This window comes from Arachis hypogaea, chromosome 6 (assembly GCF_003086295.3).
Source record: "Arachis hypogaea cultivar Tifrunner chromosome 6, arahy.Tifrunner.gnm2.J5K5, whole genome shotgun sequence".
Classification (NCBI taxonomy): domain Eukaryota; kingdom Viridiplantae; phylum Streptophyta; class Magnoliopsida; order Fabales; family Fabaceae; genus Arachis; species Arachis hypogaea.
The window spans coordinates 118,372,843-118,437,875 of record NC_092041.1 but is presented as its reverse complement, the minus strand read 5'-3'; the positions used below and the strand labels follow the sequence as shown (position 1 = coordinate 118,437,875).

The window sequence follows — 65,033 nt, the reverse complement described above, 5'->3', positions numbered from 1 at the left end:
AATAAATTTAAAATATTTAATTTATTGTTTGTATTGATAACAACTACTTTTAAAATTACATTCACTTATAAAATACACAATTGTTTTTAATTAAGAAAAGTCAGTTGCATAATTCAAATTCAACTTTGGCTAACAAATGGATAACTCTAATTTTAAAAAATAGTTCTATATTATTTATTTGCAACATTTAAAATTAGCACGATAAGAGATACCGATAACAATTTACTTAATTTACTTTCTCTAGTTGTAAATGAAATACTTTACAAAATGTATTGCTTTTGGTATGTACATACATGGATTATTTGTAGAAGCTACATGACTTGTTGCTTAATTGAAATTGATTGAAAATTAAATTATGAAAGTAATCTATTACTTTTGGTATGTACATACATAAGTTATTTGTAGCCATCCATTCATGGAAATAAAAAATAAAAGAGATGATCTCAATTTTTTATTACTTTTATAGGTCCAATAACATATGCTATAGGATTTTTGACAAAATTACCTAGACAACTATAAAAAAATGTGTTGGAATTAATTGAAATGATTTAATTTCAAATCAGTTATACTACTACTTAGTAAAATGAAGCAATAAAACTCAAAACACTTAAAGTAATAACATCAAAGAGCACAAAACTTTTCCAAAGAACCAAAAGTAAATAAACACTTCCGTGATGAAGCAAGATAAGCAAAAAAATATGTATCTTCCCATCACTACCAGAATGAGGAACATAAAAAACTACTTTATGTGCTAAAAGACTGCCTGCTTTTTTTATCAATGACGAAGCTAATTCTTGAATTTGGTCATCTTTCTCATTTGCTAAAATTTTTACCTTTACTGCTGCTACAACACGTTTTACTTTCTCCATTTTGTTATCATCTATCTTCTTTATAGCATAATCTACTATTCTCCATTTTGTTATCATCTATCTTTTTTATAGCATAATCTACTATTGTGACATTCTATGGTTGATCTTTTTCCATCATCATATAAAGGTTATATTCTTTCACATTAATTAATATATATAACACACCCAAAATAAAAACTAATAATTACATTAAAAAAAGTATTCTGAGTTAGACGTTTGTTCATATACCCCTTATTAATCTACAAATAACTACTATATTTATTTCTACTAAATGTCTAGATATTAGAAAAAAAACATAGACTTATTTTCCTACCATTTTCCGCACCAGAAATTGATCCCACTGGATGTGAAGGAGACATCATATCCACATTATTTTCTTTTCCACTATATTTAGTTGAAACTAAAGCACATGGTAGCTGAGATTCACTTTTCTTTGATAACTCAAAATTCATTATAGAGTCTTTTATTTGCAGATGGTCACCAGCTAAACCTGTAGATAGTGTTTGTGACTTGAGAAAGAACTACAATCCATCTAAGGAATTACAAAGGAAATCACTCAACATTTTAGAAAATAATTTCTAGACAAAATAAGAAGAAAAGTAAACGTAATTGGCAAATTTTGCTCGATAAAAGCTACAAAAGCATGAAATTTAGTTGAAGAATTCTAAGTGAGCAACCTTTAAATATATTGTCCTCTTTGCTCTAAATTTGCTAACACATCTTAGTACAAACCCACTTAACCGCAAGTAAAACAACACTAATTCAGAAACAGAATATTACTGTAGTCAAAGGTTTTAAAACCATTACATTGCATCAAAAGGTATGGTTCCTGAAGAACTGTAGATAATAAATTGCATAGTTTCTCATGATTTGCTTCATGCACCGAGTCTTAAACTTAAAATAGGACAAAGGCAGGGGCAGCAAGTAACTTTTTCAACATGATGGTATGGTAGATCTTAATGGCCATAATTAAAGTTTTTTTTTATTAAATGATTAGACCTTATTTGAGTGTCACTAACTACTATGTACACGCAGCCTACTAACTCTCAATAATGTTTTTTATAGCTGCAGTTCAAATGGAGAAATGGTTGGTTTTATTCTCTTCCATTGAGAAAGCCAAGGCACAAAGCAAGCCAGATCCACACTCTTAACATACTCAACGGCTAGAAGACTTAAGAGTTGTATAAAAGAAACTTTAAGTCACATCACAAGCCTAGACTCTATGTATTATTAGAACTGATATATTATTCTATTAGCCATTGCCTTTAATTATTTATTAATGAATTTAAACAAAATAGAAGTCTGAATGCTTGAACTCGTGTATTCAATTCTTGTAGATGAAATGAATGATTGAGAAATTGAAATCAGTATTATTACTTTTAGATAAACTTCATTAACAAATAGAAAATTAGAAAAATACAAAAATCAGTATTATTACGTACTAAATACAAATGCACTGAGTGCCTATTACAGTAACTTATCACATCATGAAGTAATTCTCATTGCAAAAGTACCAAAAGGCTTTTATATTCATTTGTTGAATAGATCAACCGAAACATGCATAAATAAAGGGATCACAATTTAGAAACTTTAGCTAAGAACTTAATAGGAGTTTAAAAGACGGCATACCACATATGAAATAGCCAACTACAAAGCAAGGCTCCAAACTTTGTAACAAACAACATAGTACCAAATAAATTTTACGAAGAAATCCCTTGCAATTAATAATCCCAAGCCCACTTTATTGTTTTAAATAAATCTCTAGCAATCGATTTATTGAAGATCAAGTTTAGGGACAGAAAATTTTTCAACTTACCCGGTAGAAGGAAAAGATGTACGTATCGTTAAAACACCATGTTTTATTTTCAAGCTTACTGGGTCAAGCAAAAGTAATTAGAATTCTAAAAGCAGTATTTCACAAAATCTGTTTCTCCTCTATTTGTAGTAAAAAAGGCAAATAAAAATGTTTAGTTTAGAAGGGATGATTTTATTTTGAACCAATACAGTTATTATGAACTCATATAATAATTCTTCTTCAGACAAACAAAAGCATACTGCATAAGTGCATATGAAAGAACCTATCTCCTTAGCACCTTGAGTACTTATTGTTAAGAGGTCATATATATATATATATATACACACACACACTAAATCAATGAGATTTTTTCTTTTCTCAAATATCATTTGCTAAGAAAAGTAGTGATTCTACCAACCACAAATGCATTGAGTCTAATCCAATGGTTTTTCAAAAATGAAAAAAGGCCCATCTGAAAACTGGAAGATAACTTAAAAACACTAAAGTACAACATGTATAGCAAATTATACAAAGCTTTTCAAAAAGAACTACACTAAGTCAAAGGAATGAGAAAAAAACTAATTAAAATTAAAAAAAAAAACTATTTTTAGTCCAAATAAGAAGAAAAGTAATAGAATTTGGCAAATTACATGATCCTCTTTGTTCTTATTTTATATTTTTCGTGTTATCCTCCTTGCTCTAAAAATCTGGTGTTCTGGTGCCGAAACCATCACACCTTCCTCAATTAAATGGAACAACAACATTCACAACTGATATATCATTAATATATTATATTGAAATTATTAACTTTACAGTCCTATTATGCCCTTCTTTAGATAAAAGTAGTGCCTTCTAATCATCCGTTGCTAAGTATTTTCTAAACAATGATGCCTTAATCATAAGTTGGAACATAAAAAAACTAAAGATAAATTGTAAAAGTTTATGACATTATGTTGATTTCTCAAGTTACTTACAACTGAATTGCTGAAAGAAATTAAGTGAGTAAACATGCTAATTGCTTTTTAAATAAAGAACATAATCACAAAATCCTTAATGGTTTACAGTAAATTGCAAAGAGCTTCCTAAAGCATAAACATCATTACAAAATGTCCTCATTGTTATGCCATTCAAAAGCTAAATTATTACTTTTTGTGTCACTAAAAAGGAACAAATGTGGAACAACTAACCTCACCCCAGAATCACCATGATTGAGAGCAACAACTCATTGTTATGCCTTCTCTGTTTTTTTTATGTTTAATTTTTCGTTACTGAAGTAGAAGACAGGAATAAAGGTTGTAGTTACAAAATACAGTGCCCGAACACTTATCGGAACATTGCACCAGAGCTATTATTACCACACTTCTGATTTGGAATACTCATTCAAATTTTGTGTTTGAAATTTGAATTCTAACCCCAAAAAGAGAAAGAACCCGCTCATAGCCAAAATCTCCTTCTCAACTTTCTTTTATCGAACCCACCTTGTTCAGAGCTATTATTTCACGTTTTAATGTTTACATTTCACTTTTTTGGTTCACAATGTAATTTTACTTAGACGCGTGTTATTTAACTGGTCATGACACTTAGTCAATCAATTAACCAAGTACTGCTCTCCTATTATATATAGAGAGATGTGAGAACTATTCTATGTTAACAAATAAGTCCCGATAATAAATCTTTTTAATTTTTCTCTCAATCTTTTTATAAAGTGTGATTTTTTACCCTATCCTCTTTAAACAGAACCAAAAAAAAAATCATTGGAAAAGATGTTGAATAAAGAGAAATAATACTTTCCAAGAAATTTTTAAAAAAAATTGAAAAGACCATTTCCATTGTCAATTGCACTTGCTCCTTTCTATAAGTTGAGGGCTAATAGGTGAATTCAGTCATTAATTATTTCTTCTACAATTATATAATTGGCATAGTCCAAAAATTAAAAATGCTTTTGTGACTATGAATAAAGATGTTATTCTTCTGATGATATATCCACAACCATGGTAAACTGAAAAAACTTATGAACTACATAAACAAACTAAGGAGGCACATATTATTCTGCTCAGAAGTAGCAAATGATCAAATCATAACAAAGTTTCATATGTCCAGACATATTTATGCAACTTCATCACTGCAGAAACTAATAATCATTTTTGGAACAATCATGCTATGTGTCGATCATGTTTCAGCCGCAAATCAATTACTCGTATAGAATACATGTTGAAATACAATATACACATTAAAAATGTATAAAACAACACCTGCACTTATATTGAAAAACAAAGTAAATGAATCAATAGCTAATGTTTGATGTACCCATAATTTTAGTTTTCAAAAAAGATACTTCATTTAATAAGTAAAAGGATATATAGTGAACAATTATGCAGATCTTAAAAGATATTGTTAATTTTTATTATCAAAATCTCAGAAACATTCCAATGCTGGAAATGGCAGACAATCAACAAGGCATCAGTTCAGTCCGCCCGTCTGCTTTTCTTCATCATTGATTAATGCAAACAATTAATTTTGCTAATAACCATTGTATTAAGAACACTTATACATGAAAACCTCAAAAATCATATGCCAATATTAAACCATGATTAAATGATGAATCATATGGAACAAATGGTAAGATAGGAAAGGCATCAGATAATAAGCGGAGTATTTGATCTTCACAACATTTTTTCAGTGTGTAGGATAAGACAATTTTCACATCATTTGCCATTCCACAATCCATACTCTTTATGTTTCAGAATCAAATCACAAGTAGCTATTCATGCAAATTATAATACATAAGAAATAAATTTTTAAGTATTTTATTCTACATATCAAACCATATAACAGTTTTAAACTAAGTAGAAACTCCATGTAAGTTAACTGAAACATATTCTGGTGAATAGTTGACTAAGAAAATGCAAAAGACAAAGCAAATTAAAACATGAGATTAAAATTGAGCAAACTAAATATATATGGCATCAGAAAAGTGTGTTGTCAACACTGAAAAAATCAGTATATCAATAAGCGGTTTACCAAGTAATCATCACATGCCAATTTGAACAAACAATATACATATATGAAATGAATTGAATAAAATTGAATTTTGGTAGATCCATTTGACCCATGGCAATTGGAAAAACAAGGTGCAATGGGCTGGTAAGTCAACCATTTTGAATCTGTGCATCAGTTATATCCCCATTGCCATTCAAATTCACAAACATGGAGAGGGTAAAGACAGATGCACACAACAATATAATCATCACCATAACAGAATAAAAATTGAAACTTTCGCACCAAAATTTCACAATATGGAATTACCTAATAATCAATCAAAACCCTAAAAACCAAACCTGAGAAAGGAACAAAAGAAAGAAGAAAGAAGTGACGGCAATGGAAGAGTGGAAGGGGATTATATATGGTTGGGATTGGAATTAAGAGAAATCTTCAGAGGTTGGAAATGTTCAGAGAAAAATTAGGGTTTGCTGATGGGTATTGGGCTTGGGCTATTCACGTTAATTTTTTCTGTTTTCACAAATCACAATAAAACATAGTATTGGGCCAATTAGAAAATTTTTTCTTCTAAAAAAAATCTCTTCAAACGAGAAATTAGATTTATTTCTAGATCTTTACCCAAAAAAAAAAGATTTATTTCTAGATAAAAACTCGTATGCAACTATCTTGATGTAAAGTTGTTAGTTAAAAATTATTAGATGATTTGACATATTTGATTAAATAATTATTTAATAACTCACAATTATAAACTTTATATGAAAAAAATTACCTAAATTTTCACCTTATTTTAAGACAAAACAATAAAAACTAAAAACTTCAATCCAAAATCGTATAATATTATTCGAGAAATGCTATTTGTCCTTTAAATCTTTAGCCTTTATTCAGTCTTTTAATTTAAAAAATATTATTTAATTAATTTAAATACTTATTTTTATAAGAAGTTACTTGTTTTTTATAAAAAATTACTTATTTTTTAATTTCTTTTTAGAAGAAACCGAATGATGGATAATTTTTAAAGAATATCTAACTACATTGATATTATATTTCCACCAAAATGATGAGTATTTTTAAAGAATACCTAATCATTGATATTAAAGAATACCTCATTATCAAAGTAATAAACCAAACATTGCATCTTTAGAATCAGTTTCAACAAGTGAACTAAAAGTTGGTAAAAGTGAAAAACATAGATTATAATAAAACACATGAAATGAGCTTGATGGAACTGTTGTATTAGGAGAAAAATGATGATGATGATGAAAAATCAAAGATATATTACCAATAATGTGAGAGACAGCATTGAATTAAAAATTAATTTACGAAATTTTATATTATTTTATTAGTGATAAAACAGAGAGTTATTCTATTCTAAATTAAATTAAGACGATGTCTCTTTTTTGTTTAATTTATTATAAAAAGCAAAATAGAAATAGAATTTTCAAAACTTTTTTGTTTAGGAGATGAACTTTTACAAAATGATATATAAATAACTAATCTATTTGTTCCATGGCATCATGTCCCTTGTAGATATCAGAAGGAGGTAAGAAACAATCCATGGACAAACCACAAACATTAAAACCAACTTCTTCAATTTTCCATGTTTCCTCAATCTTCCTCTTGTGATTAATTTCCATGCCATACCTACATAACATAACCACTGATTTTCCACCATGTGCTATGTTGATCCCATTAACATACCTATAATCCTCAATCAAAGACTCAATGCTTGTTTCCCAAAATACAAAATCATGATCATCTTTCATATGGGATTTCATTCTCATCAATTTGTTGTCCTCAAATTTGATCAATAGCCCTGTCCTTTGACTGAAATAACCCCACATTGTGTGCCTTATTATTTCTGTCTGCTCTGTGTTTTGTGATTCAAGAATGTCTTGTGCTGCTTCTAACTTTAGTAGGAAGCATTCTTCATTGTTCATTCTTTTCTCTCCTACACATTTTGCTTCTACAAACAAGTTTGTTGTACACCTTGGATCTAATCCCTATTCACAAATATAAAATTAGATTCCACTCTCTAAAATAATAAATCACAATTTTTTTTAAATTATATATAAATATATTATTTTATTATATCCGGTTGAACTTCTGAGGCTCCAACTCTACTGATTCGGACGACAATTTTATTCTTAAAATTTGATAAATCTGACGTTGATCTAACAAGAGATGTACCTGAAAGAAGCGACGAAGTGGTCGAGGGGGACCTTTGTTTGCATGAGAAGGTTGAGAAGAAGATTGATTCCATGTTATATTGCCATCAGAACCTGCACTAACTTTGTAGCCAGAAACAACCAATTCAAAGTGCCATAAATTAGGGTTTTTTTGCCAAAGAACAAAGCCTCCAACTTCAGTTTTTCCTATTGGTTTAAGTTTAGCATCTTCTTTGCGCATCTCAGAACCAATCATCCTCACTTGTCCCACTACATACATACTTTCCATTGAATCCAATGCATCTACTCCTCCCATTGCTGCTATGTATTGTTGCACTATGTACTTTGCACTACAAGCTTCCTACATATATATTATGGCAACATAATTTATCTTCTTATTTAACAACTTTTGAGAAACTATTTATTGAATAGCGAAAATTCACGTGAAGTTATCTTAATATAAAGTTGATAGTCAAAAATTGTTAGATGATTTAACAGATTTAACTAAATTATAATCAAACAATTTTTAACTATTAATTTTATATAAATGTAACTGTACTTGAATTTTCACTTTATTGAATATATATACAAAAATATGATGTACACATTAAGATCAGAAATTAGCTAAGTTATTATATATTTGTGTAAAAATATATTTATTTTAATTCATTTTCAAAATATATAACTGTATTTTGTGTTTTAACATATACCAATGACTAATTTAATTACTGAGTTTTTGTATACGCGTAATATGGTTAATTAAATAATATATTTTTAAGAAGAATAAATTATTAAAATAAAGTTGTAATACTATAACATTTTTGTGTGATACATATGAAAAAAAATTGGGTGATGATGCTCAAAATTCTATAAAACTTAACATATTAATTAATAAATTGGTTAAGTAGTTTAAGAAAAGCCAAGAAACTTTGATACACTTTCATGATGTTACGTATAATGTTACATCAATTGCACCAAGTTGAATTCTAACAATAACATGACAAAGAATATTATATAAGAGATGAAAAATGATGCATACTTTGGGAGAAATTTTCAGGGATGTAACAAAGGTGTGATCGGATTGAACTTGTTGAGGGATGAGTGGAGAACCAACCAATTTGATCAAAGCAATGAATTCATGTTTTGAATGTGTTTTGAAATGTGAGGACTTATCAATTGAAAGTTGAGCCTTCATCAATGCTCTTAGGTTTTTCCATCGGCTCGACGAATTTCGACCTATTTTAGTCCACATTTTTTCCGGTATTGGAACTTCCAATACCGTAGCCAATCCTTTAGCATTCTCCACGTTCGGACACAACTTTCTCATTATTCAAAACAAATTAAAGAGGAATCAAAATCGCCAAGAGAGAAAAATGACACACTAAAAACATAAACAGTGATAATGAGGAGAAATCTTATGGTTTTACACAATGGGATTTTGGTAATGAATTTGGAAATGGGATTTTTGGTTTTTTGGGTGTGTGTTTTTTTGTGAGGGTGGTGTATGTTGTGATGGGTTATGCGTCGGTTTAGGAAGCATTATTAATTAATTACTATTCATTAACAACTCTTCTTAACCAAAATATAGCAAATAGCAATATTTACAATAGTTTGTTATCCAATATTTTTTTTTTTTTAAAAAAAGGCTTATACAAATATAATAAGTTTAACACATCGATACCCATATAAAGTTAGTAGGATCAACATATCTAAAATTTATGAAATTGACTTTTATAACAAGTGAATGCCTTTAAAGATGATAAATTAAATTTATGAAATTCACATCCATGCTAAAATTAACACCGTTATCTTCATTCATAGGATGGCATATATACAAGAGAATCATAATAGAGGCAATGGTTATTTTGTGCCTCTTTTGGAGGACCACCACAATAATAGGAGCAAGCATAGCATCCAACATTCCTAGCTAGGTCCATTGTGGCATATGCTTCCTTCAAACAGCAAACAATTCACAACAACGAAATTTTTTTGTAAGGTTGGTTTGAGTCATACTATAGGTTACTCTGTCTGATTTAACATTATTATATAACTTTTTTTTTTATTTGTTTTCTCTAACAATAGATTATCCCATGCACCTATATACCATCATTTCTAATTGATCTAGCTAGTGTGTGACTTATCTCAAAACTTATATCAAGTATGTATTTATATATAAATAATATTTAATTTATTTTTAATATATATTTTATGTTTTAATATATATTTTATATTAGTAACTAGTTTTATTAACTAATTTTAATGTACATCTAACATAATTAATGAGGTAATACAAAGTTACAAACACAGTGAGTCTTAAAAAAAATTAACACCAATGTTTCTATCATAGTATTGTCAACATCTCTATTTTAAATATATTTAGTTTGTATTTTTATCTTTTTGTTTCTTATTTTTAGAATTAAAAAAACGAAAACAATAAAAAAAATTCTTTCTACCTTTTGTTTTTATTTTTTTATAAAATTTTAAAAAATAAAAAATACTAAAAATTAAAACACAAATCAAACACAATTTTAAACATTTTGTCTCACTTCATTTATCGTTCAAGTTATAGATATACAAACCCTAAACAATATTGTCTTTCTTAGATAGTATTTAGAAGGGAGATTGAGACTACGAAACATAAATTGAAAAACAGAAATTATATTATGTGTTTGTATTGTATTTAGTATAAATATATAAAATTGAGTTATGTCTCAAACTCTCAATATCTTGTTTGGTTTAAAATAAAAATAGAACCTTAACTAAGTGAAAGTGTAAAACTACTAAAATACTCTTACTCATTAAAAAAGTTCAAAATAAAATCCTAATCCTTCCCCCTCCTCTTATCCACCACTATCATGTTCATTCCAATTTCGACGGTGTGCTCACTAATGATCTGTCTTCTATTCCAATTTTGCGTTGTGCTCACCGATGATCTGTCATTTGTTCTAATTCTATTATCTGTTGCTGATGATTCACTGTTTGTTCTATCTATTTTTTGTTGCACTCACTACAGAACCTTAATTCTACTTTTATGTCGACTCTGTTTGAGTTCTAAATCAAAATATTTGATGAGCTTTTTGTCATTCAGTACCTCCCACTATTTTTCTATTTCCTATTCTGATTTTAAAATCTTCTTGTGTTATATGGAATTATTAAATTTATTTTTTGACATATATTTATAAGATTGTTGTTATTTTTGATATTATTGTTGATGGTGGTAGTGAAATTTGATAATGGTGTCTGGTGGTAGAATGAGAAAAGGAGTGTAATTGGAGTTGAGAAGTCAGAGCTGTGAAAGTACTGGTAGCTGATAGCGGAAGAATTGTGAAGGATAAACTTAGAATATAAAATTTTGAATGAGAATAGTTGAGGAAAAAAGTTATTAAAATTTAAGTCCATATTCCAAAAAAAATTTTGTGTCTCCACTTTTGAAAGTATTAAAGGTAGTGTTTGGAGAAGAGACAGAGACTGACAGAGACTGAAATAAGTTTTAATATTGTGTTTAGTGTAAAATAAGAGACATAGAATAAAATAAGAATGAAACTCTAATTTAATTTGTATAAAGGATAAAATTGAAATTAATTAATTAAAATGGGGTTACTTTAGGTATAAAATATTATTAAAGTTTAAATTTCTATCCCCAAAAATTTCAGTTTATTGTATTTTCACTTTTTGGAGGTTCTGAAATTTTAATACCAGTCTTTAGGCCAACAAACATAATACTGAGTCCTAGTCTTATAGTCTCTGTCCCAGTATTTCAAAACAAATGTTACCAAAGGGATTAAAAGTTTTCGTGTTGAGACTGAAATTTTAGTTTTAATCTTTAATCTCCAAACACAAATACTACCATTTTAGTTTGAATCTTTAACCCCGAAACAAAAGCTACCTTAAGAAGAGCTTTCAGTTATTCCAAATTTCTAATTATGGATGAATGCGGATTGGATCATATATAATTAAAATCTCGATTCGATCCGCACTAAAATCATTGGATTGAATCCGATATCCACAGTTTTTAAGTTTAGATCCGATCCGCAAAATATAAAAATATTTTAAAAATTTTATTTTTATTAAAAAATATTAATAAAATTATTTTTTCTACTCTTTTAAATATGTTTACTCTTAAAATAATATTAAACGTATTTTTTTTAAATAATAAAATTAAAATAATACAATATATATTATAATTAATAGTTGAAATAAAACATAAGAAAAATATTTACTTATTTATTTGTTTATTTTTGCGGATATGCAGATACCTATATAAAATTCACAATCCAATCATATAAATGTGTAGATAAGATCGAAATTATATCGTAATTTTTAGGTCAAATTTTGATAAATATTACGAATATGCGAACTGAATCTGATCCATAAACACCCCAATTCCTAATTCGCCCCCAAAACTAAACCTATTTCCAATTATATTTGATGGGCCGACCCGGCCGAAAATAGCTCATTAAAATGTAGTCCATTTTTCTATCTTTGCATATAAGAGAGGACAAAAGGTAAGTGTGACTCACTGATTCTCAAATTTGAAAAGAAAATAAATAGGAAAATAAAACGAAAGAAATAACAACATCCTCTATTCTTACTCCCTCTATTCCTCGTTCGTTTCTTCACTTGCTTCCGTTGTTCACGATGATGAAGGCGGCTTTAAAGGGCAAGTACGACATCGACCGTAACGGCGGCGCCGCCGCAACAGTTGCCGTCAACGCCGGCGATGTCAAGCTCCGCGCCTCCGTCACCGACGCCACCTTCGTCAACGGTCCCAGCCTCACTGGTTTGGCCCTCGCTGTTGAGAAACCCGGTTCCTTCATCGTCGATTACAATGTCCCCAAAAAGGTTCCACTTTTCTTTTCAATAACACACTCTCTTCAACGCAACGCAAACGCGTTACCTCAATTAGATTTTTTTTTTCTTACTTTGAATTATAGCTCATAGTTATGCTTTTGGGGAAAAAAATGATATTTTTGGTTGTTGAAGAAGTTTTGGATTTTAAGCTATTTTTGAAGTCAAAATCAAGTAATTTTGGTGTGTGTGTGTGTGTTTTTTTTTTCCCTTTGCTAGAGGAATAATTTTTCATATATTTGTAGAAATTTTATAATTTTGACTTCGAATTATTATAGCTTATAGTTATGTTTAGAGAAAGATTGTGGTTGTGTTATTTGAGAAGGTTTGGATTATAATCTGTTTGAAGTCAAAATCAACTAATTTAAACAAAAAAAAATTATTTCTTAATTGAGTTTACACTTTAGAAACAGGTTATAATGTTGACACATCATGTTTTAGCACAAATTTTGACTCTGTAATAGTCTTGTTGAACTTTGAAGATGAGTCATGATCAAATTATCCTGAGATGAAGGAGAGAAAATAATGAACACCAAAATATGCTCTCTGTCTTATGTTGACTTTTTTTTGGGTGCTATGTTTGGCTGTGCAGGACTTCAGGTTTCATTTTATGAACACTGTAAGGGTTGCGGAGAAGCCATTGAATTTGACTTATATTCATAGCAGGGGTGATAACAGGACCATTTTGGATGGAACTTTGGTGTTTGATGCTGCTAACAAGGTTTCTGCTAACTATGCCCTTGATTCGGGAAACTGCAAGTTAAAGTACACCTATGTTCATAATGGGTTGACCACGTTCGAGCCTGTTTACGACGTAGCAAAGAATTCGTGGGACTTTGCTGTTTCTAGGAGGGTTTATGCGGATGACTCTTTTCGTGCAACATATCAGACTTCGAGCAGGATGTTGGGGTTGGAGTGGTCCCGGAATTCCAAGCAAACTGGCTGCTTCAAGGTGATTATGAATTTTAAATCTTTGCTTTAAGATGATATTTGAACGGTTACTAAACATAGGCATGTTAATCTTTCATTTCTTGTGATATTTTTTTTCTCCCTTATTGGTGAGAATTATGATCTTTGGCTTGTCTAGAAGGGGTTTATAGATATGAATAAGTTATCCAACTTTTTCATTGGTTGAATTTATATATGATGGTAGATTTTGCAACTTAGGATGTTTGTATCAATATGTTATTTCACTGCTTAAGCTTAAATTTGTTCAACAATGAAGTTTCTGGATTATTGTCATGTTCAATTTTCCCTAGTTACTTCCAAGTTTTCTTAGATTTTCATGACATCAAGGTGAAATGCTTAGAAGATTGATGGTTTTGTTAAAAGATTTAGACCATGCATGAATTTATCAGAACTGCGATGATATTTATTCTTCATAGCAGCAGATTTCCCAAATAGATGAATCTGAAGTTTACCGAGCATTTACCATAGTATTTACAATCTATCTGTGTGGAATATATACAACTTTGAATGAAGAAGTTGCTCTTCATCTTGTGAATGGAATTCTATTTGCAAAAGAAAATGCTTTCATGCATGGTGTGAAAATGAAACATGTTCATTCATGTTTTTCTTACTTACACAGTATGATTTTCTATTTTGTATTATAGACTTGTGTTTATGATTTTATGTTATGAGTGTGATCTGTTTCTGTATTCTACCACAAACTTATAGAGATGCTATGTGTGTTGTTCTATTAGACTCAACAATGAAGGTTTGAGGTTTCTGCTTGAAACATTTAGTCACTTGCTTTTTCTTCTTCTTCTGTCATTTCAGATTGTAGCATCCCTCAACTTGGCGGAGGAATTGAAAGTTCCGAAACTCAGCGCCGAGACGACATGGAATTTCGAAATGTAGTTTACTTTTTCTGGTATCTTGTCCCAATTGCTTGATGGGTTTTACTATCAAGTTTTGACTGATGTCTCACACATCACAGTCCACATTTTACATTTGAATCTTGTATACTTGAAATCAATTTGATCATCTTGTTACTCTCCATTAATTGTTCCACATACAGTTTGTTCTTTTTGAACTAATGTCTTTTTATTTTTTATATTCTATATTTCTTTTTCGCTAATTTAACTTGTGTTTATTTTGCATTCTTTCTTTTCTTTTTCTTAGCTTTTCTTAATTATCACTAGATAGATGATAAGCTAATTTTGCACCAAAGAAACGTTAGGCCTTGAATTAACATGAATACATGATAAAGACTTGTTTCAAGTGCCAAAGTTTCATAATGAATTATGAAGAGTCATTAGCCATTGTATTATTATATATTAAGCTTTTATCATTGTCATAGTATAACTCCCACTTTTTGGTAAATTTAACCTTCTTTCATAATAATAATATAATTTCTACCTACACATCACAAATTGTGTACAAATATTGACAAAAGAACATATACAAATTTCGTCCATTTTACAATTTTATATGTAATTGTTAGGTTACAATTTTTTTTTTCGGACCCTGCATGATGTTTTTTCACTAGATTCGGATTCTCTAAAGTTTGAATTTCACTTTAGAGGGTAAAGTGTGATTTTCTACCCTTGAATAGTTTCTCTTTCATATTTATTTTTTGTCCCACCTATGAAATTAATGGTGAGAGATCATACTTTACTCTCTAAAGTGAAATTTAAATTTTAGAGGATCCAAATCCTTTTTCACTGATATTTTTTACAATTTTGTGAGTGTTAGATGCATAATGGTTAATTGAATTATTGAACACCTAACAAGACTTGTAATCATAAAGAATACTAGTTTCTCTTAAAAGGTGTTCTTACAATTAAGTCAACGTAATCTAGAAAATGAGAGAGGTTTTATAACTTTCATTAAATATTTGGAGATGTTAACATAAGAGCTTTTTTTAATCTGGATATGCAAGTTGCAAAATATCAAAAGTAGGCATGGAGTTAGCTAAATATCCCAATATGGAGGAATACATTGAACTTGGTAGATGCAAGTTAATACCAAACCAGAAAGAGTTGCTTACCTTGACTTTCAGCTTTCCTATGGTGGGTTTAATTAACAATAAATAAATTCAATGAAAACTCTGCTTATGACTTTGAACTTTCCTATGGCGGGTTTAATTGAGAAAAATATTCAATCATAAATAATTAAATATGCTTATGACTTTGAATCTGCATCTATCGCCATCAACGGGGAGCGTTTGCAAATGTTAATGATTAAAAAATAGTTGGATTCAACAAGATAATTTGAGGAAGAAATCAAGTCAATATTCAATCCTATTTAAATATTTAATTCAAATTCCATTCTTTTAGGGGCATTATTATTCTGACTGAATAATAAGTCTCTTGTCGTTACTTAAAAATTATGTCAAAATATTTTCTTTTCCTTTGATTTTTGGACGTATCTTACAATATAACAAAAAAGGAAACATTATTTTTTTCTATGTTATTTTTTTTTGAAAACTTAAGTGCATGTAATTATCTTCATGTGAAGTTGATCAAATTTATTAAATTATCTAACAGTTTTTAAATATTAACTTTTTTTTTGTTTCTCATAGTATTCTTCAATCCGACAAGCCAATAATTAATTTGTTGTGGTACTGAACTTCATTTAAGATTTTGTTGCTGGCTAGTAGGTTGCTACATCCACAAGATAGAATTAGAATCTCCGATACTTATTTAAGCGAACTAATATGCCGGCAGGCCAAGGACTAATTCGCCGCAGTACTGAGCTCTATTTAAGGGTTTACCGCTGGCCAATGGGTTGCTGCATGCATAAGGCGGGATTCGAACTCCCGACACTTGCTTAAACGGACTAGTGAGCTAACCACCAACCCAACTTGGTTTATTTTTTTTATTTTTTTATTTTTCAAAGCCGGTAAACTAAAATTCTATTGTGCCATTGTATTTATCTAAATGCTAAGTTGGTCCAAATCGATAATTGGGTCTACCAATAGTTGAGGCCCAAATCCAAAGCTGAAAAAAATAGGTCAAATGGGTCTAGATAAGACAGAAAAAAATAGTAGATATTATTGTTAATCATTTAGTTATAGGTCTGTTAAATTAAGAAATATTGTAGAAAAAAAAGGTTAATTATTTTTCTAAAAATAATTAAATAAACTTTCACTTCTCTTATAATTGATTCCAAAATAAAAAATTATTTTGAGGAAAAAACTCCAAACGTTATAGAAAAACCAAAAGCAAGAGGGACGAGTCTAATGTCTATATGAGAAAAACCAAACGAACCATATCCACACAAAGCTTATGGTTAACCTCTTGGGATGTTTTTCGGGTTGGCTTCCAATAATTATAACATGTGCTAATCTTTCATTTAGTTTTGTTTTGATTTCTCTATGCCAGTTTTTTTTTTCTATTTATTTGTTAATCTGAGATTTTAAGCAACTATTAATAGAATATAAGTTGGATGAAAATAATTCTATAGCGCCAAACCATAATACTTTAGCACGGGATTTATTATTATTATTATTATTATTATTATTATTATTATTATTATTATTCACAGTGATATTTTATGTATGATTTTTTAATAAAATAAAATTATATTTTTGGATATATTTATTTTTAATATATTTTTATTTTTTATTACTCATCTTGTTAAGACTGTTTAACTAAACAAATGTATTTACATTTTAATTTATGTTGTATTTTTTAAAATGAATTATTTATGCATATTTATTTTTTAAATTACATTATGCTAAACTATATTGTATTATTTTATATTATTTAAAAAATTATTTTTTCAATTAATGCTCATAAATAATAAATATTTACGATAATTTATTTTTTCATAAAAACCGATAAATAAGAAGAGAATGGAATATATTTTTCTCAATGAATACCGGGTCCCACAAAGCCTTCGCCATTTCCTAAACTGAAATACTGAATTCAGTGTCAGTGATATACTTCGCTACTTCGCTTTTATTTTATTTTATTTTATTTATTTATTATTCATTTATTTTTCTCTATCCATTTCTTTGCCCTAATTCAATTCAACTTCAAGTCAAAACCTCAAAATAATATCCACTGTTCGAAAATCATCACCTTTTTCCTTAGATTTCCTCCTTAAATCTTAATCCTCTCTTCCCAGATCCAAAAACAACAACAAACTTCAGCTATGGCACAACACTGATATTGATATTAAACAAAAGGAGCTTTTTTTTTTTTCATTCCCCAAGTTTTTTTCTTCCCTCTTTGATGGCGTGTTCACAAAAAGGCAAGTTTTTTATGTTCTTTTTGCTCTTGTTTTTCTGTTATGTTCATGTTTTTAGTAACCCAATAGACCCTGAATCATTATCATCATGTTCATTACAACCTCATCACGATTCATCATCGTGCTCTGAAGCTGTTTCTGAACAACCCCAGCAACCAAATCATGTGAATCAAGAGGTTTTGTTTAGTAAGCTTGAGGAGCTTGTGAGAAATCTTAGTGAAATTGTTTCAAAGTTAGAATCTAAGTTACCTGAGGTTGTTGATAGTGATAGATCAGGGATTCAGGAAAAGGGTAAATCCAATTATAGGAATAGTGTTGATTTTGTTGATAGAAGAACATCAAGAGAAGGGGTTGAAGATGGAGAAGAATTTGAGGGTAAATTTAGGGATGGAAAGAAAACTAAGGGAATGTCTGTGACAAAGTACACTCCTTTTTGGTCAGAGAGGTTCCAATTTTCTTCTGCTGTGAAGTTAGATTCTGATGCAACTTGTATAAATGTTTTGCCCTTTAGAGATCATGAGGGTTTGAGTAAGTATGTGGCAGTTGGTGACAAAAATGGGAAACTGTATGTGTTCTTGAGGACTGGGGATGTTTTGGTTGAGCTTGGGAGCTGGTTGGATTCGCCTGTCACGGCGATGGTTTCATATACATCTGCTTACAAGAATGAGAGTTTCCTGGTGACTGGTCATGAAAACGGGGGAATCTCGATGCATCGGGTTTGGGAGGGATCGGGTGGCGAAGATTGGAGTTCTCTTTTCATGGAGAATGTTGGTACTAGGTTTGTGTCGCCCGGGAGTGAAGGGGAAGGGTCACCAGTGTCCATCTTGGAGGTTCATTATGTTGGGAGGATGAAGTACATTCTTTCAACTGATGCCAATGGGAAGATCAAGGTTTTTAAGGAAGACGGTACATTTCACGGTTCGGTTGTTCCAAGTAGTAGGCCACTAGTATTCTTGAAGCAACGGCTGATGTTTTTGACAGAGACTGGTGCAGGGTCATTGGATTTGAGGGGAATGAAAATCAAAGAATCTGAGTGTGAAGGGCTAAACCAGTCGGTTGCTCGAAATTATGTTTTTGATGCCACTGAGCGTTCCAAAGCGTACGGCTTTACCTCGGAGGGGGATCTGATCTATATCTTGTTGCTGGGAGATGTAATGAACTTTAAGTGCAGGGTTAGGTACAAGAAGAAGATGGACATGGAAGAGCCTGTGGCTTTGCAAGCAATTAAGGGCTATTTGCTAGTTGTTAACCCGGAAAAGGCTTTTGTGTTTAATGTTTCATCTCCACATTATGTGCGAATTGGCCTGCCTCGACTTGTTTTCTCCTCTAGCCTGGACGAGCTAAGGTCATCGTTCTTGAATTATCCATCGGCAAGTTTGGATTCAGAAACAAATGGGATACCCTTGATAGCTAGTGACCGCGAGAAGCTTGTTGTTGTTGGTCTGGGGGGTGGCTACATCGGAATATATCACTCTAATCTTCCCATCTTCAAAGGGGAATTCAACACCATGCTATGGACTAGCCCGGTATTGTTCTTCTTACTCTTCCTATTTGCGGCTTGGCATTTTTTCGCCAAGAAAAAGGAGGCGCTTACATCTTGGGGACCGGATGATCCTTTTAGCTCCACATCAGCCCCAACCGGTGCTCCTTTGGCATCCGGTTCTGGAGACAGGTCTTTCGTAGACTCGTCTTCGAGAAGTGCTGAAGTTATGGATCTTAGAGGTGGACCTCTCAGAGGTCCATCAAGAAGGTATGGATCTCCTTCGAGGTACCCTGGAGGAGCTACAAGCTCCTATAGACTTGGTTCTGCGGATCATAATCCTAGGCCGGCTTCCGTTGATCCGGATTTCCGGGGGGCGTCCGAGCTGAAATATAGGGCGACGACGATGGAGCCTCCGGGTTTCCCCAAAAGAAGAGATCCCCTGTTTGCAGGGAATCAAGGTGCAAATGATCGCAGTTGAGTTGAGTTGAGTTTCGTTGCATAGTTGTTGAAAGATTATGAGCTTTTTTTCATTTTCTCTTACCTAGTTATGAGATTTTCATTAGGTTTTTTAATCTCATCTTATGATCATTTGGCAAAACCTTGCTCTTTGATCCTCTGCAGACTGCAGTTTTTAGCTTTCAAGTTGTTGCATAAAAAAAGGAAATAAATTATAATGAGAAATTTAAAGCCTTTTTCTTCATTCACTTTTCTCTATATACAGTTTATATGTTAGAAATTGTTTAATCAGCACTCAGCAGAGCCAAGAATATGCACGGGCTAATTGGCTATATCAGCAAGAAAAGAAAAATACTGTGTCATAGATTTATATAGATGTGCAGGAAATAAGAATATAAGATTGGACCGGCTACTTTTAATATGTTTGGAGTCGGTTTTCTGTGATTCTGTCACTTTTTGTTGGTATTTAGATACATTAATTGGATATGAGGCTTGGTACAAATGGTAGATTTGTTGACCATGCAGCTGTTATTAGTTATCTAATCATATTTATAAAATTTTTGACTCAAATGTTCGATTAATTATACATTGATTTCCATATATTTATAATGCATGTTAAGATTAAGTTTTTTTTTTGTTAATTGTTATTAACTGTTATCTTGTTAAAACAACATAAATAAAGTATTATTAAAAGCATCTTTTTTATACTTTTAATGTATTGAATATATCAAAAACTTACACAAGATTTTATTGTTATCTTATTAACAAATTGTTTTCTAAGACTTGTCTTTAGCTAAATGCTAAAAGCATTTATCAACCTATAATTTTCTATGTAAAGATTTTCCTACTTATGATTATCTTTGTAATTCCTCCTTATAGTGAATTTGAGTGTTTTCTACCCATTTTTCTACATGAAAACTATCACAGATAAAAAAAAAAGGTGATTTAAAAGCATCTTACTACATGTGAACTCTTAATTGGTTTGGTATACAAGACATTATAATATCTATCTATATGTTCTTTCATGTGATTTTCAGCTTTCTTTACTAATCTGATATCATTATAATATAGACCTTGCTATTAAAAATTATTAATCTCGTACCAATTATTAGTTTCGTTACAATAATACTGTTAATAATCCATGTCAAGTGTAACCATAGCTTCTACATAATTAAAACTTACCATTTATCGCCCCCTATTTAAAGAATAAATAGATAACGGAAATAAATTTTTTCAATTATTTTATGAAGTGTGATATTTTATTTTATATTATTCAAGTGTGATAAAAAAAAAACATAAAAATATTAAATAATATAAAATTATACTTTACAAAAAAAAAAAAGAATATCCATTCTCCTATAATTAACAACCTAGCTAACACTTGACTAATCTTCACCTAATTCTTCTAGGAACAAAACGTGCTTTAATTTCTACCCTTTTGATCATTTTCATGTCGCTAATGTTCGCCATAAGAGTGGCATATTCCATAATATTGGTTCCATGGATCATATCACATCATTTCCGTGGAGAAGGGAAAAAGGGGTCCACCCTACACCCTCATCAAAGGAGATAGTGATGAGATGATCCTCTATGCGGAGGCTAAATCAGAAGCCAAAGCTTATTATATAAGGTTGTATTTGTTTGGGTGTTATTAAATTATCAAATTCGACTCGATCTAATTGGTTCAACCAAAAATTTGATTAGCCAGCCAGATGACTAACCGAACCACCCATTTGGATCGGTCATGCATCAAATATGCTGAGATCCTAGTTGACCTGGCCCATTTTCATCAAAACTGACGACCCAACCAATTTATTTGACCTGGGCCGGGTCATGATTTTTTTAATATATAATGAACCGCGTCGTTCCAATCCTTCCCCTTCCTTTTTCCCCCTTTCCCTATCTGAAGCCCTAGTTGCTGAAGATCACCGCCAGTCCCCAAAGCTATTTCCTCTCTCGACTCTCTTTCTCAGTGTCTCGTCACTATCTCCCACGAGCCCAAACTCTAGGCAGCTCATCTCATCTCCGGTCTCTCACCTCTCGTTTCTGGTCTGTCAAGCTCTCGTCAGCTCAAGTTCTCCTTTCCCTGCGCTCGCTTCGACGGCGGCAGAAGCAGACGGAACCGCATCTGGTCCATCGGGTGGTGGTAGTCATCGTCTTCTTGCTTCTCATGGTCTCGGTCTAGCACCTGGTTTCGATCTCTCCCTTCCCTGCGCTCTTCGACGCCGGTAGCAGAGGCAACAGATCCCCATGGGCTGGTCTTCTCGTCTTCTTGCTTTGAGCCTTGCAGTCAGCCTCTCCCTTGCCATCAGCTTCTCCTTCGCCGTCAGCTTCTTTCGCGCAACCTTATTTGGTGAGTTCCCCTTGTTCTTTCTGTTCCAATTTTGTCTCTGCATCACTGCACTTATGTATTTGTTGCTGAAAGTTATTTGTTACTGGAAGTTATTTTATTCTCTTTATACTTACATTGTTCAATAAAAATACCAAGATTAGCCACATTGCTTTTGATGGTATTGTTGGAAGTAGGAATAAATGGGTGTATCATATAATATGTATAATGTATAGATTTGGTCGAATGGTATTGCAATTGCAACTTCAGAAAGCTTATTGATTTAATTTGTTTTTTGTTAATATAGTGTAGAAGTGCACAATTATTCATTCATGTAAAACATCTGGACTATGAATGAGAATTAACATCATCTAGTTACATACATGTTATTTCCTAAACAAAATTTTCGTACTTAGTGCTTCTCATTTAGTTTCTTGATATATCTGTACTTTTATGGGGTTGGGTCTGGTTGGGGTGTATTCTAGGTGATGGAAATTCTTGTACCAAGTCTGGAAACTGAGTCAAGCCTGCATCGGAAGGTGTGGACCTATTTTTTCTTGTTGACTCCATTGCTCAAAGTTCTCTTGGTTTGAAAGGTGATTGTTTATGACTTGTGAGTCTTGAATCTTGCTTACAGAAAGGGAAGATGTAAATATGTGTTTGTTTATACATTCATTTTGAAAAATAGAATTGGTTTCTCTCAGGTGATGGTGGTGCATTTTCATCTGCTATGCAAGCTGTCCTCTCACGCTTATTGTCTGCTGCTGCTCCTCTTGGACATACTACTCAAGAAAATCGCAGGCAGTGTCTTAATGCAAGTTGATATTCCAGTTTACTTAAAATATTTGTGCTTTTTAGCTTTTTCATATATCTTTCCTTTGAATCATTATTCTCTATAACCTTTCCTTGCAATTGCTTAGGTTTTAAGGCTGTGGTTGGAGAGAAGAATCCTTCCACAATCCATTATTCGTTGTCATATCCGGGAACTGGACACCTATCATAGTTCAGCAGGTGTTTATTCACGACGTATGTTACCTGTTAGAGAAATGGAGGGTATGCTTGTTGACTAATATGGAAGGTTTGAATTTGTTGTGATAGAAAGATCGTCCTATATTCTTTCATACTTGTAGAAAATTTTTACTTAAAAAGTTGTATTTGGTTGTGCAGCAACTCAAGTTTTCAGTTTCCTGGATTTTGCATGCCTCAAATGCTTAAAGATGAAGAAGGGAGTGATTCTGATAGGGGGAACTTTGAGGCCGTCACTCCCGAGCAAAAAAAATTAAAAAAGGCTGGCCCTATAAGCCAAGCCTTTATTTTGGACCTAGAGGGGGCGAGTAGTGGCCTCGCCCCCACTTCACACTTAGGGGCTTCTTTCAGGGTTAGTACCACCTATTTCTCCTCCTTCTTACTTTCTCCGTGCTAAACTTCTTGATTTCCTGAAGTTCTTAATCCTTTTAATTTTAATGTGAGTTTTTTTCTTTTTTTTTTTAAATCTTTGTTTGACTGTGCTTCTTATGCTCTCTATTTTTTGAACAAAGAAGCATATTTTTGAACTTTGAACTTATCCAAATCTGTAAATTTGACTAAGACTTGAGTGGGTTTGGTTTAGTTATAACTAAAGTTGATCTTAAAGTTGTACTATTTTAAAATTTGAAATCTTTTATCTAATGTGTATTTGGGATGAGATTCAAATTGTGTTTTCTATAATCTGATTTTGTTAGTGTAGAAGTTCAAATGACAGTAGCACTAATATGATAAAATTCTAGTTAGGCCCTCAAGTGGCAAGCATATATATATATATATATATATATATATATATATATATATAATATATATATATATATATATATATATATAAAGATTTAGAGTCTGTTTGGGTGAGTTTCTAAGAAAAGATTTTTTCTTAAAAGATTTTATGAAAAAGTAAAAGCAATTTTATGTTTGGGTATCTCATGCTAAAGATTTTTTTATCTTTCAATTATGTTTATGTTCGGGTATAACAATATAAAAGTATTTTTTTTTATTTATTACATGAAAAATATCTTTTTTTTTAAGAGAAAAAGATCTTTTAAAAAAAATGTAAATTACAGCTTTTACTTTTACTACTAGAAATTTGCCAAACATGCTAAAAATAAAAAAGATATTTTTTCATTAAAAAAGATCTTTTTTTATTAAAATAATAGCGCCCAAACAAGCACTTAACACCCTTCATTTTAAAACGGGTTGCCCTTAGCACTAGGATTAAGCTATGACACTAAAACTACTCGTATTAAGTCTTGCTAAAACTGCCCACATTTCACGCTAAATTTTGAAGTATATGAACAAAGATTACATTTTGGTTTGATTTATTAGTTTGTTAATTTTTATGTTCTGTAAATTGTTTGATAAAATGCTTTAATGAAAAAAATGCAAATATATTGATTCATAAGTTGGAAAAATTGACATGTGTTTAGACTAGATAAGTATTTTATGTTGTACTTATTTTACATTTCACTCTATATATTCATGGATATGTGTTTGTGATTCAATTTTAAAGTATACGGACATGGATTACATTTTGGTTTGATTTATTAGTTTGTTAACTTTCATGTTTGCAAAGATCCTGATTCATAGAGACCTAGTGTTAACTTTGTTAGTTTAATGTGCAAATTTTATTTTTAGCTGATCTTAGCTTGTATTTTGGGGGCCAAAGAGTTAAAGTTCTTATTTTTTAGTTGATGTATGTAGTTGTCATAATAATTTTCTTAAGTTAATAGATGTGTTTTTGAGTTAATTAATTTTTTTGATTCTTTGATTGTTGTTGACAGTAACTATTAATTGTTGTTTTCGTTGAGTTATGTTTTATTGTTAAATTTTATACTTAACTTTTGTACGATTAATCTTATTCTGAAATAATTTTTTTTTGCTGGGCGAAACCGAAAGCAGTACATACTTTAGAATGAAAAGTCGAAATATATTTGTTAAGGCGTCGTATATGTTTCAAAGTCTTTCCAAATACCATGGTGGTTATGTTTGATCATTTCCCACCTACGTGGGGTGTCTGAACAGCTTATGGTACCTGTGTTGCTGAATGAGACTAAGAATAACGTTGCTTGCTGATGCCATTGTACTTTAGTTTTCCGAACCAAAATGGCATCAGCAAGCAACGGACGCTCATTATTATTGTAGCGTTATTATTCTTAACCTCGTTCAGCAACGCGGTACCATTTGTGTGATCGCCTGATCGGGCACCCCACGTAGGTGGAAAAGGATGAAGCGGACTCACCCACCGTGGTGTTTGGGAAGACTTTGAAACGTACTTAACAGATATATTTCGACTTTTCATTTTGAAGTATGTGCTGCTTTTGGTTTCTCCCAACAAAGAAATTATTTTAGAATATGACCAATAGTATAAAGTTAAGTATAAAAATTAACAATAATGAAACATAACTAACTCAAAAAAACAACAATTAATAGTCATTTAGTGTTAACAACAATAAAGAAAATTATTTAACTCAGGAACACATCTGTTAACGCAGAAAATTATTATGACAATTACATACATCAATTAAGAAGTAAGAACTTTAACTTTTTAATCCTAAAACACAAGCTAAGGTCAGTTAAAAACAAAATTAATTTACACATGAAACTAACAAAGTTAATATTGGGACCTCTATGAATCAGTATCTTTACATTTTTCTATTGGAGCATTTTATCAAATAGTTTACAAACTAATAAATCAAACCAAAATGTAATCTCTGTTTATATACTTCAAAATTGAATTTACAAACACACAGATCCATGAATATATAGAGTGAAATAAGAGCAACATAAAATACTTATCTATAGTCTATACATATCAATTCTCCCAACTCTGATGAACTTAAAAATAAGTATGTTTGTATTTTTTCATTGGAGCATTTTATCGAACATAAAAGTTAAACAAACTAAAACGTAATTTCTGTCCATATACTTCAAAATTGAATCACAAACACACAGATGCATTTATATAGAGTGAATTGTGAGTAGTTTTAACATAGCTTAATCTAATTGGCAATCGGTTTTAAAAGCAAAAAGGAATTGGATAACTGAGTGAAGGGTGTTAAATTTTTTATATATGCTTGCTACTTGAGGGTCTAATAAGGGTTTTATCATATTAGTGCTACTATTATTTAAACTTTTACACTAACAAAATTATATTATAAAAAACACAACAATTTGGATCTTATCCCAATTAGACATTAGACAATATTTTAAAATGGTAAAACTTTAAGATCAACTATAGTTATCAGTAAACCAATCCCGTCTTAGTCAAATTTTCAGATTTGAACAAGTTCAAAACTATGCTTCTCTCTCTTGTTAAAAAAATTTAGAGTATAAGAAACACATTCAAACAAAGGTTAAAGAAAAAAAAAATGGAATAGGAAAGAAACTCACGTTAGAAGTATTAAGAATGAGAGGGAAATCAAGAATTCAACAAGACTCAAACAAGGAGGAATAGCGGAAGTAAGAAGAAGGAGAAATGAGTGGTACTAATCCTGTGAAGCTGTGACCCATACGGCCCGAAGGAGAAGAGGAATGGATTTGTGCGTGACTAAGTGTGAACTGATTCACCGGATCAGAGTTAGGGTTTTTTTTTTCAAATTTGGATCTTAATCTGGGTTCGGATTCGGATTTAGAACTGTTTGGATTTTTTATTTAAAATTGATTTTATGGATTTTTTTGCATGCCCCTAAATTCAACATATACAACTAAGAAATAAAAGATTTATTAGAATAGTAATTTTATGTATTTTATATCACAAAGACTATTTTTAGGATTAAAAGAGAAAAAAGAGAGGAACTAAAAAAGTTTTAGGAAGCTAAACACGAGCATCATCCATCTATTAATGTGAGGTGTGAAAGTTGGCACCAACTGAGTATGCAATTCCATTACGTATTAAAATACATTAATAATTATATGAATTGCACTTTGAGTTCATACTTTACATAAAGTATAGTTCTATTAATTCATCTTTAACCGAACATGATACATTTTGAGCAAGCATAGTTCTATTAAATCTATGCCTTATTTTTGAGTTATGCATGCAAAAACTTTGTAGAGGTTATACAGAAAGCTAGTGCCACAAAAGATACTTTATTAGCCTTCAGTATATACCATTAACTTGATCAACTATGCTTCACCTACCTAATCAAGTTCATATAAAATCAGCTATGCTTATGGTTCACGCATTCTAGAACAATGAAGACCCACGGAACTAAAAAATTTATAAATCAACATATACAATGTAAGAGCTTTGATTATTTATGCATTGGTTTGAGAAATAAAGGAACAAAAACATAGATTCACATTTACATCAAATCAGAATCACATTGGTCCCCTGCATTGCAAATTACATAAATCAAAAGCTGAAAAATATATATAGGATTATTAAATTTCAACATCATCAACAACCACCTACTAATTTGAAAAATTCCATTTTAAAATCAAGCAGAAATAAACAAACTAGAAAGGCAGAAACTCTAAGAGAGGGAGAGAAGAAGAAGAAAGTCACCTTTGAGGCTCTGGAGCAAAAGCACACTCTCTCTGAAGCAGAAACAAGCGCACTGGGAATCGGCTTCAGCCTTCATGTTCACGAAGTCGTCAGGGAGTCAGGGTCTTAGAGGGATTCAAAAATTTTAATATAAAGGGGCCGAATTTTAGATAATTTTTTTTTCATTCCATGAAAATAATTAACATATAGTTATTAGAGTTAATTTTTCAAAAGATTTATTAATATATATATATATATATATATATATAATTCTTTTTTACAATTTTATTTTTAATATGATGGTTACATAAAAGAAATATAACAATATCAATAATACATTATAAAAATATAAAATACCAATAATTTATAGCGTGATTAGTTAAAAATTATCATATAAATTAAAATTAATTCTTTCAAAAAATTTCAAAATAAATTATAAATTATAAATTATTTGAAAGACACAGTACCCTTATAGAATACAAGATATAAGATATCTTTATAAAAAAATTTCTTTTAACAATGTAAATTTAGAAGAAAAATGAGTATTTTTTTACAAGAAAAGAATATCTAAAGTACATAATGTGATTATCAAAATATAACTACATACGTCATTATTAATATAATAATATAAATGTTAAATATGTTAATATAGAAAAACAAATGATTTTTTAAAATAAATATAGAGATTATTATATAAAAGCTAATTTGAAAAGTATAAAGACTTGAGGATATGATATTAAATTAGTTAACTGAAAAATATTAGTGAATTAAACAATTAAAACATAAATTCATCACATAATAAAAAATAATACAGATAAAACTACTAAATTACATAATATTTTTTTATTTTTTACGCACATATCTCACATAAAAATATAGTTTTTTTTTTAATTTTGGGAGACCAATGCCACTATTCGCCCCCTCAAGGTCCGTCCGAGGGTCTCACGTACCAAAATAAAGGCTTGGCTTATAGGGTCAACCCTTCTTTAATTTTTTTTGTAGGTTGAAATTATTTTAAAGGGCTGATATTATTCTTGAGCTTGATTGACATAAGAGTTTGATTCAACATCTAAAGAGCGAGCCACATAATCTATTTCAAACACACAAGGCTGGACAGAGGAGGCGGCCCATCTGACCATAGGTAGCGGCGCCGAAGATGGGGCCTCCGTGAAGAAAGAGCAGATGCTCGTATTCTGTTCTGTTATGTCATGTTCCCTCAATTGTGGCCAAGCCACCACTACTCCTAGCGGCGGTATTCCTGGGATCGTGAAGTTAACACCCGAAAAGAGACTAAGCATCACGCACCAGCAGCAGCTGTTCGGGAGAAGACTGTTACTTAGATTATTTCTTTATCAATAATAAGCTTATCATTGTAATTATTTTTTAGTGAGAGTACATAAAGAGTACATAATATATAAAGTGTAATAACTCAAAAATATTTTTTAAGAAAATTATTCATTCTTTTCGAAGAATTTATTTTTCTCCTATTATTGATAAAGAAATAATTTAAGTAACACTCACCGTGATCCATACTAAAGACTTTTCCTTAGTTGTTAAGCTGTTAGCAATTCACACTATACGTACAAAGTACTTGCATTCAAATCCATGTGAAACTCACTAATTCTTATTTTCAATCTCAGAAATACATAAATACACTTTCTCTCAACTCTCAAATTCTCATTTTAGGTGATGAGGGTGAGATGAGAAATGCGAATAGAAAAGAGAATTTGAGAGTTGAGAGAAAGTGTAATTATGTATTTCTGAGATTGAAAATGAGAATTAGTGAGTTTCATGGATTTGAATGCAAGTACTTTGTACTTATAGTGTGAATTGCTAACAGCTTAACAACTAAGGAAAAGTCTTTAGTATGGATCACGGTGAGTGTTACCTAGATTATTTTTTTATCAATAATAAGTTTATTATTGTAATTATTTTTTTATCAATAATAGGAGTTTTTTTCATTGTTAAAGAGAATGAATAATTTCCTTAAAAAAATATTTATTGAGTTATTACACCTTATATACTATGTACTTTTTATGTACTCTCACTAAAAAATAATTACAATGATAAGTCTATTATTGATAAAGAAATAATTTAGATACCAGTGAATTTTGGAACACCTCTAACTTTGGCCACTAATAAGCTTGTACAACAAGGTTAAATTTGTGACTTCCAATTAAGTACATCTTGTCTTCATTACTGTAGGTTGTTAGCGTGGTAGACAGTGGCGGATCCACGGGGGACCTAAGGTGGCCATGGTCCCCCCAAAATTTTTTAAAAAAAATAGTAAATAGTAATAATTAATAATATTAAATTTTTTTATATATAATATTAAAAAAAATATAAGTTACAAAATTTTATAAATTAAAATAATTAAAAACTGCACTATGTATTGGATATTTGAATTATTGTTGTTCTTGTTAACAAATAGCTCATTCTAATAATTAATAAAAATGGTTCTATTATACTAGCCCAATCCCATACTATTAATTAAAGTAATTAAGTAACCCTAGTACATTTTTCAAATATTTATTTCAAACTATCATAGGCATAGCGTCACTTTTCTCTCTCTTTTAGTGATTCCCAAACTTTTGGTCTTCTACTCTTCTCATTTTAATTTTCTTTCCATACCAAAACAAGACATATGAAGAAAAACCATTGAAGAGAAGTGAACAACAAAATATTAACCATTGAATGCACAACAAAGATTCAAAGAGGTATATTTCAATTTTTTTAAGTTAATGACAATGTCAAGTATTATTTACATTATTTATTTAAAATAATTAATTTATTTTTTTTTATAATGGACAGTGTTCAAAGATTGAAGTGAGGACAAAACTCAATAGAATTATTTTTTTGTGAGACTTGGAACAAAAAATAATCAGGTAAATCAATAACTTTATTTTTGGTTATTATATATTTGTGTTTCTAAAATTATTTGTTATTGCTCAATAGGTTTAATATTTTTTTTAAGAAAATAATATATATGCAATTATTTTTGTTTTTTTTTTTGTTAGATAGTTCAAGTTAAGTTAAAAATGTCAAAGATGAAAACAATTCACTCATTTTTCAAGAGAAAAGAGAGAATATATGATGAACAAAATTCAGCTTCAGATTCTTTGAGTAATGTTCAAAATATTATTGAACAACCTGTGACACAACTTGTTGAGCAAGATATTCAACCCCCTGCTTCCAAAATAGCAAGGACTGAAATAGATCAAGTTAATATTGATACATTGATGCGTGATCCCGGAAAGCGTCCGCAAATTTGGAATTATCCTATCAATCAACAAGATGAAATTCGTAGAGCATACATAAAGTTTGGACCATAAAGTTTTAGTATGTAGTTGAACATTGACTTTTATATAATATAATTACTTTTTTGATATATATGCTACAAATTATATTTTGTTAATTTTTTGTTATATTTTATATTTAATTGGCCCCCTCTTATAAAATTTCTGGTTCCGCCACTGGTGGTAGAAACATAATAATGATGTAAGAAATTTTTAAAATTTTTTTGGCATGCGGTGAGCATTTCAAATTGAGCTAAGTGACATGTTTATTTGATTTTATTTTGGATATGAGAGACATGAGCATTAGGTTTTTTTGTTGGTAGCTGACATAGGGCATTTTTTGTTTTAGAATGCGTTATTTAATTGTTGTTAGATTGGAAAATTAAAATTGAAGGATTAAATGATTCAATACGACCATACCAAAAAAAATATTTTGATTAAATGATTTAAAATATTTAGATATGTAAATAAATAATTTACAGGTGTTAGTGATGAAAAAAGTTTTCATAAGATTATAAAAAGTTATATTGTTATTTACATGTTATAAATGACACATTAAAAAAGAGACTACTTATTAATTGAAAGTAATTTATATATTGCACATTTTAAATATTTCATAGATATTATGTATTATAAATAGTATTTTTTAAATTAATAAAACTTAAATTGAGAGAAAATACGATCAAAAACTAAATTTTAAATATAATCCACCAAGACATATTATTTGTGGATGAGTTGCTAATGATTATTGCATAGAAATTTAAATTTTTTATACTTATTTAAACACCAAATTAAGTTGGTTATGATTTGCTGCCAATGTTACATATAAATATTATTATTCTTTCACTTATATTTCAAATTTAAATTATTAGCCAAAAGTATTTGGAACCATAGATATTTGATATATTTAATGTAATAAAAAATTCATCATTATAAGAATTTTGATTTTTTAAATTTTGAATTCTTATTTGAAAAGATAAAATGTGAGAAAGAAAAGAAAAATGCACGAAAGTTTTTCTTGCCGTTTACATAAAAAAATTTTCTGTTCTCTTTCTTCGTTTTTTTCGTTTTCTATTGTTTCTGAAATTAAGTTCTGAAATCGTTTTGAAGATAATGGATGATTCAACTTCAGATTATCAGCTGAACCATAGTGAAGTGGACTTTGAATTTAAATCCAATGAAGTTTCTAAGGTGTGGTTTAATTTCAGTTAATAGTTGAATTTGAATTTGAATCCAGTTAGTAGTTTATAATTGTGTAGTTGAATAATGCATGAACTTTGACTGTGAAATTTGCTGTTCATTATTCCTTATTTGAATTGAATCTAATGTACTTATTCTAATGAATTTTCTGCATTTTATATCAGACGTTCAAGTGTAAATCAGGAATATTTGGGTGTATTTTAGGAAATTTTGGGTGTATTTACAGTTTATGACTTTTCATCTCACTGATGGTAAATTGTCTTATTCTTTTAGTTGAATTATTTTAGTTTCTGTTTAATGATGATTCGTGAATCTGATTTTTGTAATTTTTTATGATAGTTTTATAGTTCTATTTGCATGCTATAGTTTGTGCTTGTTTTAATATGGTGTATTTTGGGTGTATTTTGCAGCCCCTCTATGGTATTGATGAGCAGTTTGTTCTCCACATACAAGCGTTTTTCTCATACAAGTCTTCTCCTCCTTTTATTGTTTTGAATCCAATCAAGTGGCTGAGGTGTGGTTCAATTCAAAAGAAAAAAAATGTAGCATTAGAGAAAATATTTTTCTGTACAAAAATGCTATCTGTACACTAAAATCAACTACCAATGCATTTGTGTATAAATACATGTGAGGTTTAATTTATTTTCAATGTATATTTGTATTCCAGTATGTATTTTATACTGGTGGCTGACTTTGGTGGCTAATTTTAGTGTACACATAGCATAACTCATTTATGTATTTGCAGCAAATTTGGGTGTAAAACGAAGATATTTGGGTGTATTTTAAGAAATTTTGGGTGTATTTTTATTCTGATAAGTTCTGCATAATTTATAACTCTTTCTCTTTCTCCTCCTCATCTTCTGCTGTTTCTTTTTTTTTATCATCATCACCATCTTCTTCTTTTTGTTTATCTTCTCAAGGTTCTTCTTGTTTTACTCTCTTAACAAGAATAAAAAAAAATCGAATAAAAACAAAAAATCAAACAAAGAAGAAGAAGAAACACATAATGCTCCAAAATTATTTGAAAATGATGAACTTACATTCATTTAACTAAAAGAAAGAAAGAAATAAGGAAAAGAAGAAGAAAAAAAATACAGCATAAGAGATTTGTATTCCAGTATGTATTTTATGCTGGTGGCTTACTTTGGTGGCTGATTTTAGTGTACACATAGCATAACTTATTTCTGTATTTACAGCAAATTTGGGTATAAAACAAAGATATTTGGGTGTAACACGAAGATATTTGGGTGTATTTTAAGGAATTTTGGGTGTATTTTTATTCTGATAAGTTCTACATAATTCAGAACTGTTCCTCTTCCTCCTCCTCATCTTTTGCTGCTTTTTCTTTTTTTTTTCATCATCATCACCATGTTCTTCTTCTTTTTTTTCTTATTCATCTTTTTCTTTTTGTTTTACCTTCTCAAGTGTCTTCTTGTTTTACTCTCTTAACAAGAATAAAAATAAAAAATCAAAAAAAGAATAAGAAGAAACACATAATGCTGCAAAATTACTTGTAAGAGGATGAACTTATATTCATTTAACTAAAAGAAAGAAAGAAATAAGAAAAAGAAGAAGAAGAAAAAATGCAGCATTAGAGAAAATATTTTTCTGTACAAAAATGCTATTTGTACACTAAAATCAGCCACCAATGTATTTGTGTATAAATATATGTGCGCTTTAATTTATTTTCAATGTATTATTTGTATTCGAGTATGTATAATATTGATGGATGACTTTGGTTGTTGATTTTAGTGTACATGTAGCATAACTCATTTCTATATTTACAGCAAATTTGGGTGTAAAACGAAGATATTTGGGTGTATTTTTATTTTGATAAGTTTTGCATAATTCAGAATTCTTCATCTTTCTCCTCCTCATCTTCTGATGTTCTTTTTCATCTTCTTATTTCATATTCTCATAATTCTTTTTAGGAGGAAAAAATCAAATAAAGAAGAAAAAATACATAATGTTGCAAAATCAAAAGAAGAAGAATGAGAAGCACAATGATGACGATGAAACACGCGAAGAAAAAAGGAGGAGAAATACAAAGAAAAAAGAGAAGAAGAAGGAAGAAGAGGAAGAGGAGGAGAAACGCGAAGAAAACATGACAGTTATGATTTTCATCGAGAAAGAAGAAGAAGAGTCGTTCTTAATGGTGAAGGAGCGCTTTGAAAACGTGATGCGCGTGTTAGTACGCTTTTGTGAGTGAGCGTAACTTCTGTTTAATTTGGCCCAACTTATAAGACTTATAAGTACAAAGATTTGTATGTGTAGCAAACCTATTTAAAGAATAAATAAATAATGGAGCAAAACATTATATATATATATATTCTCCTATAATTAACAACCTAACTAACATTTAACTAATCTTCATCTAATTCTTCTAGGAACAAAACATGCTTAATTTTCTACCTTTTTGATATTTTTCATGTCGCTAATTTTTGCCATAAGAGTGGCATATTCCATAATATTGGTTCCATGGATCATATCACATCATTTCCGTGGACAAGGGGAAAAGGGGTCCACCCTACACCCTCATCAAAGAAGATAGTGACGAGATCCTCATGATGTATGCCGATGCTAAATCAGAAACCAATGTCATTATATCATTGTTTGTTTATGTGTTATTGATAGATTCTTTTAAAATAAAAATAATTTTTTTATTTTTTAACACGTTTGAAAATTTTTAAATAGTTCTCTAGAAGTTATAATTTATATTTTTTTAAAAGATATTTAAAAAAAATATTTTTATATAATAAATAAATTTTTTATATTATTATATTTAAATATAATTAATAAATAAAAATATTTTTTATATAAAATATTTAAATATAAAATTATTTTTATTTTTTAAAAGATTTTTAAAATAAATAATTTAAATATTTTTTTTAATTTACTCAAACAAATTTATTGTGTCATGACACCATGTTGACACGTAGTGCCGATCTACCATAGGTGGTCTCCAATGTATAGGGAAACGTTGTGTGTTGGCATGAGACCAAACCAAAGTTGGTTTCTTCGGACCATGAAATGATCAAAGAGATGTGCTTGAAATCATGTGGTGGATGGAGGATTTGATGTTGTTGAGTTGAATCATCCATATGTTTTGTGGTAGGGTTATGATAAAATAAAAATATATTATATCTCTAAATTATTCGTCTAAATTTTAATATTAGAAAAATTATTCTCATACCTAATAAAATGAATATTCGATATATTTATTGTTTATATTATTTAATATTTTTATTGTCTATTTATACTTTTTCTTTGTGGTATAAGAGGTTAAATATGTCAATGAGCTTTTAACATAACAATAGCAAATTAAGCTTTTAAGATGGAGCGAGTTAATTGTATTAATAGTCAAATTCAAAGGATCATTCATTCTTTAAATTAGTATTTAAATAATTTTTTAGTCATATTATTCTTGAAAGATAAAAGACAAAAATTCACCAGTCGACTTCATATGAAGTTGTTTTTGGATGGCTGATATATATTACTATTTGGTTTTAAGAAAACCGATTTATTTTATATAATGATTTAATTAAAATTTTAATTTAAATTAGACCAAACAATTATTTTTACTCACCTCTTTTTTGTTATGCTTTTGAAATTCGTTCTCTTCTAATTTTTTAGAATTAATATCAAACTTTCAATTATGTATGTTCGTCTTATTTGTATTTTTTAATCAAATTTATTATTTCAAATGTATTTTTTAATTTATACTTTTATTTACTTCTCTATTAATGATGAAAATCATTTAACAATCACGTTACTGTTTATATCATCACACCATTTGAAGTTTTTGGGATGCCATTACTTTCCATATTCAAATTATTATAGAAGAACAAATCAAATTCATCGTTTAGGAATTTAGGGATAACACACAGAAAAAAATAAAACTTTTTTAGAGGCAGTTATTTGATTTATCTAAATCGATTTTTTTAATTAAATCATTTGTATAAAATAAACCGATTTTTTTTAATCAAATGATAACTCGTGTCAGCCATCCAGAAATAACTTTATGTGAAGTCGACTGTAGGTGAATTTCTACTAAGATAAAACTTAAGTCAACTTGGTCCATCCATTAGTTAAATAATGACATGTCACGTTAAGTACCACGTAGCATGATGACGTGATAGGTTAATATTATATGTCACAAGATAATTGGTTGACGTGTCAGGTCAGTGACATCTAACACGTCACGTGTCACTTGATATATAAAAAGTTATTTATAATCAAAATAGTCCTTAAAAGTTCAGTTATAAATAATTTTCATCCCTAAAATTTTAAAAATTAATCAAATTAGTCCTTATATAATTTTTTTATTTTTTTCTCCATAATATTAAATTTAAAATATTTTTTATAGTACTAATTTTAATATTATTTTTTAAACCTTAATACATAAAATTATCTTTGCCAAAAATAATAAAAATAATTAAATTATTATGAAGTTATTTTGTCATTTATATTTTAAAATTTTATATTTTCAAATGGTAATTTTTTTATAATAAACTTTTTTTATTTAAATGAGTTTATCACATTATTGTTGATTATATATTTAAAAATTTAATATTTTAAATCTCACTAAATAATATAATAGTTATTTTAAAATTTGAATCTCTTAAATTTTTTAAAATTATAATTTTTATGATTGTTTAATTTATATGATAGAACTTAATAATTGAAAAATTGATTTGTGGGATCACTTGTTGGCTCTTAATATTTTAATATTTATTTTAAATAACTACTATATTTATTTAGTGAGATCTAAAAGATTAAAATATTTAAAATAACTACTATATTTATTTAGTGAAATCTAAAATAATCTTTTGGATTTCACTAAATATAGTAGTTATTATAAAAAAAATTATATTAAAATATTAAGATTCAACAAGTGATCCCACAAATCAATTTTTCAATTATTGAGTTTTACCATATAAATTAAATAATAATAAAAATTATAATTTTAAAAAGTTTAAAAGATTTAAATTTTAAAATAACTACTATATTATATAGTGAGATGTAAAATGTTAAATTTTTAAATATATAATCAACAATAATTTGATAAACTCGTTTATATAAAAAAATTCAGTATAAAAAAATTTACAATATGAAAATATAAAATTTTAAAATATAAATGACAAAATAATTTTATAATAATTTAATTATTTTTATTATTTTATATAAAAAAGTTTGTTTATTAATGTCTAAACCATAATACTAAAATTAGTAGTACAAAAAATTATTTTAAATTTAATATTATGGAAAAAAAATTATATAAGAACTAATTTGATTAATTTTAAAAATTTTAGAGATGAAAATGACTCACGTCTAAACTTTCAGGGATTATTTTGATTATAAATAATCTTTTTACACGTTAAGTGATACGCGGCGTGTTAAGTGTCACTTATCTGACACGTCGACCAATCATTTTGTGACACGTGGTATTAACCTACCACATCATTATGCTACGTGTTACTTAACGTGACACGTCATCATCTAACTAACGAAAGGATCAATTTGACTTTTGTTTTATCTTTTAAGAACTAATATGATTAAAAAAAGTAAAATGTACTTTTTGTCCTTGAAGTTTGGTAAAAGTTTCAAAAATACCCCTAAATTTTATTTTGTTTCAGAAGTTTTTGATTTGCATCAAATATACACTCAACGGCTAAATTTTCAAAAAAATTAAGAGCAATCCAATAATGCATGAAAATAATGCTTGATTTGCTTGTGTTGAGGGTTGTTCTTATGAAATTGTTGTTGAATTAGTCTTAATTTTTTTGTAAAATTAGCCGTCAGATGTATATTTGATGCAAATTGAAAATTTAGGGGACAAAATTGAAACAAAATAAAATTTAGTGGTATTTTTTAAATTTTTGTCAAATTTTAGGGATAAAAAGTATACTTTAACCTTAAAAAAATTATTTGATAACTAATTTAAAGAATAGATAATTTTTTAGGGATGAATTTGACTATTAACCCTTAATATAATGAAAAAAGATATTCTAAAATAACAATGTTAGTAAAGTGTTAAAGTGATGCTTTAATTATCTTTGAATTTGTAATATTTATTATCTGTGAGTCCACTATCTTAATTCAATGGTAATTAATAATTAATGGTATACTTTTATCTCTAAAGTGACAATACAACTTTAGAAAATCCAAATTTTAATATAATATGTGTTCCTTAATTTTGTTCTATTGGATATGTGTTTAATTAGGTATTGACTTATGAGTTTGACTTAAATGTTCAATTTAATATTTGTTAGGAACTAATTTAAGTATTTATTTTTTCTTATTTTGGTAAGTAGTTAATAAAGAAAAATTGATAATTATAATGGTATAAAAGTTATTATTATTGTTATTTTATAAGTTTGTTTGGGTGAATTTTAAGAAAAGATATTCTTTGAATTATTTTTTAAAAATATCTTTTAAAAAAATAAAAATAATTTTATATTTGTATATATTATAAAAATTTTTTATTTATCAATTATGTTTAGATATAATAATATAAAAATATTTTTATTTATTTATTATGTAAAAATATATTTTTTTAAAATTTTTTTAAAAATATTATAAATTATAACTTTTTAAAAAATTTTTTTAATACTTTTATTTTTGTTACTAAAAATTTATTAAACACATTAAAAAAATAAAAAAATATTTTTTATTAATTTAATAACACTCAAACAAATATTATATTTATATTAATTGATAAATATTTAATTAATATCATCAACACTTGTTAGGAGAGAGAAATAAATATCCTATCTTCTGCTTTTAAAATAATGGTGTAACATCCTGAGATTATTAAATTAAACACAATCATTTAACTCAAATACTCACCGCCTAAAAAGGTTAGTATGTACTTAGCATTTTCGAATTATATAATTCGAAATGGATTTTTTTAAAAAAAATTGAAAACGTATCGAATAACAAACTATATAATCTTCATAAAAATGGAAAGGAAAGAAACTATAAGAAAATGAATGATCTTCGTTAAATTAAAATAGTAGTTTGGTTGTTTTTGGTAACTACCATAAAAGAAAAAGATAAAACTACTATTAGTATTATCAGAACTTGGAAAACAAAATCAGGGCCAGCAGAAAATTCGGGATTTTTTTTCTTTTACATATAATTTTATTTTCTATTTTCTATTATTCGCATATCTTTTTTAAATTTTAAAATTTTATCTATTTATTTTCACTCTTTCCCGAACATAGTTGTGGCTGTCACAAGCTCCTTCTCTCAAGCGGGAAAATTCAGAGTCTCTCTCTCTCTGACTCACACACCTAACTTCATCAAGATTCAATTTTGACGCTTACCCTCTTTTTCTTTCCTTATATATAGTATTTTAGCACTAAACTCTTTTCCTCTCTTTCAACCTTTATTGGCTAGGGTTTTTCCACGGTTCCCTTTCTCCCCCAATTTCCAGCACCGACTGTAAGAATCTTAATCACTCTTTATCCCTTTTAATTCAATATTGATTTTTAATGGAATTGAGTTTTATTTTAGTTACAAGCACGGTTTTTATTGGATTTTGGAATGAACTCAGCTATGGATTGATTTTATTTGATTTTCTGTTTAATCTTTAGGTCTTTGAATAATTGGGAAGGGATTTAAGTTCTGCGTTTCAAGCGTTGATGTGCTGGGAGTTATGAGATTGTGTTTTGCTTGTGGTGAAGGGAACCATTCTTTTGAACCTGAATACTTGTGTTTGTAAGATGCCATCCAATAATTACTTTTCAAAGCTAAGTTCAATTGTGCAGAAGAAGGGTGGAATCAAGTGCTGTTCTGAGGTTCTGATTGGGCAAGGGAGATTGTGGTTTGGTTTGGATTCAAGGCTTTTCCATTCTATGAATTTCTCATCCTGTATGGACCTTAACCGAATTGGTGGTGTTGGATTGACTTCAAGCTCAGAACTAGGAAGGAGAACCTTGTCTGTAGCCGACACGTTGTCACGTACAGTTTCGACTCCATCCATATCAGGGCCTTCATTTCAGGTCTGTGGATACCACATTGGCCGTTCACTTTCTAGACCTGAGCAGTTCTCGACCGCCACGAAACCTCAGAGTAAAACTATGGCTATTCCCTTGCCCAGAGCTATGTTTGGAGAATGCTATTTAGATAACCCAAATTTGAAGTGTGGTTGCCCATCACCGTCGATAAAGAATAGGAGTAATATCGGTTTAAGCAAGAGTTTGGCCAATGGGAAAAAAGTCATCATGAGTTTGGAAAATAATCATCGGCCAGATAATTCTGTGATTTATGGATATTTTGTTTACAGTGCTGCAAAGACATGGTTCAGTTCTCATGCTTACACAGAGCCTTGGTCTAAAGGTTTTCATAGCTCGCTGGCATCATCTTCCTCGGTTGGGCCTGCTCATGATGTACATTTTGACTCCTCCTGGGAAGAGCAGCTAGCAAATTCTGCAGAGTCAGCTGAACAGTAAGTTGTTTGCTTTATTATTCATTAGTATAATAATAAAACATATAATGCGTGTGAAGCAATATAATTCTATCCAAAGAGTGATTATGTCTGTATAAGGATCAAAGAGTGAAAGTTTTGATGATGCATATTTGATTAGTGTTATTTTTATAATATGTAGCAGTTATGGTTTGATACCATGTTTACATAATAAGGCTCAAGATGCTTATTTAACCTTAAAATTTAAAGCACTGAATAGCGAGATTTGTTTCTCTAAGAACCATGAAAATATTTAGTTGGATTTTGATCTGCAACTATGAATCTACTTACATGATAAGGAATCCTACCTTGTAATCATTCCTTGCTGGTTATCTTGATAGGTTTTCCATATCAAGTGGTGAAAAATATATTCCGGATTTATAATATTAATTGCTAATATATCATGATTGGATGCTGACTGCAGGAAAAACCCTGTGTGCCAAAACCTCAAGTTAGTATCAGGATCATGCTACTTGCCTCATCCCGATAAAGAAGAAACTGGTGGAGAAGATGCCCATTTTATATGTTCACAGGAACATGCAATTGGTGTGGCCGATGGTGTTGGTGGCTGGGCAGAGAGTGGTGTTAATGCTGGATTTTACTCTCGTGAACTCATGTCCCATTCGGTAGATGCTATTCAGGAGGAGCCTAAAGGCTCAATTGACCCTGCTAGGGTGCTGGAGAAAGCACACTCAATTACAAAAGCTATGGGTTCCTCTACAGCATGCATCATCGCACTTACTGACCAGGTTACCTTCATGTTCATGCTGTACTTTTTGAATTTGGAACAATACAAGTGCTTCAATTCTGTTTCGTTGACTTATATTGCTCTAAACATCGGAAAATGCTAATAGATTATTAATGGTGCTACCTTTGATCATTATTAAAGACTAGATCTTCCTAACAATTAAGAAAAGTTTAAAAGGAAGGTTCTAATTTAATTTTCTAAATATAATTTGTTTGGCATTAGACTCTGCATAGCATGAGATGACGTATATGAAGCTCAATTAACAAAGATGGTGCTAACTTGTTTGTACTTTTGATTTGGAACTCTCAAAAAGGAAGTTTCTGATAATTGTTCTGGGACTTTGCCATCCCTTCTGCTTTACTTGGTATTTTATCCTTCATTCTTTCATCACCATATATTCATGTGTTACATTTGTGTCACAGGGTCTTAATGCTATTAATGTGGGAGATAGTGGGTTTATGGTGATCCGTGATGGGTGCACTGTATTCCGATCCCCTGTGCAGCAACATGGCTTCAATTTCACCTATCAGCTTGGTACTAATGGTGATTTACCTAGTTCTGGTCAGGTATGTTTCTGTGGTGGACTTGACACTTTCGAGTTGGGACAACTTTTGTTGGTGAAATATCATTTCATTCTCTCTTCGTGGATTAAATTAGTTCCAATGCCTTTCTTTGAATGATGTGTTCAATTTGGATTGTACTTTTGCAATTTTCACAACTTATAAGACAATATATCACTGCCGTTTTCTTCCTATAAACTTGTACTCTTAAGATTTTAAATTTTTGGTTGGTGCTCTATATTTTTAAGTATTTGCTGTGGTAATCCGCAAATTGAATTAAAATCTTTCAGCTTTTTCTGTGTTCTGTTATTTGTAGAATACTTATATGGTTTGACTTGATCTTAGGTTTTCACAATTGCTGTTGCTCCTGGAGATGTCATAGTCGCCGGTACAGATGGTCTGTTCGATAACTTATACAACAACGAGATTACGGCGGTCGTGGTTCACGCTGTAAGAGCTGGGTTTGGTCCGCAGGTGACAGCCCAGAAGATAGCTGCGTTGGCGCGTCAACGAGCATTAGACAAAAACAGGCAGACCCCTTTCTCGACTGCGGCTCAAGATGCCGGAATTCGTTACTATGGCGGCAAGCTTGATGATACTACAGTTGTAGTTTCATATATTACTGGCACAAAGAATGCATAAATTTTCATTTTGATGTGTCCCCCTTCCCTTTATAGGCTGTATATACTAGCCATTTTGTCCTGGTGGTGACTTAATTGTGATTATAGGATTGTAGTTAGAATTTAGAGACATATCGTAGTGAAGTTCTGTTGAGATACTCCCATTGAATTTGAAGTTTCTATTGGTTCTATTTATTATCCCAAGTTTTAATAATTGCTTCAGTGTGAGAACTGAAAAAAGATTATTATGTAGCTCCAATTTGAGAGTGAAAGTAATTTTTGATTTTGGTGGATGATTTTCTGAATCTACTTTAATTTGTTGAGTTAGTTTGTGATACTTAGAGTACCCTTAGATATGCATGCATGCATGCTTGCTTAGGCAATTTATTATCATTTGTATTATAGTACTGTTTTATTAAAGAAACTCAAATTCTTTTTGAAATTCTTCGTTCTCACGTTAATAGTAAAAATCAATCTCAAAATTTGTACTAATACTAATACTAATTATTTTTTTATATTTTATTTTGTATATGAATTAATACTAGCTAATAAATATGAAAGATAATTTAATGTTGTTAGAGAAAAATTCAGTTAACTTTATATGAAGTTGATAGTTAAGGGTTATTAAATAATAATTTAGTCAAACTCATTAAATTATTTAATGATTTTTATCTATCAATTTCACATATGGTTAAATATTAAGAGGCTATTAGAATTTATTATTTTTTATTATTACTCATTATTTAGCTATCAATTCAATTTTTTTAATATAATTTTTTTAGTCTAATAATTTAATAATATATTTTATTCTATACTTTTTAATATTAATGACTAATCGATGGCTAAAAACAATAAATTCGGATGGTTTTTTAGCATTTTTCTTCTAACCTACAGTGATTAGTGAGGGTGTAATTAGTAATTAATTATGTTGTATAAAAAAAAAGTAAAAAGAGAATGAAGTTGGCAACTAGCAGTGAGTAGTGAAGTGGCTGCAAGAGAACAAAGATTCCCACTCTACTCTCTTCTTCTCTCAGCTCAAAAAGCCAAAACCATTAAAATAATAACCAATAAATAATAAATAAAATCCTTTTGTTTTTTTTAATTATTATTTTCCGTCAATTTTAATGTGAAAAACACGAAGAAGAAGAAGGTTCCTCTTCAATGGCGGGTCGAAGAGACGCGTTGCTGAGCAAAGACAAAGCCCACTCCTCCCTCTTCTTCAGATCTCCGATCGCCGCCGCCGTCCTCGTCGGCGTTATCGTCGGCTGCGTCTTCGCATTCCTCTTTCCGCATGGCCTCTTCTTCGGTCCTCATCATCGCAAACTCAAAACTCGAATTTCACATCCTCAGGTTGTTTTCTTTTTTCTTTTTTCTTTTTCCTCTCTCTCTGTTTTTTATTTAAATTATAATCTACTATAATTGATTAGAACTTGCACTTAACTTTGATTTGTCTGTGATCACTGTTTCCTTCAATCTTAAGTATATGTTTTCTCTAGCTTCAATATTTGAGCAGCAAAAAATAGAATTTTGTAAATTTAGGGTTTGGTTTGGTTCAGTTCAAATCACTGTAAGGTTTTGAATTCAGAATGAGCTGAATGAAATTGGCACTGTGTTGATGTATTGTTACTATTAGTATTTAATTTCCTTAGGGGATAATTTTTTCGGAAACTGAATATTTTGGAGGCTAAAATTGTGGTTTATTTATTACTATTGTATATTTTTATGCTGTATTTTGATCATTATCAGTGTTGATCTATTGCACTTGGCACTTAAAATTCAAATGCTATGATTCTGTGTTGTTTGGTTTAGCATAGTTCTTTAATGTCTGATGATGGCTCTTGCTTTTGCTATTCGTTTGTAAGATGGTTTCGTCTGTGGCGTGTGTATTGCCGGAACAAGTTAATGTGCTGAAAACCGATATTCTGGCTGCGAGGGAGAAGAATTCTGAGCTCAAGAAACAGGTCAGGAGTCTAATGGAGAAGCTGCGGATGGCGGAGCAAGGAAAGGGTCATGCACTGGAGCAGGTTGTTGTGCTAGGTGAGAAGCACAAGGCTGGGCCTTTTGGCACTGTCAAGGGTCTCAGGACAAATCCAACCGTGGCTCCGGACGAATCGGTGAATCCAAGATTGGCAGAGATCTTGAAGGATGTTGCTATTTATAAAGAACTTATAGTTTGCCTTGCAACCTACAATGTGAAGGAAATGTTGGAGCTCTGGTTTACCAACATCAAGAAGGTTGGCATACCTAATTATTTAGTAGTTGCCTTAGACAGTGAAACCGAAGAATTCTGCAAATTGAATGATGTTCCGGTATATAGAAGAGATCCGGATAAATATGTTGATTCAGTCGCCAAGGCAGGTAATAACCATGCTGTCTCTGGACTGAAATTTCGTATTCTAAGAGAATTTTTGCAGCTGGGTTATGGTGTTATTCTCTCGGATGTTGATATTGTATACTTGCAGAACCCATTTGATCATCTTTATAGAGATTCAGATGTGGAATCAATGTCTGATGGCCACAATAACATGACAGCCTACGGTTATAATGATGTCTTCGATGAACCTTCGATGGGTTGGGCGAGGTATGCTCATACGATGAGAATATGGGTTTACAACTCTGGTTTCTTTTACATAAGGCCTACTATTCCATCAATCGAGCTCCTAGATCGTGTCGCTACCCGGCTTTCCCTGGATCCAAAAGCATGGGACCAGGCCGTTTTCAACGAAGAGCTCTTTTTCCCTTCGCATCCTGGTTATGATGGAGTTTATGCAGCCAAAAGAACAATGGATATGTACCTTTTTATGAACAGCAAGGTTCTGTTCAAGACAGTTAGGAAAAACAATTCACTTAAGAAGTTGAAGCCGGTGATTGTACATATTAACTACCATCCTGATAAGTTCGAAAGAATGAAGGCAGTGGTTGATTTCTATGTCAATGGAAAACAAGATGCGCTGGATAATTTCCCAGATGGTTCTGAGTGGTAAAAAATATATTTGGGGGGGGGGGGGGGGTAGTGATACAGTTACACATAGGGAATCATTTTACTTCACCTACCAAGATCAGTTTTATCTCCATGAGTGCGTTGGTTTCAGTTTTACTCATTGGAATGTTAATTCAATAGATTTATTGTAGTCTATACACTTGGGTAGTTCCCATTAAGGAGAGAAACTAACTGTAAGAAATTAAGAATGCTTTTGGGGTATGAAATAGAATGGGAGAAGATGATTTCGATAGTAGTATGCAGAAAAGGACAAAAACTGAAGACTTACATACCGTTGTTTTTATGTGAAGTTAATAGTTAACAATCGTTAGATAATTTAGTCAAATTTATCAAATCGTCTAATTATTTTTAAATATCAATTTCACATGAAGATAAGTACAAGTAAGTTCTCGTCTACAAAAAAACCTCATGTGAAAAGTAAACGGGATTTAACTAGTGATTCTGTTGGCTATTAACTTATAGATACTATAATGTTTATGGTTAGAGAAGTAAAAAGAATATTACAGTCACAAAAAATAACTATTATGTTTTTTTAAAATAATTATTTACATAATGAACAAAAAAAATAACTAATTTTATTAAGATAATATTACATAATTATATGCACATGTGAAACTTTCTTAGCTTGTGAATAAAAATTAAATCTATTTTAAAATATGTTCACCAAAATCAATTATTTCAATACAAATTTTATTGTAGAGCCAATGTTTTTTAGAAGGAAAAAAAAGGAAGAGAATTTTAATACAAATTTAATGCGTGTTTCAAGAATATCCACAATCTAAATGATGCTTTTATCGGTTATTTGTATAACAAGTTTATTGCTATATTATTATTAATCCTTGCACTCTTAAAAATATCACTATCCGAATTGAATTTGATGTCTCCTAAATTAATTATGAATGTTATGTTTCGGAAGCATAAGCTGCAAACTCTGTTCCGCATGACATGCACCTGGTTTTCTGAGGAAAAAAAAAAAAAAAACAGAATTATTCATTACTCATTCTATAAGAAAAGCAATAATGAACACGAATTCAATATAATTATTTATTTTCGTCCATTGGGGTTATTTTATTTCTTTACTCTAGTGTTTCAAAAAAACAAAAAAGATATAATTAATTACTTAATCCCTTACATTATGATTGTCATTGTCTAGACATTTTCTTATATTTTTCCAAGAGCAATAATGCGAGTATTGGCTATGAGCACATTTAAGTTGGTATTTATTTTAGATACTTATTGTTCTTGCCTGATTACAGCCGAACTATAAATCGTCCCCGAGTAAAGGTAGGCCGAGTTTATTCTCGAGTTGTATTACTCCACCACCAGCCAGCAGAACCAAAAGGAAGAGGGGGGAAGTACCTGCAAAAGTACTCCGACGCTCAAGTCAGTTTAGAAGAGTTATTCTTAGAAGTTAACGGGTCAAGAAAGGTCTACCTTTACCGATTCTTCCTGATTGCTTTTTATAACCGAGATACTGTAACAGTCATATTTCTTAGTTTACCGTTTAAGGCGTAACCGATGTAACTGATTATAAGGTTGTTTATTGCCATAAACTCGGCATAGGGGATTCGTCGGTTATCAAGATGTTCGCCGAGCTATAAATCGTAACCGATGTATAACGGTCGTATCACAGCCCCCAAGCTTAGCCTGGACGTAGATAGGGCAGGTTGAGCTTTGAATTTTGATTTGACCGAGTTATAGCTCGGCGTAAGGAGCCCCCAGTTCAACTTGACATATCGAGTGGGGTGCATTTATTATAGCATAGGAAAAGTTACCTGAACAGTTAATGATGATGCCTGTCTTTTCAATGCAGGTGCAAGTTCCAAAGTGACATTTATGCCATTAAAAGTGGGTTTGGACGGACGGTCAGGATTTAAACTTTGGAAATGAAACATTTTCTTAAAAGAGTGGCTAGGAAGTGATGTTGAGTTACTTTCGTGTGAGAGTTTTAGTCTCTTTGTCTTCTAAAGGCGGTTTTAAACTATGAGTAAAAGAGGTTAGAACTTCTGCTTTCTCTCTTCTCTTCATTTCGTCTTTTCTCCGTCTGATAAGTAAAATGGGTGATTCGAAAGTAAAGCTACTGCCTAAGGTGGAAGATGATGGGTCATATGGTTGGGTTGGTGAGGATGTGAAAATTAGGGCCTCTTTGTTCTTTGATGAAGAAAGTGTTAGAGCAATATCTTTAGAGAAAGTAACGAGGCCCGGTTTTCACATCGAACTGATTCCGTGTAACCGTGTGGATAGGGTTTATCACAGAAGAAACGATTTTGAAAGTTTTTATTTGTATAGTTGTATCCTTGAGGAGTTGTTTGTGAAATTGCCGTTTTCAAAGTTTGAATGTAGTGTGTTGAAGCAGATGAACTGTGCTCCGTCCCAGGTTCATCCTAACGGATGGGCTTTTATAAAGTGTTTTGAGGTATTAATGGAGTTCCTAGGTATTGAACCTGAGGTAGAGCTTTTTTTCTCACTCTTTCAAGCAAAAGGCGTTTGGAAAGGTGTCTGGGTAAATTTGAACAGTACACCCGGATTTGCTGTTTTTAAATTATACAAATCCTCTTTCAAAGACTTTAAAGAGATGTTCTTTAAGGTGAGATCGGTGGAGAAGGAATTCCCGTTCTACTTGGACGAGAATCTCGGCGAACAGTTTCCTCTTTTCTGGTGTTGTCATCCTAATCATATTTTGGGTCCTGAATTAATTTCGCCGCGGAATGAATGTATTATCAATTTTTTAATGGAAATGGTTGATTTGGGCGGTTTGATATCTGTCTCTAACTTGTTGCCTTGGGAGGAAAATAGGGCTTCGGTGGTGGAATATTTGGGTAAGGGTTTGTTGATCATATGTTCCGTGCTAAATTCTGATTTCTAAGAGTTTTGTTTTGTTGTTTTCAGGTGGTAGATATCCTAGGGTTTCAGCGTCGAGTATGAGGGCTCGTTTTAAGTTAAAAAACTTTGAAGGTTCTTCCTCTAACCCGGAGAAAGTGGAAGGGGAGGTTGAGGTGAATCAACCGATTCCGAGAAAGAAAGGTATCGTATTTAAGAAGAGAAAGTCGGAAAACTTGGAGGAGGGGAAGAAGATGGTTGAGCTTGACGAATTGGCGAATTTTATCGTGAAGCAAGAGAAGCTCCACTCGTTTGAGGAAAAAGGTGATGGTTCGTCACTGTGGGACAAGAATTTTCCTTTTAATGTGGTGGCGGACGAAGTTGTGCAGTCTGCTTCTGATATTACTCGTATTGATGAAGTAGGCAATCTTGGAATAGACCAATTCATGCAGGTCTGCTGTGTTGTAAAATATACATATTCTTTTTTAAGCAATTAATTGGTTTTGCAATAACGCAGGTTTTGGGTTTTCGGCTAGCCAGCATTGGTCGGAGCCAGGAAAAGAGACATAGAAAAATGTTACAGTGTGCATCTGAGAGCACCGAGTTAAAAGGTCAGCTTGAGACGAAAGAGAATATGCTTGCCGAGCTTGAGAAGGAGTTAGCTGCTGTGAAAGAGAAATTGAAGGTTGAGAAGGAGAAGCATCAAAGTGTTTCTGAGGCTTTAGAGAAGAAGAAGGGTGAATTGACTTCTATGAGTGAACAAATCGTTGAGGTTACGATGAAATTGAAGCAAATGGAATCTAGTCGGCAGACTGATGTCCTAGATGCTTTTGCAGAAGGTTTTGAGCGTGCGGTAATTCAGGCTAAGTTTTTGTTTCCTGGCAGCAATTTTACTGCCATGGATCCGAGTAAAGTAGTTCGGAATGGTAAGTTAGTTGACGATGAAGATGAAGCTGAAGAGGGGGACGATAATTTGGCTGACTAAGATATTAGGCTGTATTTTGGGTTATCTTTTTGTTTGTTTTAAATTGGAATGATGTTATTCCTGTAAGAACTGTTTGTTTCCTGTTTGATGACTTACATACGGTTGTTTTGGCCATTATGGTTTTGGCGTTGCTTATTTTGTTATCTGATATGTCTGTTGGATTAGGACGTGGTTAATCCTAATTTTATTTGTTCCCGTTTGAGGGTCTGATTAATTTGACAAGCTGATTGATGCTTTATCAGCAGCGGTTTGCGCATGAGTTATCAATGCGACTTAAGGTTTGGCCGATGATATATAGATGTCTGGATTGCCAGATTTTAAATGGGAGACAATGTATATGAAATATATAGAGTTGTATATAGATATTGTAAAACAAATTTTATTCAGTGCAGTACCTTTACATTTGAGATAGGTAAGCTAGCCTCGTTAAAACCTTCTTGAGCAAAACCATATATGGAAAAATCTCAAGTTAGGAAAAAGAGTACTAGCGTGCTGCACCTTGTTAGCTGTAGTATTTCTTCAATGAGGTAACATTCCAAGTGCTAGGAAGTGTTGTTCCATCTAATTCCTCTAGCTGATAGGCGCCTTTACCGATCACTTGACGTACTCTATAAGGTCCGTCCCATGTTGCGGCGAGCTTGCCGTGGGAAGGTGGCTTGCGGGCTGTTTCAGTTTTTCGTAATACCAAATCTCCTTGGTGGAATGATCGTGGCCTGACAGTTTTGTTATGACGTTGAGCTATTCGTTGTTGCAATGCTTTTTGCCGAATTGTGGCTATAGCACGGACTTCTTCAATCAAGTCAAGCTCGGCCCGGCGTGCTTCGTCATGGGCTTCATGTTGTGTTCTCAAGGAGCTTTGTGATATCTCAACCGGAATCATTGCCTCTGAACCATACACCAAGCGAAATGGTGTTTCCTTTGTTGTTGAATGTACCGAAGTATTGTATCCCCATAAGATCTCCGGAACAAGCTCGGCCCAAAGGCCTTTAGCGTTATCGAGCTTCTTCCTTAGAGCTTGGAGGAGGACCTTGTTGGCAGCTTCTGCTAAACCATTGGATTGAGGATGCTCTACTGAAGAAAAGTGTTGTTTAACTTTTAAATTCTGCAAAAAAGTCTGAAAATTATGGTCTATGAACTGGCGACCATTATCAGTCACAATATGTTGAGGTATGCCGAATCTACAGATTATGTGTTGCCAAACAAAGGATATCATTTGTACCGATGTAATTCTGGCTAGAGGTTGAGCTTCAATCCATTTGGAAAAGTAATCGATTGCCACAACTAAAAATTTTACCTGTCTGGGTGCCGTGGGAAAAGGTCCGAGGATATCAATTCCCCATTTATGAAATGGCCAGCTTACCGTTGACTGGTGTAGCTCTTCGGCTGGAATACTAAGCACCGGGGCGTGCCTTTGGCAGTGTTCACAAGCTCGGACTTTTTTCTGGCAATCTTCCCATATGGTCGGCCAATAAAAACCTGCACGGAGAATTTTCCGTGCTAAGCTTCTGGCGCCTGAGTGTATTCCACAGATGCCCTCATGAACTTCGGCTAGGGCTATTTCGGCCTCGGATCTGTCTAAACATTTTAATAATGGTCGAGAGTAGCCTCGCCTGTATAATTCGTCATTCAATAATGTAAAAAATGATGCTTGTCGTTTAAACTTTTTAATGTCTTTTACTTCTGGCGGAAATTTAGCATTTTTGAGATATTGGATGTATGGCTTTTTCCAAGAATCCTCGGATTGAAGGTTGCCGATCATATTTATGCTCGGCTCCTGTAAAGTTGACTGCAAAAGTGATGCATTATGTGACTGACTAGTAGCTAACTTAGATAGTATATCTGCCCTGTGATTCTGATCTCTTTCTATGTGGGTAATTTCGATTTTGGAAAAACGAGTAATCAGTTTATTAACAATTTCAAGATATTTCAGTAGAATAGGATCTTTTGTCTGGAAATGCTGATTTACTTGTTGAACGACTAACAAAGAATCACAATAAACATGTAAGTTAGTGACTTGTAATTCAATTGCTAACCTGAGCCCTGCAATGAGGGCTTCGTACTCGGCCTGATTGTTACTGGCTTTGAAGGAAAACCGAAGAGAATGTTCAAATATAACTCCCTCAGGGTTTTCCAGAAGTATTCCTGCACCTGCTCCTTGTGGGTTTGATGCTCCATCAACGAATAGCACCCATTTCTCGGAACTTTCATTCTGGGTAGGTCCTGTAAATTCAGCAACAAAGTCAGCTAAATACTGTGACTTTATGGACGACCTAGGTTGGTAGTGGATATCGAACTCGGAGAGTTCGATGGACCATTTGATCAATCGTCCGGCAAGCTCGGGTCTGGCGAGTATTTGGCGTAATGGCTGAGACGTCCTAACATGGATCGTGTGGCTCTGAAAATAGGGACGAAGTCTTCTTGCTGAAAAAACGAGGGCGTAAGCCAGTTTTTCTAACTTTGGGTAACGGAGCTCGGCGTTCTGGAGTGATTTGCTCACAAAGTATACTGGCTGCTGAGTCTTATTGTTTTCTGCAACAAGGACAGCACTAACTGATATGTCAGTGATAGATAAATACAAATATAAGGGCTCACCGAGTTTGGGCTTTTGTAGAACAGGTGGTTTAGAAAGGAATTGCTTTAAGCTTTGAAATGCCGATTCACAGTTTTCATTCCAGTGAAAAGCTGTGTTTTTTCGTAAGCAGTGGAAAAAACTCGCCGATTTTGATGCTAAACATGGCAAGAATCTGGACAGTGCTGCTAGTCGCCCTGTCAATCTCTGCACTTCCTTTATGTTTGTTGGACTGCTCATATCTAAAATTGCCTGACATTTCTCCGGGTTGGCCTCAATTCCTCGGCTAGTCAGAATAAATCCGAGGAATTTTCCACCTCGGACACCAAAGGCGCATTTTTCTGGGTTAAGTCTCATGTTGTAAACTCGGATTTGACGGAATATCTCAGTAAGATCGTCGACATGGCTTTCTCCGATTTTTGTCTTGGCGACCATGTCATCAACATACACCTCAAGATTTCTGCCGATCTGTTGGTCGAAGACTTTATTCATCAGCCGTTGGTATGTTGCTCCTGCATTCTTTAAGCCAAAGGGCATGACGTTATAGCAATAGTTACCATATTCAGTAATAAAAGCGGTTTTTTCTTGGTCTGATGGATGCATAAAAATCTGGTTGTAACCAGAATATGCATCCATGAAACTCAATGTACCATAGCCACAGGAGTTATCTACTAAAGTATCAATTGAAGGTAAAGGATATGCGTCCTTTGGACATGCTTTGTTTAAGTCAGTAAAATCAACACACATACGCCATTTACCGTTATGTTTTTTTACCATTACGATGTCGGCTAGCCAAGTCGTGAATCTGATTTCCCGTATGAAGTTTGCATCTATTAGCTTTTTAGCCTCGTCCATGGATGCCAGTCTTTTTTCTGCGCCGAGGTTTCTTTTTTTCTGAGCTACTGGTCGGGCTGCCGGATTAATGGCGAGCTTGTGCGTGATAACAGAAGGGTTAATTCCTGGCATGTCCTCTGACGTCCAGGCAAATAGGTCGGCATTCCGTCGTAGGAAGTTGATGAGTTTGTCTTTCTCTTCGCCCTGTATGGTTGTGCCAATAAAGGTGAATTTGGTTGGGTCATCTGTCAAGGTAAGCTTTATCAGCTCTTCATTGGGGAGAGGGCGATCTTGAAGGTCGGCTCGAAGATCCAGGTCGGTAAGCATTGGCTGTTCTGCGCCTATGGAGTTTACACGTCTGTCGCTGTTTCTCTTGATGGGCTTTAAACTAGTGTTGTAACAATGCCGAGCATCTTGCAGGTCGCCGTGGACGATGGCTACTGTATCATCCTGCAAGGGAAACTTGATACAAAGATGAACAGTAGATACAATTGCGGCAAACCTGTTTAGAAAAGGTCGCCCTAAAATAAGGTTGTAAGGGCTGAAGCTGTCAACCACCAAGTATTGAATATCATGTGTTCTGGATGCAGGCTGTTCACCCAATGTGGTTTGTAACCATATTAAACCCATGACTGGGACTCGTTCCCCTGAGAAGCCGACCAGGTCTCCTACAGATGGTTGTAGAATGTTAGTACTTAATTTCATTTTTTCAAATGTAGTAAAGAATAAAACGTCGGCGCTGCTGCCTGGGTCCAGCAGTACTTTCCGAACTATTAAATCGCCTAGCTGGATAGAGATGACGACAGGGTCATCAAGGTTCGTGTCATGAGCATGATAATCGGTTGGAGAGAACGTTATCTCAGGTGCTCTTTGTGTCAGCTGAGGATTGTTGATCGTATCCGTCAGGGCGAGCATGGCTCTGTATGTGCGTTTTCGTGCCGAGCTTGTGTGTCCTCCTCCTGCATAGCCCCCGGAGATGCAATTAATCACGCCTCGGGGTTGTGTGGGAACTTTCTCCTTGTCTTTCGATGTAGTTGTTACCGAGGATGGTTCCGCGGCAGGGTGGATCTCTTTTGCATGTGACCTGCAATGAATTTGTCAAGGTGTCCCTGCCTCGCTAAACGTTCGAGGAGATCTTTAGCGATCACGCACTCATCGGTTGTATGACCGAACTTCTGATGGAACGTACAATATTTGGATTTATCAACATTTTTTGGCTCTGGATAACTCCCGGCCTTCCGTGGAGGTTTGATTAGCTTGGAGTTTAATATCTCCTTGATAATGTCATCTCGCTTGGTGTTGAACTGCGTGTATGACTCGTATCGGGGTATTGGCTTGAAGTTCTTTCTATTTTCTCGGGGCCTCTCGTCGTCTTTGGCAGTTGCCGACTTTTCTGACTTCCGAGCTTGACGGAGTTCTTCGATGTCTATCTGTCCTTTGGCCTTCTCGCGGAACTCGGCCAGGGTTTTTGGTTTAGCTACCGCGATAGCTTCCTGGAATTTTCCTGGGCGGAGCCCACTCTTGATGGCATGTAGGTGGACTTCAGGATGAAGGTCGGGGATCCTCATCGCTATCTTCGTAAAACGGGTGATGTAGTCCTTTAGGCTTTCTTGAGGGCCTTGTTTAACAGTTGTCAAATAGTCCGAGTCGTGTAGGTAAATAGCGGACGCTGCAAAATGATCCTCAAACTGTGTTGCCAGTTCTTGAAATCGGGAAATAGAATCTGCAGGCAAAGAGCAAAACCAGTCAAGTGCAGGACCATCTAAAAAAGAAGGAAAACAACGGCATAGAATAGGATCAGATGCACCGTTAACGATCATAATTGATCGGAATTTCTTGATGTGTTGTTTTGGGTCTCCCAATCCATCATAAGGAGTTAATGTTGTTGGTAAAGTAAACTGCCTAGGCAGCTGGAAATTCATGATGTCTGCCGTGAATGGTCCTGTGGAATTGTCAAGCTCGTCCTTATCGGTTTCGGCTCTTTTTTCGCTCTCGTGCGGACCGCCGCCTTCCTCATCCTGAGGTGTCTCCGAAACATGTGTGCGGTGTTCCTCGTCATTATTCTGCTCATTATGATTGTTACCATGTTCAATGCGGGCGTTGATTAATTGCTCGATCTGTTGTTGCATCCGTTGATTTTCGTTTCTCATATGCTCGTTGGCCTCAGCCATGCGCTGATTTGCCTGCTGAAGTTCAGTCACCATACGAAGAAGCTCGGATGGGGTGGGAGGAGGTGCGTCAGCCATCATCGAGGTATTTGGGACCTGAGAGAAAGGGACTTCAAGCCTCGGGCCCCACGGTGGGCGCCAAATGTTCTTGCCTGATTACAGCCGAACTATAAATCGTCCCCGAGTAAAGGTAGGCCGAGCTTATCCTCGAGTTGTATTACTCCACCACCAGCCAGCAGAACCAAAAGGAAGAGGGGGGAAGTACCTGCAAAAGTACTCCGACGCTCAAGTCAGTTTAGAAGAGTTATTCTTAGAAGTTAACGGGTCAAGAAAGGTCTACCTTTACCGATTCTTCCTGATTGCTTTTTATAACCGAGATACTGTAACAGTCATATTTCTTAGTTTACCGTTTAAGGCGTAACCGATGTAACTGATTATAAGGTTGTTTATTGCCATAAACTCAGCATAGGGGATTCGTCGGTTATCAAGATGTTCGCCGAGCTATATATCGTAACCGATGTATAACGGTCGTATCACTTATTAAATTTATAAGAATAAGGAAAATAAAATAAGTAAAAGTGAATTAAGAAATATGATCTAGTCAATATAAAATTCAATTTAAATTGGATAGAAGAGCCAATATAAAATTGATCTGTGTACTTGCATAGTTGCATTGTAAAGGACTCCAACGGGAACCAAAAAAGAACCAAAAAAAAAAGTGATGGAGCAAACAGCGAAGAATAAATACTTAATTAAACATAATCATTCATATACATTGATCTTTATTAAGTGAAAATTAGGTGAAGTCGATTTCAGTTGAAGTTGATACTTAAGAGCCGTTAGATGAAAATTTAATCAACTCAATAAAATCATCTAATAACTCTCAGATATCAACTTCACATAAAATCGACTGCACCTGAGTTTTCACTTATTTATTAAAGTTCATGCTACAGTAATTACGATAGTAGTTATATAATCTTAATACTATTTAAAAAGTATTACTAAAATTAAAATAATATATTTTTAATATTTAAAGATATTTTTTAATTTGAGAATAAGTATTATGAAAAATTAAAAAATTATAGTCCTAATTTTAATAATATTTTTAAATATTATCAAAATTAATTAAATTTGGTACATCTTCCTAGAAAATCCAATTTCCAGTTTGCTCATATAAAATATTAAAATTACACGTTTGTGGGTCATAGATAAATGCAAGTTATTTGTTTATATTTGTTTATTTACAAATTAAAATTAATCATTAAAATTAATTATTTAAATAAATATATATTAAAATATAAAATATATATTAAAAATAAATTAAATTACATATATATTTGTATATAAATTTATAATAATTAATTTTAATAGTTAATTTTGATATGTATTTGATATATTTGATTTATTTATTTATTTTTTTGGTCTGTTACAGCATTTAGAGACAAGATTTTCTAAAATGCATATGGGATGTGTGAGAATAAACTCCCAAGAACACAAGTAGGGTTGAGATTTGAGAGGTTCATAATTCATATAAATTTTTGAAGGACAATTACGCCAACCCTTTTGCTCCTTTTTGGTTCCACACTCCATCTTGGATCAATGCCAAACCCTCCTCCAACTGTCAAACAACAATAAAATAAAATAAAATAAAAATCAATTTAATATCATGTTCTTCATCTTGGCTTGTATACAATTTATTCAGGAATCTTACCCTAAAATTACTGGCCAACTATCTTATTTATTGAGCGAAATTATGAAATACATATACAAGTCTTTGTTTAATTATTGACTAAAATTTATCTCTTAAAATTTCAAAATATGCAATTTTTTTTGCTACTTAAAAGTTTCAAATAGTATATAGAAATTTTTTCTACTAACTTCCATTTTTTTTTCTAAATCTATTATTATATTCAAATAGTATATTCTTTGTTTAATTTTACTGTTTTAGAGCTAGGGTAAAAAAAGATCGATTTATCAAGAGTCTGCAATCTAATTTGTGTGTTGACTTGATCTGATAAAAAAATAAATTTAAACTCAAACTATATTAAAAACTTAAATTCTTTAACAGGTCTGATTCAGACTTATCAAATAGTCAGTTAAATTTATTAGGTTAATCTAGACCTTTAAAAACATCTAAATATATAGTTTTATTATAATAGTAAAGGCTTAATAGTTTTATATCTATTATTTATTTAGATTTTTATCTATTAGATTATTTGTTTCTTTAATTACATATAAATATTTTTATTTTTAAATATATTTAATATCCTTAATTTTATTTAATTATTTATTTTTAAAATTATTAAATCTTTAAATAAATTTTAAATCAGGCTAAATTTGACAACAGACTAAACTTAATACTGAGTAAATAATTTATATTTATAATAGACTATAAATTAGATCTAAACCAATAAATTTTATTACAAACTTTACATGTTAAGGATGAAGCCTGACTTAACCGGATCTATTTCCACTCCTTAGAAACCAACCAATTTGTCGTTGGTTGCAGCACCATAGAGGATTTGATGTCCTACTATTTGTATTATAAAACCTTTTCACCTTTAAGCATTGTATGTCATGTCTTCAATCACTCACGTGTTCTTATTACACTCTCAAACTCTATCCATTATTGCATGCATGCTATTTGTTTCTTTATGCATCTTAGATCATTCTATTCTATTATTCTTTTCTTAACATGCATGACAAAAATAATTCACATATACATCATGATGATGATGATGATTGAGTTCAAGTCATCAATGATCAAGGAAGATTGATGTCAAATATAAGGCTCACAAATAAAAATATCTAATTCATTGGTTAAAATTAGGGTAAAAAACTGAAATGAGCCAAGTAGAGCTCAAATTTACCTAAATCAGCCAAATGAAAAATCAATACATGAATCAACCAGGACGAATTACTATATAATTCGAATCAATATGATTCGAATTTGATTTGAACGTAATTCGAATCAATATGATTCGAATTACTAGGAACGCCAAAAATGAATGAAGTTCGAAACAACTTGTTTCGAATTACAACTATAGAATTCGAATTTAGTTAATTCGAATTACTAGGAGAAGCATTGTTTAGTAATTCGAATCAAGTTGATTCGAATTACTAGGTTTGGTTGTCACATTAGATAATTCGAAACATATAGATTCGAATTATATATATATAGTGCGAGCCAGGGCTATTTATATAAGGTGTGAACTCATGTTGCTCTCAACAAAGAGGGGAGATGGCTAGTGAGGAGAGTTTCCTAGTTCTGGTACATTACAGAGGGCCCATTAAGAGAAAAACCCGGTCCGGCGTTAAGTTCACTGATAAGGATCCCCTATGTATTATCGTGACGCCGACAACCACCTACGATGCACTTGTTAGCTCTGTGCTGGAGAAGCTGGGTCTTGAAGGCGTTAAAAGGGTGAAGAAGTTTTTCTACCGCATTCCTACAGCGGTGCTCCATGACACCGTGAAGTTTGATTGTTTCACAATCGGTAGTGACGAGGACTTGCAGGTTATGTTTCTTTCTCGTAGGCAGTTTCCCGAGGTAAGGACTCCGGAGCTGTTGGCTAAGTTGGTTGATATGGTATCTAGCTCGGGTGGTTCGAACCGGAATGCCACTACTATAGCCGCGGTTGCCGGCTCGAGCTCGAGACCTGCTGTTGCTTCATCCTCTGCTCCTGTGTATGAGCCACCGATGCAGCCTGTTGCGTCCCCTTCGTTTGCCGTTGATCTGAGCGGCAATGTTGGAGATGAGGTTCGGTATGGGGAACATATTCCCACCGAGGTACGTTGTCCCACACCGGCTGGTGTTGGTGATGGTTTGTTTGATGATCCAGATGACGATGACGTGGAGCCGGATTTCATCGCTGATGAAAGCGGCGATGATGTTGGAACTACTGTTCCGACAAGGGCTATAGGTGGATCTAGTTCTGGCACACAGCAGTATCCACCCCATTTTTCCTCATTGGACCTGGATGCCATGCGGCAAGACGACAATGATCTGCAGGCCTCAGGATTTGGTGCTAGAGATACCGAGGGGTCTGCCGGTATGAACGAGTTCCAGGTTGGCCAACAATTTCAAGATAAAGATGAGGCGCTGTTGAGTGTGAAGACGTACAGTATCCGTCGAGGGGTCCAGTACAAGGTCGTTGAGTCTGACTATCGCAGGTATGTGGGAAAGTGTTCTGAGTTTGGGAATGGGTGCACATGGCTAATTCGGTTGAGTCTCCGACAGCGGAAGGGTATCTGGGAAGTGAAGCGATACAACGGACCGCATACATGTCTTGCCAGCTCCATCTCCAGCGACCATAGGAGTCTGGACTACCATGTCATATCCACCTTCGTTATGCCGATGGTTAGGGCTGATGCAGGTGTGAACATCAAGGTGCTCCAAAATGCCACGGCCGCACACTTTGGGTTCAGGCCTACGTACAGGAGGGTATGGATGGCGAAGCAGAAGGCCGTTGCCGTGATATATGGGGACTGGGAGGAGTCGTACAATGAGCTCCCTAGGTGGGTTTTAGGAGTGCAGCTGACGATGCCTGGCACTGTAGCCGTCCTCAGGACTTGCCCTGTTCGAGTTGGGGGACAGGTTGACAATTCTCAGGTTTATTTTCATAGGCTGTTCTGGACTTTCCCCCCTTGTATCCAGGCATTCCGTCATTGCAAGCCTTTGGTGAGTATTGATGGCACCCATTTATATGGGAAGTATGGGGGAACACTGCTAGTCGCCATTGCACAAGACGGAAACTCGAACATCCTACCCGTGGCATTTGCACTAGTTGAGGGTGAGAATGCTGAGTCATGGTCTTTCTTTCTTTCCCACCTCCGTGAGCACGTGACGACCAATATTTCGGAGTGTGTCAACTCAATCCTGAAGGGGGTTAGAAACCTCCCTGTATGCTCCCTGGTGAAGGCCACATACGGAAGGCTTGCTGAGCTATTTGTCCGTAAGGGGAGGGAGGCCGAGGCTCAGATGGGTACTGGACAACAGTTCAGTCAATACCTAGTAAAGTGTATCGAGGCCAACCTGAGAACAGCCCGGCATTTCACGGTTACTGTTTACGACAGAGACAACTCGGAGTACACCGTTGCTGAGACGACTCCGACAGGCTCATTCTCTCTTGGTACGTACAGGGTCTCATTAGGGTCTCAGACTTGTGATTGTGGATACTTCCAAGCACTTCATTTTCCCTGTCCGCATGCACTGGCATGCTGTGCTTATTCACGGCTTACATGGCAACCTTACGTGCACGAGGTATACCGGCTTAGCTCCGTCTTCGGCGTCTATCAGATGGTATTTGCCCCTCCCATACCGGAGGGTTTCTGGCCACCTTATGCCGGGCCTACAGTTATACCGGATCCGAGTATGAGGCGTGCGAGGGAGGGTCGTCCTAGATCCACAAGAATTCGAACCAACATGGATGAAGCAGATCCGAACCGGCCAAAGAGATGTGGCCTCTGCAGGCAGCCAGGACACACCAGGCGTAGTTGTCCACAAGCCGCAGGCCCAAGCGGGACTGCTAGAAATCAGTAGGCGATTTGCTATGTATGTGTTTCTTTGTTATTGTAGTAGCACTTGTCCTGTACTTGTTTATAACTTTTAATGTATTACAACTTGTATGGAACAACTTTGCTTCGTTTGTGTAATGAAACTTGATAATGGTACCAAATATTTCTGTTTAAAGGCTTTTACATCATTGAAATTTATAACTAGAACAAACAACATTATATAGCGGTAAAAGGATAACGAATAACATAACATGAAACTATAAATCATAACATAAAAGTATAATACATCGACGTAAATGAGACTACATAACATAAATTCAAATAACATAATAAGAAAGTACATATCATAACAACTATAACAAACCAACGAAGTACAAAATATAAAAAAGACAACAAGATGTAAACCAATATCCATGAAGTCATCTAAACAGGTGCGATCCAGTGCCGCAACGGCGTGGCACCCGTGTCCGGTAGCCCCTACGAATAAACCGTTAAGAAAAACCATTAACAAAAACCATTAACAATAAACCGCTAAAACAAAACCATTCACCTAAACCATTAACAAAAACCATCAACAATAAACCATTAACAAAAACTATTAACAAAAACCATTAACAAAAACCATCAACTAAAACCATTAACAATAAACCGCTAAAACAAAACCATTCACAAAAACCATTAACAAAAACCATCAACAATAAACCATTACCAAATACCATTAACAAAAACCATCAACAAATACCACTACCCTACACTAATTTCCTAAACCACTATCCAAAAACCATTTACAATAAACCGCTAAAACAAAACCATTAACAAAAACCATTAACAAAAACCATCAACAAAAACCACTACCCTACACTACTTTCCTAAACCACTATCCTAAACCACTAACAGTAACATAAACCATTCTAAAAACCCTTTAACAAATACCATTATCATAAACCGCTTTCATAAACCACTAACCTCGTCGTTGATAACACCGGCGATATGAGCTACTCCATCCAGACGATAAAGCCTTCCCGGATCGTCCCCCATCGACAGAAACAGCCGCTCTGGTCAAGCTCGTACTGAACGCTGGTCTTTTTCTCTGGGATTTGGTGGGGTTGGAGAATGAGAAAGTGATTCGAATGAACTTGGCTCGAACTCCTTTTATAGCCGATTCCCTTGTAATTCGAATTACTATGCAAGCCCGTTTTCACCTAATTCGAATCGAATTGATTCGAACTCCTCTCACATGCGCTTCTCCTAGTAATTCGAATTAACTAAATTCGAATTCTATAGTTGTAATTCGAAACAAGTTGTTTCGAACTTCATTCATTTTTGGCGTTCCTAGTAATTCGAATCATATTGATTCGAATTACGTTCAAATCAAATTCGAATCATATTGATTCGAATTATATAGTAATTCGTCCTGGTTGATTCATGTATTGATTTTTCATTTGGCTGATTTAGGTAAATTTGAGCTCCACTTGGCTCATTTCAGTTTTTTACCCTTAAAATTAATGTATTATGCTTTTATTTAATAACTAATTTACAATACAAATATTTTGGTGTTTATTATGCTTAACTTTAATCTGTATAAAAGTTAAAGGGGATCGGAAAAATGTTAAATGGATACTATATAGTACATTACAAATGTGAAAAATAATAAATACATTGAATAAAAAACATTTCTCTAACAAATATTTGTGAATATTATTATTAGATAACGTAATAAAATATAGGGTAATTAACATAAATAAATAAATAAATAATTTGGAGTTAAACATTATCGAAATGTCTTAAATCATTTTTTAGTTTGGTATACATCTTGTCCTGAACATTTTTATGTTTGATTTGATTTACACTATTTAAATGTAAAGCGAATCAAATAAATTCAATTTAACATCATGTTGAGTAGTAAATCAAATGAACTTAATTCGATTCATATAAAAATATTTAGGACAATACAGGTAACAAGAATTGATTCCGAATATCTACATAATTTTCAATCTCAAATTATTTATTCATATAAATTGCTCTAAAATATAACTAGATAATTGTGGCCACATTTTTTTTAATTGTTGAAATATCTATTTACCATATAGAAAACAGAAGTGCCGGAAAAATCGCAATCCTAGAAAATGAGTAGCTATAAGTCTATAAATAATGGTTATACTACGTGTACACTAAAATCAATCGTTAAAGTCAGTTATTAGTATAAAATATTTGTTGAAATATAAATATATATTAAAAATAAATTAAATTATACACATATTTATATACAATATATTAATGGCTAATTTTATTAGTGACAAATTTTAGTATACAAATAATATTTCTCATGAATAATAATAAGGGGGCGAGATTTAAAAGTGGTGGTCCATTTGCATTATTAATGAATGAGTTTGATTCTTGAATCCATACACAACTTGAAATATTAGAGTCCTTTTATGACTAAATTATTATTTCTTCGTTGAACTTATGCTGCAGACAAAATTTTGGTTCTTGTTGGCTGCCATTAATGCTGCCGACGAATTTTGCATAAACAAGTACCCAACTCATCATTTTATATTTTTTTCATATATATATATATATATATATATTATTATATATATATATATATATATATATAGTAGAAAATCTGGAATTAATTAAATTTTTGCATCGTTACTGGGTTTTGTTAAGTGAATTAGATCTAATTAAATTATTAAGATATAAGATCAAATTCTTAATCTTTTAATAATGGAAACTCTAATGTCATATTGTGAATTATATCTTTCATAAGCTAGACTATTGAGACACAAAACATAATATGACACGGAATATATAAATATATAAATTTTAAAATTTTATAAGATAAATATATATATAAAATATTCTTTACATAAATTATAATGATGTTTTTATTTTATTAATATTGAAATATAAAATATTTTTTATTTTAATAAATAATAATATATATTATTTTTACTCATTTCAATAATACAGGTTAAGAATAAGATTAGATACGTAATAATATTTAAATGTATCAAGTATTTTTTGGGTAGAAATTTTTTTTATTTTTTATTAAGACACAATTAAACATAACAAATATGCGTATCAAATGAGTATCGTGTTAAAAATATGTCTGATATACAGACACAACAATACAATAAAGTGTTTATGTTTCATAATTCATGAGAAATTAAATTATTAAGTGAAAACACAAATTATTTTTAAAAAATATTGTATAGCCAATATCTAATATATATATATATATATATATATATATATATATATATATATATATATATATATATATATAATGATCACTTACAATTTCTAATAGTTTTATTCTCGAATGACAATATTCAATGATGGGACGTGTTATAATAATGTATTTTAGCAATTAGTGAACACGAGAGTTGAACCAAAATTGATGAATGAAATGATAAAAGGGAATTTAATTTGTCTAGGTAACACAACACATGACCCTCGTGGATTCTAAAAACAATGGAGTAATGCCACACAAGTACTTTTGCTACGACCTGTCTATTATGTTATATATATAAATGCTCTTTTATTTTAAGGTGAATTTAATTATTATATCAAATGTTCTTTTCTAATCATTTTTCAATCACAATTTTGTTTATTTATATGAAAAAAAGAGAGCCTAGGATAGCCCTCTAAATATATATATTTTTTTTAAAAAAAGGCAAACACGTTTTGTCTTTTCCTATACTTAGTTTTTGCCTATATAGAAAAAAATATTTATGTACTTATTTAATTTTACCTAAATAATTACTTTTCTATTATCTTTTTTTAATAGCTTTTAGAAATTGTATCATACTTTTTTCTAAAATACGGATAAAAGGGGGAGAGATTCAGAGACCCACAAAAAGGGGTTTAGATAGAGCACATTTAAAGTTATCAATTAAAAAAACTTTTTTTATAGAAAAAAATATAAAATTTAGTTTTTAATATATTTATCATGTATTTATTAAAAAAATTAAATTCTTTTAACACACATTAGTTAAATAAAAAAACACTTGATTTAATCCAACATTTAATGTTTGCAAAATAAAAAAGAAAAGGTTAAACATAATAACCTAGTGATCAGTAGTAAGTGATAGTAGACTAAAGTAAACATTAACCTTAAAAACATTATTACATCATTAAAAAACAGTAGCTTAATTTGAAATCGAAATATGCAGTTCATTATAATTAAGAATTAATTAACTCAGTGCTAGTGTTCCCTGCTCGGTTTGTGTGCATAGTTGCTGTGTCTGCACGAAACTTATTTTGAAATTAAAATAATATTTTTCAAGATTTAATTAACATGTACTTTAAAAATACAAGTTAAAATTATTACTAATAAATTTTAAATTTTTTATTTTAATAAATATAAAATAATTACATTAAAAATTAAATTTTACATATTTTTTTATAATAACTTTCTTATTACACACAAGTTCAAACACAGTGGAAGTTGCGCTGTACAGCTGTTTTCACTTTTCACATTCTAATTCTAATATTAATATTATATTTGTGAATCTTTTTATTTCAACAAATAAAATAAATGAGTTGTATTGTTATTAATATTCAATTTTTGTTTTTATTGTTAA

General features: G+C 32.0%; 8 protein-coding genes and 1 non-coding gene across 23 annotated transcripts; 6 read left to right on the top strand and 3 right to left on the bottom strand.

The window, feature by feature from the left end:
- Positions 1 to 5,293: 5,293 nt before the first annotated feature.
- On the bottom strand, positions 5,294 to 5,381 carry LOC112700625 (small nucleolar RNA R16). The gene has a single exon (XR_003153531.1). It is a non-coding gene; the product is annotated as a small nucleolar RNA R16 (small nucleolar RNA).
- A 1,743-nt stretch (positions 5,382 to 7,124) lies between these two features.
- Positions 7,125 to 9,326, bottom strand: LOC112698336 (uncharacterized). Its single transcript, XM_072196480.1, has 3 exons — positions 8,869 to 9,326; positions 7,852 to 8,190; positions 7,125 to 7,664 (listed from the first exon to the last, which is right to left on the bottom strand). Exons 1-3 carry the CDS (start codon positions 9,154 to 9,156, stop codon positions 7,155 to 7,157), a joined length of 1,137 nt encoding a protein of 378 aa, XP_072052581.1. The 5' UTR covers positions 9,157 to 9,326; the 3' UTR covers positions 7,125 to 7,154.
- Positions 9,327 to 12,279: 2,953 nt separating this feature from the next.
- On the top strand, positions 12,280 to 14,757 carry LOC112697952 (outer envelope pore protein 24, chloroplastic-like). Its single transcript, XM_025751352.2, has 3 exons — positions 12,280 to 12,671; positions 13,270 to 13,629; positions 14,457 to 14,757. Exons 1-3 carry the CDS (start codon positions 12,468 to 12,470, stop codon positions 14,535 to 14,537), a joined length of 645 nt encoding a protein of 214 aa, XP_025607137.1. The 5' UTR covers positions 12,280 to 12,467; the 3' UTR covers positions 14,538 to 14,757.
- A 2,766-nt stretch (positions 14,758 to 17,523) lies between these two features.
- LOC112697949 (uncharacterized membrane protein At1g75140-like) lies at positions 17,524 to 20,059 on the top strand. The gene has a single exon (XM_025751349.3). It carries the CDS (start codon positions 17,861 to 17,863, stop codon positions 19,835 to 19,837), a length of 1,977 nt encoding a protein of 658 aa, XP_025607134.1. The 5' UTR covers positions 17,524 to 17,860; the 3' UTR covers positions 19,838 to 20,059.
- Positions 20,060 to 21,691: 1,632 nt separating this feature from the next.
- Positions 21,692 to 27,939, top strand: LOC112697950 (protein HUA2-LIKE 3-like). Of its 14 annotated transcripts, none has more exons than XR_011862974.1 (6): positions 21,692 to 22,168; positions 22,630 to 22,740; positions 22,849 to 22,958; positions 23,065 to 23,197; positions 23,312 to 23,522; positions 27,618 to 27,939. XR_011862974.1 is itself a non-coding variant. In XM_025751350.3 (4 exons), the coding sequence occupies exons 1-4, from the start codon at positions 22,066 to 22,068 to the stop codon at positions 23,425 to 23,427; spliced, it is 462 nt and encodes a 153-aa protein (XP_025607135.1). In that variant the 5' UTR covers positions 21,692 to 22,065; the 3' UTR covers positions 23,428 to 23,833. The 14 variants fall into 14 exon arrangements, 2 of the variants coding, with proteins under 2 accessions (XP_025607135.1, XP_025607136.1); XR_011862970.1 differs by having other exon boundaries at positions 23,065 to 23,222; XR_011862973.1 differs by lacking the exon at positions 27,618 to 27,939 and adding an exon at positions 26,548 to 26,850.
- An 11,187-nt stretch (positions 27,940 to 39,126) lies between these two features.
- On the top strand, positions 39,127 to 42,846 carry LOC112697948 (probable protein phosphatase 2C 55). 2 transcript variants are annotated; one of them, XM_025751348.3, is made up of 5 exons: positions 39,127 to 39,598; positions 39,751 to 40,604; positions 41,047 to 41,371; positions 41,793 to 41,936; positions 42,276 to 42,846. In XM_025751348.3, the coding sequence occupies exons 2-5, from the start codon at positions 39,880 to 39,882 to the stop codon at positions 42,570 to 42,572; spliced, it is 1,491 nt and encodes a 496-aa protein (XP_025607133.1). In that variant the 5' UTR covers positions 39,127 to 39,598; positions 39,751 to 39,879; the 3' UTR covers positions 42,573 to 42,846. The 2 variants fall into 2 exon arrangements, with proteins under 2 accessions (XP_025607133.1, XP_072054582.1); XM_072198481.1 differs by having other exon boundaries at positions 41,793 to 41,987.
- Positions 42,847 to 43,416: 570 nt separating this feature from the next.
- LOC112697947 (arabinosyltransferase RRA3-like) lies at positions 43,417 to 45,786 on the top strand. Its single transcript, XM_025751347.3, has 2 exons — positions 43,417 to 43,900; positions 44,413 to 45,786. The coding sequence occupies exons 1-2, from the start codon at positions 43,712 to 43,714 to the stop codon at positions 45,532 to 45,534; spliced, it is 1,311 nt and encodes a 436-aa protein (XP_025607132.1). The 5' UTR covers positions 43,417 to 43,711; the 3' UTR covers positions 45,535 to 45,786.
- Positions 45,787 to 47,607: 1,821 nt separating this feature from the next.
- LOC140173797 (uncharacterized) lies at positions 47,608 to 49,486 on the top strand. The gene is made up of 3 exons (XM_072198387.1): positions 47,608 to 48,370; positions 48,441 to 48,790; positions 48,889 to 49,486. Exons 1-3 carry the CDS (start codon positions 47,608 to 47,610, stop codon positions 49,354 to 49,356), a joined length of 1,581 nt encoding a protein of 526 aa, XP_072054488.1. The 3' UTR covers positions 49,357 to 49,486.
- Positions 49,487 to 53,796: 4,310 nt separating this feature from the next.
- Positions 53,797 to 55,005, bottom strand: LOC112806009 (uncharacterized). The gene has a single exon (XM_025848321.1). The coding sequence runs from the start codon at positions 55,003 to 55,005 to the stop codon at positions 53,797 to 53,799; it is 1,209 nt and encodes a 402-aa protein (XP_025704106.1).
- Between the last annotated feature and the right edge of the window lie 10,028 nt (positions 55,006 to 65,033).

Coding starts and splice junctions, on each gene's coding strand:
- LOC112697950 (XM_025751350.3), top strand. CDS start 22,066: ATGGGCTGGTCTTCTCGTCTTCTTGCTTTGAGCCTTGCAGTCAGCCTC. Junction 22,169..22,848: donor CTTTCGCGCAACCTTATTTG/GTGAGTTCCCCT, acceptor GGTTTCTCTCAG/GTGATGGTGGTGCATTTTCA. Junction 22,959..23,064: donor ATCGCAGGCAGTGTCTTAAT/GCAAGTTGATAT, acceptor GCAATTGCTTAG/GTTTTAAGGCTGTGGTTGGA.
- LOC112698336 (XM_072196480.1), bottom strand. CDS start 9,156: ATGAGAAAGTTGTGTCCGAACGTGGAGAATGCTAAAGGATTGGCTACG. Junction 8,191..8,868: donor CCCTGAAAATTTCTCCCAAA/GTATGCATCATT, acceptor ATATATATGTAG/GAAGCTTGTAGTGCAAAGTA. Junction 7,665..7,851: donor CACTTCGTCGCTTCTTTCAG/GTACATCTCTTG, acceptor ATTTGTGAATAG/GGATTAGATCCAAGGTGTAC.
- LOC112697949 (XM_025751349.3), top strand. CDS start 17,861: ATGGCGTGTTCACAAAAAGGCAAGTTTTTTATGTTCTTTTTGCTCTTG.
- LOC112697952 (XM_025751352.2), top strand. CDS start 12,468: ATGATGAAGGCGGCTTTAAAGGGCAAGTACGACATCGACCGTAACGGC. Junction 12,672..13,269: donor ATTACAATGTCCCCAAAAAG/GTTCCACTTTTC, acceptor TTGGCTGTGCAG/GACTTCAGGTTTCATTTTAT. Junction 13,630..14,456: donor AGCAAACTGGCTGCTTCAAG/GTGATTATGAAT, acceptor CTGTCATTTCAG/ATTGTAGCATCCCTCAACTT.
- LOC112806009 (XM_025848321.1), bottom strand. CDS start 55,005: ATGGCTGACGCACCTCCTCCCACCCCATCCGAGCTTCTTCGTATGGTG.
- LOC112697948 (XM_072198481.1), top strand. CDS start 39,880: ATGCCATCCAATAATTACTTTTCAAAGCTAAGTTCAATTGTGCAGAAG. Junction 41,372..41,792: donor TCATCGCACTTACTGACCAG/GTTACCTTCATG, acceptor TTTGTGTCACAG/GGTCTTAATGCTATTAATGT. Junction 41,988..42,275: donor AGTTGGGACAACTTTTGTTG/GTGAAATATCAT, acceptor ACTTGATCTTAG/GTTTTCACAATTGCTGTTGC.
- LOC112697947 (XM_025751347.3), top strand. CDS start 43,712: ATGGCGGGTCGAAGAGACGCGTTGCTGAGCAAAGACAAAGCCCACTCC. Junction 43,901..44,412: donor CTCGAATTTCACATCCTCAG/GTTGTTTTCTTT, acceptor TTCGTTTGTAAG/ATGGTTTCGTCTGTGGCGTG.
- LOC140173797 (XM_072198387.1), top strand. CDS start 47,608: ATGGGTGATTCGAAAGTAAAGCTACTGCCTAAGGTGGAAGATGATGGG. Junction 48,371..48,440: donor TTCGGTGGTGGAATATTTGG/GTAAGGGTTTGT, acceptor TGTTGTTTTCAG/GTGGTAGATATCCTAGGGTT. Junction 48,791..48,888: donor ATATTACTCGTATTGATGAA/GTAGGCAATCTT, acceptor GCAATAACGCAG/GTTTTGGGTTTTCGGCTAGC.